The 72,089-nt window shown below is 46.2% G+C and overlaps 1 protein-coding gene and 1 non-coding gene across 2 annotated transcripts; one reads left to right on the top strand and one right to left on the bottom strand.

Annotated features, from left to right (window-relative positions):
• The first annotated feature begins 18,924 nt into the window (after positions 1-18,924).
• Trnas-gga (transfer RNA serine (anticodon GGA)) lies at positions 18,925-18,999 on the top strand. The gene has a single exon. It is a non-coding gene; the product is annotated as a tRNA-Ser (tRNA).
• A 4,923-nt stretch (positions 19,000-23,922) lies between these two features.
• On the bottom strand, positions 23,923-65,506 carry LOC125941382 (uncharacterized). The gene is made up of 3 exons (XM_049658509.1): positions 65,385-65,506; positions 63,106-63,215; positions 23,923-24,274 (listed from the first exon to the last, which is right to left on the bottom strand). The coding sequence occupies exons 1-3, from the start codon at positions 65,484-65,486 to the stop codon at positions 24,052-24,054; spliced, it is 435 nt and encodes a 144-aa protein (XP_049514466.1). The 5' UTR covers positions 65,487-65,506; the 3' UTR covers positions 23,923-24,051.
• Positions 65,507-72,089: the final 6,583 nt, after the last annotated feature.

Raw genomic sequence — 72,089 nt, 5'->3', positions numbered from 1 at the left:
CGGCTGTGTGAGTGCGAGGGCCACGGCCGCTTCTTCGGCAACTGCGGGGTCTGTTGTCTTCAGGGACGCGCTGACGATCAGCCTGTCTTTTGACGTAACCACCACCGCTGCTCGGTCACTGTGTTTTCGGAGCGAGGCGTCCGCGTAGAGGACCCTGGGGTTCTCTTCCAGCTTCCGGGCCATGGCTTTAGCCCGCGCGGTACGCCTCTCGTCGTCCTTGCCTGGCGTCATGTTCCGAGGAAGAGGTTTGGTGTGAATTGTCGTCTTCCAGTCTTCCGGAGGGGCCGCCTTGAGGGGTACTGGCTCGATCTGCCATCCTCTCTTGCGTAGGACGGCTCGTCCGTGTTCCGTGTGACTGAGCTGGATTCTCTGATTAGAGAGTTGGGCTTCGATGAGCTCCTCCACCGTGTTGTGGGCGCCCATATCTAGCAGTCTTTGCGTGGACGAGTATATGGGCATGCCCAGTGCTTGCTTCGTTGCCTTACGAAGCATCGTGTTTAGAGTGTCCCTATTCGCCTTCGTCAGCTGGAGATACGGGGCGGAGTAGGTAACCCGCGACACGACGAACGCGCTTACCAAGCGCATGGCATCGTCCTCTTTAAGGCCTCGGTTTCTGTTAGACACCCTCCGAAGCATACTAAGTACTTGTTCGGTTGCAGTTTTGATCTTAGTGACGGTGGCGTGTGCTTTCCCGCCGCTTTGAAGCAATAGGCCGAGAATCCTAATCTGCTGTGTTGGCTTGATGGCCGTTCCGTCGATGGTGATGATCACGTTCGGCGGCAGCTCCTTCTTTGGTTTTCCCGGTTGGATCATGAGCAGCTCCGATTTCTGGGGAGCGCAGCTCAGTCCGCACGACTTGGCGTATTCGTGCACGGTTGTTGCCGCCCGCTGCAAGGCTTCCTCCATCCAGGCATCGGACCCGGCTCGGGCCTTCCATACCGTAATGTCGTCGGCGTAGAACGCGTGGTCCACGCCTTCGATTTGCTTGAGTAGATCGGGCAGGGGCAGGCGGGCCAGGTTGAAGAGCAGGGGCGACAAGACCGATCCCTGAGGGGTGCCCCTATCGCCGAGCTCGACAGGGTCCGACTTCTCCTCATCTATCCTGATGGTAGCCGTTCGGTTTGACAAAAAATCTTTTATGTAGCCGAATGTCTTTTGGCCACACCTGGTCTTGTTCAGATTTTGCAACACGCTCGCGTGGGACACGTTGTCAAACGCTCCCTTCAGATCGAGGGCAAGTATCCCGCGCGGCGCCTGCCTCGTTGCCTGCTTGACGACCAGTTCGTGGAGTTGGATCATCACGTCTTGGGTGCTGAGATGTTGCCTGAAGCCGTACATCGTCTCCGGCATCGGATCCGTTTCTTCGAGGTGCTTCTGCAGCCGGCGAAGGACCATGCGCTCCATCACCTTCCCCACGCAGGACGTGAGGGAGATTGGCCGCATGTTGTCTATCGTGAGGGCCTTGCCGGTCTTTGGAATGAAGCGGACCTCTGCGTCCTTCCATTCCTTCGGCAACCGCGAGTTCTCCCAGGCTTCGTTGATGTGCTCTAGGAGGCCGCGGGCCGCTGCACCGCTCATGTTACCGAGTAGTTTGTAAGTTATGGCGTCCCTGCCGGGTGCACTTCTCTTGTTACTTTCGTCTATCGCTGTCCACAGTTCCATCATGGTAAACGGCCGGTCCAGCTCTTCGTTGTCGGGTCCTAAAGGAGGTCAGTGGGAATGCAGCGCGGGAGGGAGGGGTTGTGGCTTCTGCTTTGCGAACAACTTGTACTTTGCGCGGCTTCGGGTGGTCGCGCGCACCGTATCTTGAAAGCGATCTGCAACACGGCTCCTACCTTTGTATGCGCTATGCTTTCGCCGCTTAGTTTCCGCTGGAGCGATAGACCGCATGAACATGCGCTCGCTGGTGTTGGCGCGCTTGCTCACGCCAGCGTTTTGACAGCGGTTGTGTGCGGTCACACAAACAACGCGCAGAACTGATGTCGACGGCGGCGGCGTTTTGCCCAGATTCGCACCGAAAGCGCGCGGCGTTGGTGAAGTGTTTATGAATAACTTGCCAACCTTTGCCGTACACCCTATGGTGGTGTACCGTAGCGGCCATAAGGCCATGGTCTCTTTGGTTACTAAATAAATTAAAACCACCGGATCATATATATTTCTCATTCTTCAATATTTCAAATAACGAATTACACCATCACATCCTAATAATCATAATTGGAAATACATAATTCCCACCGTAGTACAGCTTCGCTGGTCTTCCACCTCCACCCCAGTGGACGGGCTGGCTGTTTTTTTTTTTTGAACTAAGTCGTGCAATCTATACAGAGTACCGTCTAGGTGAGTTCTCTTTTCAATGCCTACCAACAAATGCAAATATCTTACGCATGCTACGTGGCTATGAAATTATACTTACGAAATCGAAAACATCCCATGGCTCTTCGGCCACATAATGGGCTTCGAATACTCGTCCATATTCAGTCTTCAGAATAATTAGGTTTGCCTCGGCTATAGTAGTTATTGGTGCAGCAAGGAGACCGTCATCATCGAAGTATATCTGCATAGAAATGTAAGCTTTTTTTAGAGGTTAACAAATAACGCATCACGACAGTACACATGGAATTAAAATTTTCACCATATTGCTGCAGTGACATATCACGTGTCACCAGTCCAACATGAAAAATGTAGTTCCTCACACGTTGACGGTACGCCACCACAAAAGCTCAGTGGCACAGAAGTTCAGTGCAATACATTTTCTATTAGATGCTTCACCCGTTTTCAGCTAATGAGCCATCTCTTGAATGAAAATGAATAATTTGGGAGCAACGAAAATAAATAACGAAAGCTCCAATTAATTAGACGTAAACGCACGTAGAGTAAACCTAATGGAGTACGTTTCTAAAATAATTGGTAATAATTGCCATTTAAAGGAAAAACTAATTTCTACCGATTGTCGTAGTGGCAGTTTGACTAAGGTCTTCATTTTTTATGACAAAGATGTCCAAATAGCTGTAAATTTTATGACGGATTCGCTCATTTTGCTCGAGCGACGCTGTATTCTGTGGCGTTGCCATAATTTCCCTGTCAAAGTGGCTGCGTTCTTTCTCGCGAGCTTCTCGATTAGCTTCCGCTCCGTCTAGCACAGTGGCACCACAATTTATCGCCAATAACTAGATAGTTGTAGTTCGGCCGTAAAATTTTCAGTGTGTGCGATTGTCGGGTTGCCATGGGCGGCAGCAGGGCAGCTGGTAGAGACACCTTGTGGCGTTTTGTACAACTGCCGCGTTTCTGTTTTTTTTTTTTTATGCCGTGTCAGTGGTGCCGTCGAAACAATATCACAAAATCAGTGCACTTTAACGTCTGTGTCATTACCGAGACTTTAGGTTACTGCAATATACGTTTTGCGTGCTCTCTTGTTAGACTTTGCGTCGGCATCTGTCGCTGTCAGCGTTGATGCTGACCAACACTATTAACGCTAAGAGCGTTGATCCGTTGATGCAAGGATGTCCTGTCCCTATTGTTGTTCACGCATTATGTTTAGGGCATTTAGAGACAACAGGTAAGCAGTGAATTATGGTTTGATTTATCATACATGCGTAATGAACAAATAGTGTATTGTTATTACTATTATTTGATTTGAAAACATATAAATTTGACAGGAAAGGGTAAACGAGGAGCAGGCTGCAATAGAAGATCACCGGACTGATGTATGCAGCCTACATAGTGCCACTAGCGGACAATTCAAGAGATTTACAGACACTTGCGATTATGTCTGGCAACGAAGAAACAAATCTAGGCCTTAAGTTTAGCAATGAGAAATAAGGAATTATCATCTTTAATGAATAGCCAAATTGCGTGGTATCGATTCAGCAGCAAGTCATTCCATTAGTGAAGCAATATAAGTACCTCGGCGTATACATAATTGAAGCACCCACCAAGATAGTCGGAAAATCAAGGGGAAGCAAAATTCAGCGATAATTAAACACAGAGCACTTTTCGCCAAAATAAGTATGACGTGTGCGTGAAATCTGCAACGGAGCAATGGTGCCAGCTCTAACGCTCACAAAGGCCATTTTGTGCACGAAAGCGGATATCTTGTCGGGGCTGGAAGTTAACCCAAGATTGGTAGCCTAGTTGGTTTTGGGAGCCCAAGGCAAACCACAAATGAGGCAGTGAAGGGTGGTGACAAAGTTAGTTTGGCGTGTAATGAATCTTAGAGGGACAAGTCTGTGACGTTTTTGTGGCCCCGCAACAACATATACCTTCTTTCGGTACTCACGCCTGTCGAAAACGCGATGGGCGATTGCCAAGAGTGATAACATGCGAGTGTGCTGCTGGCGCCGGCAGAACGCGCGAAAGATAACGCCGAGGAACATATCAGAAACTTGTAATTCGAAAATTCCGTCTTCTAAAGGACCGAGAACAAACAGGCTTTGCACCCACGCATTTGTCTTGAGTGCGAGTAGAAGGCCTTCTGCGAACGTCTAGCATGGTCCGGCTTGGAGCCTCTGTTGCGCCCGTCTGTGCATGTAGCGTACCGTCGCGTCGCCCGAGGCCATGTTTAGGAAACGGGAAGTCGCCCGCGTATTTGTGCTGCTAAAGTGCAGGAAATAATGCTCGGAAATGGGGGAATGCTTGGAAATCAGATGTTTTCATATTTTATGGTATTGTTTGGGATGAGTCGTATTTTCTACGCCATGTATGTAAAAGCGAATTGCTTTTGTTTGTAATGCGGCCCATTCACCGCTTTCGCACGTTTCGCCTCTACACGCAGTATTCCTATATCTAAATACCAAATGACACATGCTTGTAACATGCCGTTTCATGCTTGCAAATGTAACATACTTGTAATTTACTTTTTTTTTCAGCTGATGCCGTCCGGTAGAGCTTCATACGGGAACTACTGCTTACCCCAGCCTGGGGTGACAACGTTGGATGAACGCACAAAAAAGCACGGAGCTTTTATATAGAGCACAATAAATATTTCCTCGTTTTACAAGGAGTCTTGGGTCTACTTTGTGAAATTGCACGTGGCATAGATTCGATGAGACTTGAGAAGTCCGTTCGCAATCATTTTTACGAAATAATAAACCGATGCCGCGCGAAGACCGTGCGCGATCGGGCAAAAAAAAAAAAAAGAAAAGAACGCAGATGGTGTGCTAGGTAGCATTCAAAATGCGCGCGCCCAAAACCGAAAACGGAAGTGATTGATGCTGACCGCTTGGCGCACTGCCGTCAATTCGGCCGCTGAGCTCTATGGGAGTGTCCGCTCTTGTTGAATTCCTTTCTCTATGCCTACAGTCTGTCTTCCCTTTCTGCCACTAGATAGTTGTGGCTTGCCTGCTGATGCACCAGCGCTGTCCCCAAGCATCTACGGTGACTGTTTACTTGGTCGACCAATACTTGACAAGCCCCGCGTCCTGAGGTGATCAGCGGTGGATATTGACACGTGTATGCTTCTCCGGTGGCCGCTTTTCAACGGCTAAGAAATGTTAAACTTTATCTCTCGGCGCAGGACGCGCCTGCTTGTATCGGAGGTTTCTCGAATGTTAGCGATGGTTCCAACCATTGCCTGTTGTCACCGAAGCTTGTGTAACCAGACTTGTGTACAGAACCTTGTGTAAGTCACGCGGGCACCAGCAATTATGCTGGAACCTTTGACGAGGCATGTTTGACGAAGCCGGCGCGCTGGACCCGCGAATCAGATTTCGACGATTGCCCCTATCGTTGTGTTTCAAGGGTCAGTTGCTTTTGGGGATGCAGGTCCCCCCAAATAAAACTTCGCTTCGTGATTCACATTTTCGCTATACTGTGTCCTTCACCGTAACTACAACGTGACATTATAAAAGGCTCCCAGCTGCAATGTAAGTTCAGTGGGCGAGGTGTCGGCTGCAGCGGCAGGATGCTCCCGCATTGCTTTATTGTGCAGGTATGTTACTTAGACAACGTCTATTGTACCCTTTCAGATAACCATTACTTGCTGCAGTTTACGTAGCCACATATCAGTGTGTCAGTATATGTGCCTATTTATTTTTAGCTCGTGTACTGCATGAGATGTTTGTGCTTGAGCGGAAATGTTGAGCTAAACCCTGACCCCAGGGAACGCAAGGGTAGCTTAGTTGGAAATACTTGGTCTGGCTTAGGAATTCCCAAGAAGCTATCGGTTGATGATGCAGGCGGTCGGGATATTGACTTGACATCCTCTGATGGCTAACTTTCAGTTACTACCATGTTTCCCAAACAGCTCGATCGTCAAAATAAGATAACCCAAGATACTGCCTAACTTTGGTCATCTGCCTATTGTTGGATATGGACCCGCTTTATGGCATCACTCAAGTTCCCCGACCACCGCATTCTAATTATGGTGTGCCGGGGCGCGTCTACCACGTTACCGTACCCGTCAAAAAGGTTGGCGACCCCCACCTCATGCGCCGCACGTCGAGCTATTGTCTCCCCCCCTGCTTCACTCTTCCCGAAAGTGCAACGGGAGGCTGTCATGGTTCCAGATAACGGACCTTGGTCCCGAGCAAAGCTGTTTTGCAGCTCTGGAAGGTCGCTCGAGAACAACCCGTCCCCTCCAGCTGAGCGCTTCCAGACGAGGAGACAACTCCGGAGGCAAGTCAACCATCGGGCAATGGAGCCCTTGGAGCGTTCCCATTGGCCGAATCTGACAGCTCTTGCACGGGCCCCTACCATTGGAGGAAAATGACGACACCTGAGCTGGCTCGACGAGTGGCTGAAAATGACGTGACCCCGAGAGACCGAAGGGGTTAAAAAGCGATAGACAGAGTAAGGAGACGTTCTTCTTGTCACGGGCCGCAGCGTCCGATTTACTGCCGGCCATCGATGACTTTATGACTCTTCATTACTTTGTGCTATTACTGTGAATAATTTAAATAAACCTTCAGTTCTCAAAATCCTCCTCAACGTCGGCCAACCCCCGCACTCAACGGCAAGATCTAATACCGTTCGCGATTTAAAGCAGTCGAGTCACGTATTTTTGCTCTTGGGTCATCTCGTACTACGTGTAGTGTATCAAAAGAAACGCTTGATGAATTACTTAGCACAATTAGTGACGATGTCAGTTAGAAAACAGACTGGCGCCGTAATAATTTATTCTACATGAAATTACCGAGTTTTTAAATCATGATAATGGGACTTTGGCTGACATATTTTCACAATTTTTCACGGATCTACTCCACTTAACTGTCCCCAAATCGAAAGATGTCTCAGAATTGGTAGATGTCATAAAGGCAGTACGCGCTCCATTATTTTCAAGCTTCTGGATTTCCGCAAAAAAGGTCCAATTCTTAAAAGCGCATTTTAGCTCAAGGATGTTGATCTATGCCTTTTTGGGGAGTTTTCAAACAACCCCCGATTTGTCAGAAGAAAGTTATGGATGCAACTAGAGTTTTCCTTATCATCGGCTCCTCTGTGCGCATGATATATGACTACTTGCTCATCGAGAATGTGCGCTACAGCTGGAACGCTCATAGTCTCAAAACCTGAAGTCTCATAATCGCGAAACCGGGATGTCTCTTTCATGTGCTCCTTGTAACCCTCGATGACGTTCCCGTTACCTCCCTGACAACGTCCGTATTTTAAATAATAATGCCAGAAGATTAGTCACCACATTTCCTAACTTCTTGACATTAACTTTGTCTTACTTTCTCCACATCATTGTGGTCACGGAAACATCGTTTCAGGATGATACTTGGAATGCTGAAGTATCGCCTTCCAGGTATCATTGTTATAAGAACCAATAGAACACAAGGTTTACGTACGCGCCGGTGTTTTGTATTTACACCCTGAGTTCAAATTCTCTATACTAAATGCCTCATCTAAAACAGAGTAGTTCTTGTGTAACATATTTTTTTTTTGAGTGGATGAATTTTGTTGGTGTACTTTACCGCCCACCTAGCTTGTCTCGAGGCCCTTTAGTCTCCTCAGATGCGTTCAACCGAAAGTTGGGCCGCATATCCCCAATCTTATGTATGAGTGGATTTAACGCTCCCGATATACACTGGCCGTCTTTATCATTGGTTGATCCCGATTCACAATTCTACAAAGAAACACTCAGCTCTTGATTGGCTTCCAGTTTAAAGCAAATCTTTATGTCACCAGAGGTGCGGCGATGTTAGATCAGATCTTTTTCAGTCCTCTGGTTTGCCATTACGGTTACAAATGTACTGTTGTTTCTCCGTCTGCTTAGGAGAGCCAGGGCACCGTATCTGATTGCGACCACTGTGAGGAAAAATCTACGTGCTTCAGGAGATATGCTCGTCTGCGCCTGCTTATTCAAAGTCGTAGCGTCTGAGGAACTTGGTGGTTACAATAGCCTGTCTCTCAATGGGAACTTGAAATAGGCCTCTTAGAGCAACTAATATCCTTTGAACATCAGTTTATGTAGGTGATGGGCTGGCTTGATAGGTAGGTTCTGTTTCTTTGATATTTGGCGAAAGCCGACACTTGTCCACAGTCGGGACGACGTTCTTGCGTAACCTGAGTAAGCTTGCATGCTTTACCTTCGACGTGCTCGTAGCATTTCTCATCAAATCAACGTCGGACGAGTAAGCACGTGTTGCCTTTCGCAGCAAGCACTTTTTGCGAAAAACAAACAACATGCCGCAAATAAAACAAACGCGTTCCTCATCCAAACGGTCGCAGGCCGTTTTTCTCTAATTAGGCATTCAAAGAATTCAGTAAGTGGTCGCAGTTGAGGCGCGCCGCGTTGCTCCTTTCTAATTCTAGCTGTATCTACGGCTCTTCAAAGCCCTAATTCCAGATACTTTGCCACATGAAGCTCGACTGATGACCGACAGAGGCACTTGCAACTTCCCCGTCTTTGCTAAGGCGGTAGAATGCTCAACGCCTAAAGCCTGGCGCTCCAGCTCCGCTAATCACCGAGCTTGCTATTAAGGAGTGGCCGTACAAATAATTACACCTCAACTTTGTTAACGTTTCATACTTTTACGAGATATTTGAACTAACGCAGACGAGCGACACGGTCCAGGAACAGAAAGGCAACCCGCTTTATTGCCAAGAGCGACTTGTTCTTATACAAAGAATGCTATGACGTCACAGGGCCGTGTGCAATCTTTAATCGCATGATATCACGAGACGTCACACCAAAGCTTGCGCTACGACAATATTCCTTATCTGCAGTCGAAAAATTTTCATCGGTGAGAGACTGATTCAACTTCTATTGGTGCCAGCAATCACGAGGCCGGACGCAGCTTCCTTCCGACCAGCAGACGGCCGAGATCCCCTGGGTCTCAGCGGCTGCCTCGGCTAGCTGGACGGCCCAGACTTGGTCTTGCCGGTCTGAGCTGAGCAGCAGGGTCTCCCGCTGCTGCCGGTTTTGAATTTTGTGGCCCTACAAAGGAGCCACCTTCGAGCATGCACATAGAATATGTCGCAGATCCGCCCTACCTTTACATAATTTGCACTGATCACTGTATTGCCCTGGATAGAATTTTCTGCAGGCCACCGGGTTAGGATACATGTTTGTTTGCAGGAGGCGCCAGGCCACCGCCTGTTTCCTGGTTAGCGCGGGATGAGCTGGTGGGCACCGGGCCCTTCCCAGCCGATAGGAATCGGTTATTTCTTTGTAGCCGACCATGCGGTCTCCTCTCGTTCCCGGCTGGACCGGCTCACTTGCTCGGCGAGTAAGTCCTCGTTGCCGGGGAGAGGGGAGTGCGCGGGTGCCCAAATAATTTGGATTGTCCTGCGATGACGGTCGCTGTTATTGTTTATCGGTGAGAGATAGACGTTAGCTGGCGTAGGCAATTAACTTCGCATAGGTTAATTATTTTGCATATCTTGGCAAGAATAGGAAACCGATAACTATATCGCTAGGATTTGTACGAAGGACTGCTGGGGCGTCCGGGTCGATGCGTGCAGGAGCTGTGAGCGTTTGCAGGTTTTGTCATCTCTCACTGAATGCCATTTCATCCACTTCAACTTACACAAAGGGATACGTTTTCGTATGATTCAATTCGACGGCGAGATAATAATTGCCACCCCGGAAGCAATATACAGCCAATAATGCGCGCACCTGGTCAGAAATCATCGCACTGTCGTCTTATTAGGGGGTGTGGATGAGGCCAGACGCCTTCGCTTATGATGACTTGGTCTAGAAAGCTGAGTTACTAAGTACCCAAATTACATTTATTTCCAGTTCTAACGCGTGGCTAGGCGAGGTTATGCTTCAAAATGGAACAGTAGATGGCTTTAGATATTTCTCTAATGCAGCACCACACGCTGTCGCATCGTCCAGGTACAGCAAGTTGATTTTCCATATCAGGGCCGGTATTTTGTAGCGATGCCTTTCTGATGCTAATGCCTTTTCGTGCTTGGTCGGTGGTCAGAGCGACGGTCCGCTCACGTTATCAACGGGATCAGCCGGCCGTGAGAGGTGGATGATAAGACTACTATAGAATAAAGCATAACGCATCGCTACAAAATACCGACCCAGAACTATCAGGTCTACCGTGTCAATGCCAAGTGGTAAGGTGGCAGGCGTGGCAAACAAACAGAATGGGGACACCTTGTATTTCTAAAGACAAGTGGTAGTAACAAAATCGGTCTTCTCACTCCCTCTCTCATCGACTTTTCAAAATATCCTCTGCTTATGTCCAGTGATGAGAAATAACGTGTGGAGCGCATTATGTCAAGTAACATGTCGCTGTGTCACAGCGGATGTCTTTTTTTTTTTGGTCGCAGGACTCCCTATTCTTAGCTAAAGACACGAGTGATGCGGAAGGATTCTTGAAATAACGTACTGTCACTTTAAAACATATTTTTTCACCTTATTTATGCTTGTTGGTTCGGAGCCCCCCGACAGTCTTCCGTCAAATAAATGTCAAGCTATCTTCTGTGGTGCTTGGCCAGTGGCGTTTCATTACCCCTAGATGTACGCTCGAAGCGGTATTTAATCTGGAGGATCAGACCCTTGATCCACAACGCATCATAAACGTATCTATACGATCCACGCGGAGGTCAAAGTATGGACGATGCACGATTCAGGCAATGGCCCACAACATCATCTCGGCCTGCAACTTATCAGTAACAATAAAGGCCTCATCTAGACTTGATGGCACGAAACATGCGACGAACAACATTGGCCCTTTAGGGCAACCAAAGACCGTGAAAGTCGGGTTACAAGCAGGCATACGCGCCGACTACGGAGGGGGGCTCCGGGGCTCGAGCCCCCTCCGGAATTTTTCCGGGGGGGGGGGGGGGGCTGAGCCCCCCCTCCACCCCTAAAATGTGATTACCGGAGTTCTGTTATACACACAGTTTGAGGATTCTCTTGCGTTGCCTCCACATTCTCACCTTTGTTGCTGCTAAAAGCGTACGGCACTATTGTTCGCGCGGACGTGCATGGCTTTTAATTTATACTTTCGCTTTATTTCGGCAAATCCTGACAATAGGAGGACAAGCGCATTAGAAGCACCAGCGGCGGCTACCTCATCCGTTTTAATTTCCGCCGAGAACACCACGCACGGACACAATATGTTTCAATATATACAAAGGGCAAAGTTCATTCTATTTTTTAAACAGAAGGAGGTAGTCAACTAAATGGACAGCCTATACCTAGAGAATGAATATGTTGATGTATGTTCACCTCACTTCATATTACTTTGCGTGATTTTTGACCCTGAAAAAAAAAAGAAGACGTGCAGACTTCAGCGACCCCTTCGGCAGAGTCTTCTATCAACGGCATGCGAAAAGCACGTGAGTTATATTTGCCTCAATATTGATTCTCTTTCCAGTAGGCAATCCTAACGACTGGCGACAAAATAAAATAAAAAAACTCTTCTAATCATTTACGATATTTACGCATTAGGGACGGAAACATCGCCTATTGCATGCAGAGGCCATAATTACGGGGTGTTTCAGCAAACACTTTCAAAAAAGTTTTAAAGGTTGCCTGTGGCAGATAGCACAATTCTAGTTCATGAGCTGGGCTATTTATTTATTTATTTATTTATCACAGTACCCACAGCGCCATTTCTGGCATTACAGTGGGGGGGGGGTTGAAGAAGGAAATGTGCACAAAGTACTACCGCGCTCAGGCGGCGAAAAAAATAATAACATTGAGATAGAAAAAACACAAAATTAATAAACTTAAAAATTTCAGAGCAAGGAATAAAATGAGTCATTTGATGTTATTGTACACCTCGAGGTGGACATTACTTGCACAAAAAATTCAAATGCATAATGTACTAATTAAAAATTCACCAATTAGGTTTTTAACTTATTAACTTATGGCCCTTGTTGCAATTTACAAGTTCTCGCCGTGGAATTCGCAAGGCAGATGCACTAGGAAATAATTCTCAGGATGGCATCACTTTCGAGATATTAATTCCCGAACATTGCGAAGAAACGCATTGGCGTTCCAGGTACTTTTGCGCTTACCCTCCGTGGTTGTTTAGTGGCTATGGTGTTGGACTGCTAAGCATGAGGTCGCGCGATCAAATCATGGGCACGGCGGCTGCATTTCGATGGGGACGAAATGCTAGAACACCCGTATACTTAGATTTACGTGCACGTTAAAGAACCGCAGGTGGTCTAAATTATTCCAGAGTCCTCCACAACGGCGTGCCTCATAATCAGATCGTGGTTTTGGCACGTAAAATCCCATAATTTGTTCTTTTCATACTTTTGTGCTTTGATGAATGAAAAGACGTTTTGTTGAGAAAATGACTGACACGCCAACGTATTTCTCCGCAAAGTTAGAGAATTAATATCCTGACAATGGTGTCAGCCTGAGATTTAGTTGTGGATCCGCACTCCACGGCTAGAATTTGTAAATTGCAACTTGGGCCATAAGGTAATTAGCTAAAAACTTAATTGGTTAGTTTTGTTAATTAGTCGATTATGCATTTCAATTTTTTCTGTAAGTAATGCCCGCCTCTTCGAGTAGACGAGCTCATGAACTAGAATTGTACTACCTGCCACAGGCCACCTTTAAAAATTTTGGAAACTGTTCGCTGAAACACCTTGTATATAGAATTCACTCAGTAATCGAAATTATTCCAAGCCGAATTCACTCAAAATCAGAATAAATAGAAGTCTAGAAGTCATGCGCAGCAGCGCTTATACTCGGACTCGAAGTACTAAAAAATAAAAAAAGAGTGCAGTTTGGCCGGGAAGGCGAAGCAGTAGTAGTGATAGCGAAGTAGAAGACAATTACACGAAGGAAGATTCTTACCGTGTAAACCCGTGTACTGATCGCACCCGTGTAAGGGCCGCACCCATACTTTGACAGCCAATATTAAAAAAAGAGGCGTCCAACCGAGAAGCAATCGCGTTCTGTGCGCTGATTCTGATCGGGCTCAACAGCGAATTGTCGCGCGCAGCATGCTTTCGCGCGTCGCTAATGGATGTCGAGAGGTGGTGATCGCGGAGGTTTTCATACTCGTAGTTGGAAAAATGAGGTCAAATGGCCCGGTCCCATGAAAGGCTCGTCAAAATCGCGACAGAAAAGTGTGGCCCTTACACGAGTTTATACGTTAGTTATAGTGGCCATATAAATCGTAGTAAACGTTCACCTAAAATTAAAATAGTAATCATAGTGGACATAGTAAGCACGGACCATGTAAACCTGTAAATACCACACTGGATGAACTCGAGCACTCGCTTTCACAACGCAAGCATTGTGAAGAACGCCGGCAGCGGAGGCGAACGGTTAGTACAGCCGCGCGATTCACCGCAACTCTGAAAATTATATTCATCATCAGTATCTGCCTATTTTTATGTCCACTACTGACGGCCTCTGTGAGTGATCTGCGATGACCTCTGTCTCTAAACTCTGCAACACCATGGGCGCAGAAAGACAGCCCGGCAAGGAAGACAGTGCGCATGAAGTTAGCAGCAATCCCTGGTCGCCCTTTATCATTGCACCCACCAATGTTTACCAACAATTAGATACGGCACACGGGTCCCATAAGCGTCAGCCGCGCACAGTCATTCACAGTTACGGCAGGGCTAGAGGAGAAGACGCGTTCTCTCCATCCAATTCGCGTTTCATTACGTGACCTGCAACTAACCCGAATAGTGAGCGAGTGGGAAATAATGCTCATCAAGCCGCCATCTTCTTCGGCTCACTGTTACGTGCTTTTTCCCGCACCCACAGGGTATGGGTCGCTCTTGTATATGGTTTTTGGATGTAATGCGGAACATCACGGCGACGACAACCTGAAGTGTCGATATAATTGCTTTCGCCATCAAGCTAGCAATAGACAATTGTTAGCAGAGGTTATATGTATATATATATATATATATGTGTGTGTGTGTGTGGGGGGGGGTAGGTTTCGGAAAGTTTGTCGGGCCCCAGTCTCCCCCGGAAAAACTAAAACTGTCCGCCTATGCTAGCAGGTGAATTTGAAAAGGTCTAATTATTTCATCTTTCATGACGGTAACCTAGGCGCTAATCGACCTAGTCTGGGCAGCGACTCTACTGATGACGCCACGCACGACTGAATAAGTTTTACCAGTAGTACATTTTTAGTTTAAATCAAGCCCTCCTTGCTGAACTCATTTTTTGCTCGGGATGTCAGGGATAATTACACTTAGACGCAATGTACCTGGCCACTAAACTGCACACAAAGTGAAGACGCCGCATGCCCAATTGCCGGGATTGGGACAGTTCATTCCATCTCATGAGCAAGCTGATCTCGTGTATAACCTTTTTTTTTATTGTTTTGTAATTACATGGCAACGTAAAATTAATTGCAATGGTCTTGTCAGCTGGTAAGGCTGAGCGTTCATGTAAGCTATGAATGAGTATGTTAAATTAGATCCTTGAGTTTTATATGCCAAAACCACGATTTTATATTGAGGCACGCCGTCGTGAGGAACTCCGTATTAATTTAAATGGCCGTGTACCCTGCACCATATGCACCGTACACTGGCGTATTGTTTCATTTCACCTCAATCGAAATGCGCCGCCCCGGCCGGGATCCCATCGCGCGTCCTCGGGCCTTAGTAGGGTAACACGCCTTGGCCACTACGCCACCACAGTGGGTGAATAAATATGATCTGTTGGAGGGCCTTAGTTCCCTGCTATTCCAGGTAAAAGGGCATACCCCGTAATTAAAATAAACGATTCTTTTAAAATAAAACGTCAACAGTGGGGCAGCGAGGAATGCCGCCGTAGCCAATGCTTCAATGAAGGGAATTCACCTGGACGTCAACAACTTCTTTTTTGGCAGCGTTCGTGTATTTAGCTTTGAAATTGAATCAATGAAAATGAAATGTTATTGTTCAGGAAAGGCCGCAATATACTCTACACAGATATAAAAAAAAGGCAAACGAGGAAGGAAGGCAGGAAGAATAGACGGAAAGACGGTTAGAAGACCAGCTGGCTACCCTGTGCTGGATAAAGGCATCAAGGCGAATAAAAGATTATGGAACAGAGAAGTAAAAAAAAAACTGTAAAGAACAAAAAAAGTAGAATACGGCATTGCTTAAAGTCTGTCTCTGATACCAGTTCTCCGCAAGAAGCGCAACAACGCTTTCGCAGCCTTCTGTGCTGAGGCAACACCACCTAGATAGCACAGCGCCTGCGCACTCCGATCATGACGTCATGATACCTGGCCCGACTGCCATAGAATCTAATGCGGATGCTCTCGCGTAAGCAACAGTGATTTTGACGTCACCGCTTTCGTCACGCCAGCCTTGACAATGGAAATTTCGGACCAGGTAGCATTGCGTCGTAGATCGGAGTGCGTATGCCTGTGGTATCTAGGTGGTGTTGGCTGAGGACGGTCTCCGCCAGTGTCCCAGGACCCTTTCCTCTGAGAAAGGGCGTTTATAAATTCTAACACTCTTGAAACTTCTTTCCTGCGCGCACTGAAGAGGGGACACTGACAAAGAAGGTGGGCGATTGTTTCCTCGCAGCTATAGTTGTTGCATGTAGGGCTGTTGGCCATTCCCATTCGAAACGACTAGGCATTTGTGAAGGCGACGCCAAGCCACAAGCGGCACAGAAGCGCCTCCTCAGCTCTAGATATTCCTGACGGAAGACGGAGCTCTAGATTCTGATCCAAGTTGTGGAGACGAACGTTGGTAAATTCCGTCTAGTTCCACTGTGGAAGTGTTAGTTCAAACGAAGAGTATTATATGCAGAAGTTCTTACCAAGGACCGAAAACGCTCCTCTTATGTGGTCAACTGTTACAGAAAGCCGTAATCCAGAATGCCTAATCCGAAAAGCGATTGTTTTAAAGAGAAGTTATCGGATGAGCGGGTCGCAAATGTGCATATTTCACATTTCTTGGATGTAGGTGCTACTTTAAATGATACGCTTGGGCCGCCTTGCGAACAATACACCACACTAAGATGCCCAAATTCATTATTTTTTTCGCCCACTAGCGGGTGTGGGATTACAGATGTGATACGTCACTCAAAGACTGTTGTTCCCCAGCTGCTGACCACGTCAGAATGAAACAAAGCGCTAATGCTGTAACCCATGTAGTAAATAAACCGTTGGTATGCATCCGTAACGTGATTCTAAACAGTGGCGTAATCACAGAAAAAATTAAACGTGCTCGCGTAGCAGTACTACATAATGTAGGCTAGGTAAATGATGTTGACAATTTTCGAATAACTTATGCTCTTTCAATATTTTCAATGGCAGTAGAGCCAATCATAAAACAGAGACTAAATATCTCCTTAACAGCTAAATAAGTGCGATAATAAATGAACTATTTAGTTTTATTACAAATAAATTGTCAGAGATTTACCTCCTTCGCATAAAAGTTCAAAGTATTTCAAACATAGAAAAGAAAATGAACATACTGGGCACACTTTTAGACTTCAAGATGGCTTTTCAGTGTGTGCACCATTATGTGCTTTTTTGTTCATTAGCATTTTTTATCATCCGTGGTATCCCGTGGGCACTCGCAAAAGTTATCTAATTGGTAGAATGCAGCTCAGATAATTAGGTTGGAATAAGAAAGGGGTATCCGAGGGCACCCCCTTATTCTAGGACTTGCAGTATTTCTTTTTTATATAATGATATCGTAAATGTTCCCGGAAGCGGAAGCTTTCTGCTATATGCCGACATTACTAATGCCTTTTTTTGTGAAACCTTTTTTGCACAATTTTCCCAGCGGCAAAGAATTGGCTCGAGCACTTAAGATTATGATTCATTTAAGGGCTTACAGTTTAACACAAATAAAAGAAAGTATTTATTGGTTAGCACTAGAAGGTGCCCATTGGCTGTGCAATACAACCTAGAACTATGAGGTTGCTGCAAACAACAAACACAGACTGCTAAATTTCTCGGTATTGTGTTCCATAAAAATGTTTCATGGGTACCACACAAAGATTAAGGATTATCCCACGCCGTACCACCTTGATAAAATTTATCCAGAAAGGGAGATCAAGAAAGATTGTCATGCGTGCAGTGGCATCATTGGGATAAGACACCGGCTCGCGGGATGCCCTGCGACTCTCACTAACCCTGAAGAAGAATGGCTACATTGGGAAAAATGATACAGAGTTCATCTTATCAAGATGAGCTACGGGCAATCCAGAGGGCCCACGATGTCACTGAATGGCTGGGCCTAACGGTGCCATCGTGGGTGCAGCCCGTCTCGGCTTGAAAGAGTTGAGCCTCAGGACTTTTGTAAATAAAAACGTTTCGCACACACACACACCACACAAAGATAAATTATGAGGCGATCTTTCTCGTGGTAAAGGAATACTAAATCATTTAAGATATCTACCAAGCCATGGTAAGCGAGAAATATATTTCGCGCTGATAGATAGTAGGGAAGGAGAGGGGCCCGTTAGTTACTGTGTCCTAGTCTTTGAAAGGACTTGATTCGAATCATGTCCTTTCAATCAAAAACGAAGAATTAGGCAAGAGCTAATTCACATTACTTACAGAGCACCTCACAATGTTATTACGCTTGTGATAATTAATAGTTAAACATTGAATAAATGTACCTTAGGTTTGGGAATGCTCTGTCAGTACAAGTCAGAAAAGGTTTGATGTTATAGTTCAGCGGAAATCCGCTAGGTGGAGATAAGTAATTAAAGGGAAACTGAGACATCCACCCAAATGTAGCAATTTACTACAATGGAAACCCATTCGGGTTCCTCGAAAGAAAGCCTAGCAGTTGAAGAAAAATTCGTCCAGGTCCGGGACTCGAACCCGGGACCACCGCCTTTCCGGGGCAGCCGCTCCACCATCTGAGCTATCCAGGCGGCTAGCAGATCGCAGGGCGAAGTCGAATTTGTCGACAACTCGAAGCAAAGGCAAGTGTTTGATGTTATAGTTCAGCGGAAATCCGCTAGGTGGAGATAAGTAATTAAAGGGAAACTGAGACATCCACCCAAATGTAGCAATTTGCTACAATGGAAACCCAACCGGGTTCCTCGAAAGAAAGCCTCGCAGTTGAAGAAAAATTTGTCCTGGTCCGGGACTCGAACCCGGGACCACCGCCTTTGCGGGGCAGCCGCTCTACCATCTGAGCTACCCATTGTAGCAAATTGCTGCATTTGGGTGGATGTCTCAGTTTCCCTTTAATTACTTATCTCCAACTAGCGGATTTCCGCTGAACTATAACATCAAACACTTGCCTTTGCTTCGAGTTGTCGACAAATTCGACTTCGCCCTGCCATCTGCTAGCCGCCTGGATAGCTCAGATGGTAGAGCGGCTGCCCCGGAAAGGCGGTGGTCCCGGGTTCGAGTCCCGGACCAGGACGAATTTTTCTTCAACTGCGAGGCTTTCTTTCGAGGAACCCGGTTGGGTTTCCATTGTAGCAAATTGCTACATTTGGGTCGATGTCTCAGTTTCCCTTTAATTACTTATCTCCACCTAGCGGATTTCCGCTGAACTATAACATCAAACACTTGCCTTTGCTTCGAGTTGTCGACAAATTCGACTTCGCCCTGCCATCTGCTAGCCGCCTGGATAGCTCAGATGGTAGAGCGGCTGCCCCGGAAAGGCGGTGGTCCCGGGTTCGAGTCCCGGTCCAGGACGAATTTTTCTTCAACTGTGAGGCTTTCTTTCGAGGAACCCGGTTGGGTTTCCATTGTAGCAAATTGCTACATTTGGGTGGATGTCTCAGTTTCCCTTTAAGTCAGATAAAGGGAAATTCACAGTGAACTTTATAATAAAGACGCACCATATATATTGAGAGGTACCCTAATTTGCACACCGCGATCACGCACAAATTATGGCAACTATCGCATTAGTTCACGTGCATAAAGTTAATAAATAAATATCCCACAATATTACTGAAGTTTAAGAAAGGAATTACAATGTACGAATGTAAGAACTGTATGAAAGAATGTTTTCTTGCCGGAGCGCAATGCAAGTAAATTGTGACCTATATAAAGGTTTAGTCAGCTGTCTTTCGGTTTAATCATATGAGTTGAAGTTTCTCTTCATGTTTTGTATTTTATGCCATGTGGAAGTTACTTCCTTGCTGTCGGTAATTCACAGGTTGCTTGCGTGCAGTAAATAAAACCATGCTTTTGCCTTGTTTGTGTTTACACATTAGAATTATTAATACTTTTTTTCTCTTTAAACACCTTTTCTTGAAGTGTTTTGCAGATGTATGCTTCACTGCACGCTACTGTAAGGGTGGCATTGCCTCGTGAGGCATTGCACTACTTTTGCAATGTCACCTCAGACGATTTCCAATGTAAATTGTCTTGAATAAAAACAGAAGAAAATATCTTCTTCACCACCAATCAGGGAAATATATATACAGGGTGTTTCATTTCAGCTGCACCAAATTTTAAAAACTCCGCCAGGCAGATAGCACATTTATAATGCATGATCTAAACTACTCTATCAGGTGGCCATTACTTCCACGAGAAATCAAAATGCCTAATTGAATAATTAACATAATTATGCTACTTACATTTTCAATTAATTACATTACAACACATATTTCAATCTACGAATTATAGCCGTTGAGTTCGCAAGCCGTACCCACTTGGAACAAATTATCAGGACTGAATCGATTTCGAGATAATAACTTTCAAAGTGTACGAAGAAATGCATTGGCGTTCCAGTTAAATTTCTGAAGAAAACGCTGTTTCGTGCAGTGAAGCACAAAAGTAACTGGAAAACCAATGCATTTTGTCGGACATTTTGAAAATTAGTATATCAAAACTAGCGCAGCCCAGAAAATTCGTTCGAAGTGAATACGCCTTCGAAACTCACTAACAACAGTTTGTAGATTAAGATATATGCCGTAAAATAATAAATAAAATTTTAATTTGCGTAATTATGTTAAGTATTCAATTAGGCATGTGGATTTCTCATGGAAGTAATAATAATAATAATCAAAATAATAATAATAATAATAATAATAATAATAATAATAATAATAATAATAATAATAATAATAATCATGTTTATTTTTCATCATCACACTGATGAAGGAAGCTGTAGGTAAAAGCTACTCTTCATAGAGGCAGCTTGACAAAGGCCCACAGCTACCTTTGTACAGAACAGTCAGCAGCGGCAATTACAATAAAATGCAGCATACAGCAATTTCAATTTAATGCAACACACAGCAAATCTGCTTGAAAAAAATACAGAGAAATATCTTAGTCTCATAATCACACACAGCACAAGAACAAGATAAACGTGAACAAAGGGCCAATGTAATTTAAGATCTAGTATATGCAGCTTGCGTAATTCAGTAGGAGTACATTGAAGAAAATCTATACCAGCTTTCACATATTTATTTAGTAATGTAGGTATTATGTAGGATAGCTTATCTTCAGAATAATTTGTCGTCGGGGTTGTCACTTTCCACGGTTCTTTATTTCGTGTATGAAACGCTGTAATGTTTTGCTGTAGATGACAAAGGTCGTATAGCAAATGCCGATTTTCTTTCACTTCGCGCCTGATCGCTACATATAATTTAAAAGTGTAGAGGTTTTGGACGGGTAAAATTCCTGCCTGCTGAAACAATTCACATGTGTGGGCATCATACGGTAAGTTAAAATAGCATTCTGATATATTTCTTTTCCATCAGGTGTAATTTCTGCAAGTTCGTAGAAGTTGTGGAGCCCCATACCAGAAATTAATAGGCGAGGATTGAATAAAAAAATTACTCTATCTCCCGCTAAAGGGAACCATGTGTGGATGCGAAGCAGCGGGGAGATGGTTAGCTTGAGCGGAAGATGGTTTCGCGGCAGCGGCCCGAGCGCTCATCGCGGCGCTGCACAGGAGAGAGAATGAGGCGCGCGCGCTCCGTCATTTTCATACCGCGGAACTACCGTGGCGCCCCCAGCGGAGTATGCAGCTGTCGCACCACCTGTCGAGCGCGCCGCTCCGGTTTCCTAGAGTGGAGAAAGGGGGGAGCGTAGGAGAGGAGAGAGAGGGGGAGGGGACGCACATGCGCTGGGGGGGTGTGGGACGCGGGACAACCGACAGAGCCACCGGCAAGAAATGCTTCGAATTTAAAAGTGATTTATAGAGTAAAAGCTTTACTTTAAAGATCAACACTGATATATCCTACCAACAACGCGCCATAACTGCTTCAGCACATTGTCGATATGTTCGTTCCATAGCGTTGAATTTTAAAATGGTTTACCAGCTCAATTTCCGTATCACCATACGTAACACGCAAATGATTGTTTATTGGCTTATTTCTCGGTCTAAATCATCCCGCCTTTGTTTTACTTGTGTTTATGCTTAAATTATAAAAAGATTAGCAGTTTTTAGTTTCTCGTTCAAGAATCTCGTTCATTTTTTCCTGGAGTGTTATACTGTCTTCAGCCGAAACAAATATGCTGACATCATCGGCATATAGAACGTATTTGGCGCCGGGATAAATGCGAGTTAGGTCATTTATGTAGGCTCTAAAAAGAAGAGGCCCAAGGATGCTTCCCTGCGGTACGCCCTCAGAAATAGACTTGAGCTCCCAGCAGTTTCTGTTAATCTCGACTATCTGTTTGCAATGTATTAGATAAGATTTCATTAAGTCTAGTGGATGACCACGAATACCATAGCAGTGTAATTTTTGAAACAACGTAGAATGCTGAATATTATCAAAGCTTTGCTAAAATCCACATACATACCTATCACGACGTTTGTTTTCAAATTGGGATAGACTGAACTCTTTTTGCTCCAGTAGTGCCATTTCTGTAGATCGGTGTTTTCTGAATCCAAACAGCTAGCGAAATCCCATTATGTTTTTCAAAGAATTGGTACAGTTGACGGTGCATAATTTTTTCCGAACCCTTTCGAAAACACTGACAGTATGGAAATGGGCCTATAGTTTCTAACATCATTTTTATCACCCTTTTTGAACAGAACGCTGACTTTTGCTACCTGCATTCATTCAGGAAAAACTGCACTCGACAAACAAAGGTTAAAAATATGAGGGATATAAGGGACAAGAATATCCAGCACATATTTGATGGGTCTATTCTGCATGCCATCAACATCACGAGACGAACTATTTCTAAGTTGCGAGAAAACGGAATAGACATGTTGTTCCACAACAGGCTCAAAAAACCTGGAAGATGAATTTGGATCAGGAAGAAGTTGAATAAACTCATTAGACATCACGTCATCTGTAACATTCACCAAATAGTCATTAAATATATTTGCAAGTTCGACCCCTGATATTTTGTTTCCATTGATTGTAAGGATTTCCAGACTTTGCCGTGATGTTGTTCGGTTTAGAAATAAATTCAGTTTTTTCCACAGGACGTCAGTCTTATCTGCGGTTTCTTATTTCCTTATTTAATCGATTTCTGTACGTCGTGTATTCTTTAAGAATGGTAGAATTTCTACTTACCACGAACTTGTGAAAGAGTTCACTCTTATGTGTAATTTTACTGAGCAGATCAGGAGTCACCCATGGCTTACGGGTTTTTTTATCGCATAGAATTGTTTTTCTGGGAAGTGGCGTCTATAAGTGTGTGAGATTATGTGTAAAGATTTATTGTAGGCTTGTTCAGCGTTTTTTATCAAAATTATCTGATTCAGGTTACTATCAAGTAATTCATTTCTAAACGCCTCTAGACAAGATCCAGAAATATGTTGAATGCAAACCATCTGTTTTTACGTTGCCGTGAACACTGAACTTTTTTTAACAGAAAAATAGGAAGGTTATCGCTGATATTCTGTGAGAAAGCTCCACCAAAAATGCTATTAATGTTGTTATTTGTAATGAACAAGTCCCGCAACGTTGCACGTTTTTCTGTAATTCTGGTTGGCGAAGCAATAGCAGCAGAAAAACCATTCGATACAATCAGCGTAACCATAGTTTGCTGTGACACAGAGTCATCTAACAAATCTATGTTAATGTCGCCTGCAGATACCAAAAGATACAGGTTCTCAGACGAAAAACGTAAGATTTTTTCATAGAAGCAAAAAAAAAAAGCTGTCAGGGTTTCCGTCTGGTGGCCTATAACACGCTGAAAACAGATATTTTCCGGCGCGAGCAGTAAGTATTTCAAAATCATCACATGTGACGCAAAATTCAGGAAATAGTTCGCATTCCATGCCTTCCACAATGGCCGCCTCATCGAGTAGTTTAGATTAAGGATTAGAATTGTGTTATCTTCCACTGGCAATTTTTAAAAATTTGGTGCAGCTAAATTGAAACACCTTGTATATAAAAGGGTGGCGTTCTCGCAAATGCTTTTCTGAGAAAATGGATCCCACCGGATTCAAAACGCGAGTAAACACTTCAGGTTCCTTCGTGTCATCCGCACTTCCTAGAAGAAGTGGCAGCACACCCCTCCCCGCCATTTTCCTGATATCCCAACGAACGGCTGTCCTTGCTTGAACCTTTCTATGTTTGGCATTTTACTATGCGTGACCACTCATTTTCCTCTCCCATTCAGGGTGAGTGAGTGAGAGATATATGAACGCTGCCAAGGAGAGAAGTTGACAAATAGATCTCCCTTTTGTCTATACGTTGGCTAGAGTGACAATTCTTGTTCGACCATTCTTCATAACATTCAGCTTCAATCTTTCACGGACCCTCCGAATTTTACTCAAACTGCACTAGTCCTACACACGGCTGTTAATACTATTTTTTTTAATGTAAGCTCATTTCGCTTCGTATACCTGTACGGTTTGAGTGTCGTCGTCTATCTTAAGGCGCAGTATGTGCACACCCGGAACAAGTTTGGTGTCCGAGAGTGGACAGTCGAGCTCGTGGTCCTGGTCATTGTACTGTCTCTTCACTTCAGCTTCCGTGCTACCCGGAGACTTCGGGTACTTGTATAATAGGTGGTGATGTAGTTTGTCGTGCTTATAGTTAAACTCGAACCTGCACAGTAGAAACAAAATAAAATACGCTGTTTAGAATTCTGAATGCAATAAAAGTCTTGCAAGACCTCGTTAGCTAGGCCAAAAACCGTTCGCACACTAGCAGCTTATACAGGCTTATACAGGCTTTGATCAATCCTAGATAAGTATGCTGCGTAGCGAGCCCCTCCTGATGGATGCGATGAAATGAAATGACATGCACAATAAGCATCACAGCCGCAAACGTGCACCCGTGTATGTACAAATAAAAATAACCGCCCAAGCACTCCGTACAGATGGTTATCCAGCGAAGCTGAAATGTGCGACCCCAGTGTTTACGACTGGATTAATCCCGACGGCTCAGTAAAGTATCTCTTAATTATTGGTTACGTATTTGTGTTTCTTAATGAGGTTACACGTTCGGCTGCGACGGAGAGTACGACGTCACTGACGGTATGCCGCAGTCCGCCATTGTCGTTTGCGTTCGATGTCTCGAGTTTGCTGGGCCGCGTGGTTAGCACCATTAGCCCGCCATCGCCGCTTCTGATTCTTCGAAATTAAATCACTTCAAAATTAAGTGTGTCCGTTACGCAAGACAATGAAAGGCTCATAACTTCTGAAGTAATGGCTCGTACCCCTTACAAAAATTTTCATTGAGAAGGCATTGAAATGCCATAGCTCAATATTGTCACGTGCCTTGTGAGAGAACAGGCGACGTGACGTTTATTGAGGGTAGCGGTTCCTGAAAAGCACGGTGCTGGCAGCTGGCTATCTAGCGGGCGGAGAAGCACGCGCACTTCTTTCTTGTTGTCCGTGGCTGCCTCTTAGCACTGTACTACGGAGTAAGATAGAAGATGATCGCCGGCACCGCTCGTCTGGAAGGGACACATTCTGAAACGCCGGTTCCTGCTTCACAGCGTGTTCGCCACATGGTGCTACGAATGATGAAGAAAAACTCTGCAGTGCAGAGGCGGGCCCAACAACCCGAAGGAGCAAAGGCGCGGGGACTCTCTCGCGGCGCCTGCTTGCCTATCCGTTTTGTCGCCTGCTCCGCGCACGCCCTGACGCCTGTAGCGCACATAGCTCTTGCGGTTCACGGAGTGACGTTAGCAGGAGAGATAAGTCATGTATCATTTTATTCAATTTATTTTATACAGGCCAAATGCAGGGCATTTGTCAGGTGGCCTATGTGGAACTTTACAAGGCACATGAACAGAAAATAAACAAATTACGGAAACTAAGACAGAAAGAAAAGCTATAGGAAATGGTAAGGCGATATAACGGCAGTTCGGGTGGTCTCAAGCAATGACAGACGACAGCGAAAAGAAGTTTTTATGCAAAAGCTGACGTTGATCACGCTTTTTTTTTTATCTGAGCACGCATCAATTGCTAAGATGCTTCGCTTGCTTCCTTGTTTCTCGCGGTGCTTTTCGTGTCGCCCGGTTCTCTTGCGTGCAGAATCGCCACATTCTCATTAAACCTAATAATTGGGAATTCCTGCCAGTGTTTCCTGCTCATTATTTCACAAGAGAAGCTCTGATTATGTGTCTGTATAACTGAGGGAATCATCTCGAAGGCGAGGCTGAGAATTTACAGAGTAGCCAGCCGGTATTTACACTGGCTAAACTCCTTGTCTTTCTTTCCCTTTCTTTCTCTCTCTCAACATTAAGGCATGTATCTGGACAAGGAAAGGAACCTGCACTCTGTGTAGTTGTAGACAAATTTAAATTGAGCTCCTCTCGTCCTTCCGCATTGCCGTCTTCTGGTTCCTCCTGGCATTCGGCATCATTGAGCTACGCCAGGCTTCCCCAAGTAAATTGAAGGAACGGCTCCGCTTGGAAGTCGAGGGACTTTCTTTACATCTAGTAGGACATCGTCTTTGTCTTTGCTGAAGTAACTATCAAAAATAAGGTGCTTCTCGAAGAGTTCGCGCACATATTTTGTCCATTGCTTTAAGCGCCCGCTTATTTCAGGAATTTTTTGACGCCACTGGTGCAGTAGTTGAAGATCAGATGGCGAAGCGAAGAGCGAAAACGTCTCGCGTCCTTTGCCACAACCAGATTTACAGCCCGGAACAAAACACTGTCCTGTTGCTCAGTCCCTTCATGCACAAGTATCAAGATACCTTGTTCCGTCCGGCATGAATAAACATACTGCAGACATGGTAAACAAAGCGAGGAAGACGAAAATTTCGCACCTTCGCTTCCGCGCAGACGTAGAAAAGTGAAAAAGAATCACTTCTGTTGTGTGCTTTTGTACAGCATCATTTATCGTCTGTTTCCTCTACAGACATCTAAAAATGTTTCGTATGCGTGCATAAAAGCGCTACTGCGTGTTTATTTGCGCTTTTATTATTTGTGCGCATATATGTTTTTGTGTTTGATTGCTGTCAAATTGAGACGGCCGAGGGTCCACGTTTGTAACAGACGACACGCTCTACAGTTGCCGCGCTGCCGGTTCTGCGCCGCCGTCGCCGCCGTCGCTGCCGGTCTCCGCCACTCAGCGCATTGCCGCATGGAAGCAAGCTGTTGAGTGTTTTCCACTGCGCCTCGACAGATGGCGCTACGCGATGTATAATTTACGTTACACGGTTTGTCCCGAGCGAATGCGTTGCGCGGCGGCGGAGTCGGCGGGCCTGTTTATCTTACTCCGTGCACTGTATCCACTACTGCTAGTAGAATTTCCCCCCTTCCTCGGAAAGAGCATAGGCTCGATGCTCAAGAAGCGGTGTAAGAAAAGGAGGGGCGAAAAGCATGGTCAAGGCAGGTGCTCGTGCAAAGGGCACAATGACAGCTACAGGAAAAACAAAAGCACAGCACAGCGCGACGGGCACAGTCTCAAGAAACATCAAGAAACCGCCATTGTCGTTTGCGTTCGATGTCTCGAGTTGTTGAGTTGATGTCTCTAACCGGCAGGCCCGTTTTACGCACGCCGCTATGTACAGAACGAAGAAAAAGGGCGCAGTGGCAGTGATCTGCGACCGCCGAGGCCACGTCACCTCCAGTGCATCGACCCGCCCCTGCACGATCACGGAAGCGGAAGAGCTGGCCATCGCGTTAGCCTTCCGCGAAGGCCAACACGCAAGCAAATCACTGACGATCCTCACGGACTCCCAGCAGGCCTGCCGCAACTTCCTACAGGGAAGAATCGCAAGACCTGCGGCACAAGTTCTAGCCCAAATACCCAAGTAGGACACTGGCGACAACACCATCATAACCAGCATTTGGATACCGGCTCACGCTGCCATCACGGGTAACCTGTATGCCGACAAAGCAGCTCGAGAATTTGCACATAACCGAGCACTCATCACGCCGACTGCAGATGACCCTGACCCAGTTGACCCCGAGTATTCAGCAATCCTGAACTACCACAGAGGGAGTCGCTTGCGATATCCCCCACCCCATCGAATACTAAAGACGAAGGATGCCGCTCCCTGGCGTAGGCTCCAGACAGGCACTTACACGAACGTACACATATTACAACGCATGCACCCCACAGCCTACAGGGACGAATGCCCGTGGTGTGGGGCCACACCAACCCTATACCACCTTACGTGGGAGTGCACGCTACACAACATAGAACACCATGACACGAACACGACGAGGGAGCAATGGGAGGCGCTGCTGTCCAGCTCGGCCCTCGACGACCAGGTAAAGCTGATCCAGAGAGCAGAGAAGATGGCAAGAGCCAGCGGAGCCCTGGACTAGGGGGCCCCGACCATTAGCGATGCCCCATTGGGGCAAGACAAAACTATCTTTGGATTAAAGTTTATCTATCTATCGATCTATCTCAAGAAACAGAGAGGTTGCAAACAGTAGCGTAAGTAGAAAGATGAATAAAAAAATAATCACCACGAACGCACAACATATGGTTTCATGTGCACAACGTGAGCTATGTCAGGGCGAGGTTGTTGTCTACGCCCTGTTTGCGCCGCACTGTCTGCAACGACTTCGTAGTTCACGTCACTAATGCGGCGCAGCACTTTGTATGGGCCAAAATACCGGCTAATCAGCTTTTCAGGAAGGCCACGGCGGCAAACAGTGGTCCACACCCACACTTGGTCTCCGGGACTGTAGCGCACTTGCCGGTGAAAGATGTTATAGCGCCGTGCATCTGCGTGTTGCTGCTCACCGATGTGCAGCCGCGCGAGCTGGCGGGTTTCCTCAGCGCGCTCAGCAAATTCTTCGGCGTCAGTCGTTAGGTCCTCGGTGTCGTGACACGGAAGCATAGCGCCCAGCATCGTCTGTACTTCGCGGCCGTAAACGATGTGAAATCGTGTGAACCGCGTCGTCTCTTATACGGCGGTATTATACGCGAAGGTCACGTAAGGCATGGAGGAAGGAAAAAAAACTAGGAGGGAGCGTCACGTGACAATCTTGAAGCCTAGTCATAAAAAATTTAGAGGAATGGGATGATGGGAAATAGGCCCTCACGTTATAGGCAATCGGTAGATTTTACTCGGCTCGCTTCGGTGGCTTCGGTTTCGTCTGCTGCGGGGGTTTCGGAATATGCGCACATACTCGGCGTGGCAAACGCGCGCCGAGGTTAGTGAAGGAAATCGAGTGTGTGAAGCAGTCGAGTCTCGCCGCCTAATTAGCAGACAGACGCCAAGGCTGTTGCGAACGAAGGCGTCGGTTAACCGGCATTGCGCCCAACAACCCGGGAGGACCACCTCAAGGACGACTGGTTGCATTTCGGTGTGGTTTCAGGGAAACGAGGGAACCTTTCGCCCTGCAAACGTGTGAAGGCAACCAAGCCGCCCTTCCGACGACGATTCGTTGCGTTTGACGACGCCTTCTGGGAAACAATGATGCCTTTCGCCCCCGCAAAATGTACACGCGATTAAGCGAGCGTACAAGGTCCGAAGCGACTGTCCCTACGGGAAAAAAAAATGCGTCCCGTCTTGTGCCCAAGGATGGACTGGCGAACCGGAGACTCCGAACATATTTAGGGCCGTGCCGGCCCGTAGCGCAGTCGACACTGTTGCTCGAGATCTGCTCAAAGTCTTCGGCCTCTTAGCAGACCGGCGGGAACTCCCGTTAGCAATAAGCGCACCTGCGTGATGAAGTGTTTTGTGCCAGCATGCCCTAATCGAACAGAAAATCTGCGCGATGGCCTGTCCTTCCATAGGTAAGCACAATGAACGTTTCTTTTATTTATGAAAATGGAACTCCAATATTCGCGATCGTTAGTGACTACGTGCTCGTGTGAGTTATAACTGACGAACTAGTGGTGCAATACTATTCAAGCCATTTTTTTTTTCAACTTTGTCATAATTCCCACTAAGTGTTAAACATTTATTTCTCTTTAAAGTACTTTTATCAGCTAGCGTACACTCCTAAAAAGGTACGATGTGAAACTATTTATTGTCGAAGAATTACATTTCCTGCTATAAAAATTATTGACTGAATTTTGTATGTATTTCTTGTGGCTGAAAACAATCAAAATTGCAATAAAACTAATTAATTGAAGAAACCATGAACGATTAGTCTTCACATAACATACCAAGTTTTGCAATAGTTGCCAAGAACAATAATTTTGTAGAGAATATTCTGTGCGTAGTAACTCGGCTTGTACGTGAGTGCAAAGTTCAAACATCATATATGTTGCAAAGTTCAATCATTCCCCATGTTGATGCTGAATATCATTTTCTTTTTTTTTCAGAAGATATGATGTTGGTTGACATATTTTAAACAACAGGTAAATAACAGTTGAGATGAAATAACACAGTTTTACTTTAAATTACAGGAGTGAACATCATTTTCATTCATTTATTAGTAGTAGTACCCTGAAGGCCTGGAGGCATTACAGAGGGGGCATTACATTACATTATGTATGTGTTACAGCTATATCTTTGATATTTTTGTGTGAAACATGCACTGCAAAGTTACTACAGCTCCATTTCCGCCGAGATTCAATTAGCTGTATGTGTATTTTAGAAGCACACTTAGATCAAAGATAGTTTTCTACACAAGGGGATGCGGTGTGTAGGGAAAGCATGCACAGATCATGCGAGGTCTTTTGCATGACTCTGCAAAGGTTGTGTAAATGCATTCCACAGCAAATGTTATTGTTGGACCTTAAAAATATCCGGTGGGTTATTCTTTAACTGCAGACGCTTGGAAAGGAGGATGCCACAGCAATGAGTCAACCTTAAAGTGAAGCAGCTACATCCACGGGAACATAACAGCATCAAGTTGAGCCAGTAAGTTGGTGCACAGCTGTATGCAGCCATAATGCATGTTTCCAGTTTGATCATACTTTTTTCATGACTGTGGTAGATGTCCCCCACCATTCCTGAAGCGAAATATGCTTTTCTTATATTCAGGCAGGTGTCTCTCAAGCCACAATGGATATGGCCATCTCTGAGGGCTTGTCTGATTGATGTGCTAGCAGAGGGTACTGCTACATCTGCTAGCGCGTCCTTGACTGATTCAGACATCGCTGATGAGCCTTCCGAAATCCAACATGTCCTGGCATGTTTGATTGTCGTAATGATCACAGAGCTTGCTTAAGACATTTTCTCACATGTGTGCCTTGGTTGATTCATGTTCTGATCTGCTTTGCAAAAATCTGGTGTTTCCCTGTAATATATATTTTGGATTTCACCTTTAAAGTAATTATTTAAGTTTCAAAAATGCATATGAGACTGTCATACAGCTTTTTGTAAGATGTTTTCGACAGATTTAAAAGATCTATTAGTAATGCTCAGAATGAAGAGAAAGATAGAACTGTTCAACCTATCATTGGCTACATTACAGCCCTTTTTTGACACAGGTGACAAGCATACTGCGTTCAAATTTCATTGTTAAAACTGGCAAAAGCAAGTGCTAATGAATGAAAGCCATATATGCTACATCATAATCGCATTTTAGTCAATCTAGGATAAGTACAAGATAAGGAAAATAAAACAAACTGCAGCAAAGCAGTGTTATGTAAGATGAAAAACCACTTTTTTTTCAGTAAAGTTGGAATAAGGAAAACACACTCCTTCTCTGAATTATACTTCAGCCATGTCCTCTCATTAAACACATAATTAACACCCTTGCTAGGCTCCAACATTTACAACAGTAATAAAATTTATAACATGCCAACTGTGCTGGTAAGCTTTATCAACATTTTTGGGGACAGTAGATGAAAAATACAGTATATAGCCACAGCCACTGATCTCCCTAACAATGTCCTGCTTGCTGGTCATTATTGTGCTTAAATTTTAAATGAAGACAATGATGTCGCTATTAGTCCCCAGGTTTTAGCTTCAACTGTGCATCTGGTGTTTCGTTTGCACGGTCAGCAATTTCAAGCTATGTTTCAGTAAGCAGTCCCTCCTCATTGCACTTGGTGTATTTTCTCCAGTCACCCAGTCCAAGGCCCTCCAGGACGCTCAAGGGTGAAGCTTCTGCAGCACTGCCTACACACAACCCAGCGACACCTCGAACAGCAAGGCATACTATGGTGAGGATAATACTCGACCACTACAATTTTTACATACTTGTTTCCTTAGGTAGCTACAAGTGAAGTGATATATATTTTCGTGGCAACTGTTTAATAGCTCAAGCATAATAAATGTCACTTACTGAACTGCACTTGGACACTTACATTTATGATCATGGCAACCATCTAATTAAATACTGAAACATTCATATTTGTTCGCAGCGGTATGAGTTTCCTCAGGGTTTGCATTAAACACCAATTATCGGCCAATAATCCTTTTTCAATTTTTCTTTTCCATTCAAATGACACAATAACTAGAAGACCAACAGGTTTTTCACAATTTTTTATGCTTTTTATATGTTCGATCGGTCACAATCAGCCGTGATATATGAGCTCAGTATATTTTGCCCACTCAAACTAAAACGCTTCTTTAAAACATCTCTCATTGAACTATGCTACATTGGCCTCTTCTGTGTTAGTTGTTTTGTACTTCCACCTTTCCTACCTGGGCCCAGATGGGCCTGCAGTATTTAGCAAATAAATAAACAAACAAAAATAAATGGCACTAGCAAGCTCGTGTGGATGGCAGTTTTATGCCCCCACAGTTTTTAAGTTCACAAAAGTGTAAACGGAAACCATCGTGAGCAATGTAATGACCTAAAATTAAGCATTATATTCTTCATAGCTTGCACAAGAGTGTATGCCACAACAATTAATTTGTTCTGCGTACGTGCTTTGTGTCATGTTGGTCGCTCATGCACCTGTTACAGCGCGTGATATTTTGCAGCCACAGCCAGCAGAAGACGCACCTGAAAAGGCATTCTGAGGCATGAAGTATGGCGTTACACAATTACAAACTGCGACCAAGAAGAAGATGAAGACTCTACGGCAATCCCATCAACAGCTTTTTCAAAAGGTTGCTCATCTCGAAAATGTCATAGAAGATTTATCTGACAATCGCATTCTAGGAAATGAGGATGTCGCCATATTGCAGAGTCTTGGTGGGGCACAAAAAGACTTGCTCATGCGTCAACTGCCACATAAGTCTGGTGCCAGCAATGTCACCCGCTTACTCGCCAGAGCTCAGGCCATTTGCACTGACTTTGCATTTTTATTCCCCTAGAGCATATAGATATGTACGAGCTGTTTTCAACACATGCCTCCCGCATCCAAAGACACTGTGTAAATGATATCAATCCATTGATAGGGCTGCTGACTTTTCAAAAGAGGCAATGACTGCATTGGCTATCAAGGTAAAGCACGGCTCTCCACATTATGCAATCTGGTTGTGGATGAGATGACCATTCAAAGAAGTAGTGTGGGATGGGAAAAGCTTCCATGGATATGTTGACATGGGCATTGATGTCAATGATGACAGCTTTCCAGTTGCCTAAGATGCATTTGTTTTAATGCTTGTTGCAATCAATGGCAGATTGAAGCTGCCGATTGGCTACTTTCTAGTGCATGGCCTTGGTGGTGAGCAGAGGCGCAATTTGGTGCTGCAAGCTGCTAGCTTCACTCACGAAAAAGGTGCACACATTGTGAGTTTGACCTGCGATGGCGCTGCAGCGAATTTGTCATTGCTGCACAGCCTTGGCTGCAAGATGGACCTGACTGAGCTGGATGCTTCTTTTCCACATCCAGTGACAAAAAAAGCTTTTCTTTGCCATGTTGTATCCCTGTCACATGTTGAAGCTACTGCGGCACACCCTGTTTGATAAAAAGGCTATTGTGATACGAACAAACAGTTCATATTGTTGAAACACATTGACGAGCTGCATTAAATCCAGTACACAAAGGGCCTACATTTGGCAAACAAACTTAGACAAGCACATATTACCTGGAAAAGCCAGCCCATGAAAGTCTCATTGTTGGCTCAAATGTTTAGTCAATCGGTAGCAGATGCTCTTGGTGACTGCAGAGCTCAAAAAATTTCAAAATTTTCAAACTCCTTCCCAACAGAAGAGTTTATCAGACATATCAACAATGCACTTGACATTTTAAATTCAAGACATCCAAGGCAAGAAGAATAGAAAGGACCACTGTGTCCTGAAAATGTGGCTCCTGTCACTGCGTATGTCAAAGAACTTATGGCCTACTTTTGCTCGGTTAGGGAGTCTGCAGCTGGTAAACTAATGACAGGGACCAACCAAAAGACAGACTTCATTTGCTTTGTCGTGTGCTTAGACAACCGTCCATACAACCACTTGGTTACAAAAAATGGCCTATTGGCATATCTTCCGACTTCCAAGCTCAGTCAGGACCACCTTGAGTTACTTTTTTGCTGCAATAAAATCATTTGGGGGCTGCAATGACAACCCAACAGCAATGCAGTTTGCAGCAGCATTGAAGCGTCTGATAGGTCGTAATGAGGTCAAGGACATTGATGGCGGAAATTGCTTTCTATTCGAACACATCGAAATTCTCTTTGTACGCTCCTCTGAAAAAACCATACTCCATCGATGTAATTAACCTCACTGCCCCTCAGAGAAGCCCTACAGCCAGTGAACCACTCACAGAAGCAATTTTACAGGATCATGGTTACTCTGCTGACCCAGGCAATGTGTCTAAGCTTGGGTGCCTGCGGCTCGCAGTACTTAAGAATTGCTACACAAGTTTTCTCGTCGGTGAATTATGTTCATGATGACCCACACAATTAATTCCTTTATCCATCAACTTCAGCTGTCCCACCAGGTTTTATGTTAAGGCATTTGTTTTTTGTGTGACTTTGTAAAGTGCATATATTGTTCAAGAGCGTTGTATGCAGATGTCAAACTTTTATAGAGGGAAAATGTGATACCTTATTGTAAATTCTGCAAGTACATGTTTGTTGTCTTGCTGAATGCTGTAGCTTGAATCGCCTGCATGCAAATTATACTTAAACAATTGTTCTGTTAAGCCCAAGCTAAACAGTGTGGACAATGACGGTAGGTTAGCTGGCCTACCTTTCACTAGAGCAAACTGTGTAATGACATGGACATGCTGTGAATGCTCTCAATGGATTATGTGTGAGCTAGGTATACGCTTGAGGATGACAATGTTTTTTTAATGTTTATCCTGTATATCTTTTACCTGACTTTTGTTGAAATTTGACACTGCCACCTGGAATACCGTTGGTGTTACTATTTAAAAAATTTAATGTGCTCACTCTGTTCACTTGCTTTACAATAGCCTTTTATGATGCCAGATTCACTGTAACCACAAACATTTGGTGTATACCACTCAATGAGTGTTTTAAATACTGTGAAATATTCATTCATTTGAGGTTCACAACGTAATAGAGCCATCGCGTCCTAATTGCGGTGTATTGGCTCAGCTTCGACGGTGCTAACTTTTTGTAGGTATGTGATACAACATAAGCTTTGTTGTACATTTTACTTGCAGCAAAATGCATTGTATTTTATAATAATGTTGACTTAATTACTTTGTGGGTCTGACCTCACATCAATTGTTTCAACTGACTTTGTGAACTACCACTATTTTTTTAATTTCTGCATATGTATTGCTTACTTTTCTGACAAGCACAATCACCGAAGCCTTTCGATATTTGTGAGGACAGCGCAGATATAAATATTATACAATTATAGCCCTGTATTGCATACAAGGCATTGTATACTTACAATGCCTTGTTTTGCTTACAATTCCTTGTATATAGGCGTTGCATACAAGGCATTGTAAGCAAAACTGCAGCTACATTCATGGACAGCTGATCCCATTGACCAGTTTTATTAAAGGTATCAATACTACGTGTGATATAGTTTACTTTGTATAACATTATTATACAAATGCCCTGTGGCATACAAGTATGCTAATACTGATACCGAAGAGCAGTGGCACAATAAGTTTTCCTACTTGCTGTTTATAACTTTCTTTTGTGTATTATCTTTGGAATGTACTTCATTTAAATTATAAATGTGGCTTCCTTCTGTATTTGTGCGAAATCTTCTGGCTTCTATAAGTGCAATAAACACTGAATAAAGAATGAAACAATTACTGTTGTCATAAAAATGTGCCTTCCATAGTACAAGTACACCAGCAACACAATGAATCCACAAGTGCAAATGAATGCTGCCATTTTTTCCTTGCCGCTATGTATTCAGTTTTCATGCCGTTTCACACTAGCAAATGAAGAAGGGTCCCCCTGGCAGTGTTTGATTCTAGGACATAACTATGCTGAGGGCCTATACTCGCATTCGGAAACAGCTGAATAAACTCTAGATAATGCACAAATTCCGCCCATTCGCTTTATTATATAACGAAAATGGATCCCCGAGGCGCGTCTCAACAGTGTCGTCGCACCACGCAATCTTGCAAAATAGTACACGTAAATCTGAATAAACGGCGATCACTTCGGCGTTTAGAATGCAGGCTAATGCTATTTATTTCTCTCAAAATGAAACACGCCCACCGGAGCCTTTCATTAAGCGAAAATGAGGCAAAAAAGTGTCTTTCAAAACATCTCGTTTCTTTCTAGGTGCAAGACAGCGTGACAAAAATTATTTCTCTCAAAATAAAACACGCACACCAGCCTTTTATTTGGCGAAAATGCGACAAAAAAAAGTGTCCCTCAAAACATCTCGTTTCTTTCTAGGTGCAAAACAGCGGGTCGAAAAATTAGCAAGATAATACACACCACAGCTTAAGGTGCACAACGGCTGATTTGACGAAACTTGAGTACGTAGGAAAAATAGACCACACTCGGGCGTCTGGACGGGTTTCGAGCCGCGAGCGCTGGCAACTCCACTAACCGCGGTTGTAAGCGCAAGTGACGCCTTGAAAATTTTCTGTCTTCATGAGTCAGACGCCCCAGTCTTGCTCCACGTTTCAAGGCATCGCATTTGAAGCGAAGAACGACGCGCGCAGTAGCAGAAAACCACCACACGCATACGGGCCTCCAAGCCAGTGACGGCAGGCGCCACTAAAAGTTACCACGTACCAAACAATCACGAATGTTCCGGCAACCTTGTGGGCCTTTTCCGCCCCATAAGGCACCGCGCACGGGGCCCCTGAGAGAGGGAGGGGTGGCTTCAGAGGAGGTTGGCTTGCCGATGCTAGCGGCATCATGTGACCCTCCCTCCCAGTATTTTTTACCTCCATGACGTAAGGCAAGATGGGATCCCATGTTTTGGGCTGGACGTCGATGTACATAGAGATTATGTCTGTGATGGCCTTGTTTAATCGCTCCGTAAGTCCATTGGACTGCGGATGGTAAGCAGTCGTCTTTCGATGCCTGGTGTTGCTCAAATGAAAAATTTCGTCCATGAGTTGTCCCGTAAATGCCGTTCCTCTGTCTGTGATAACAGTGGATGGGGCACCGTGACGCAATACAATGTGACACATGTGACACAAGCTACGTCAGAAGCCGTGGCTTGTGGGAGCGCCTCCGTCTCGGCATAGCGGGCTAAATAGTCAGTGGCGACGATCACCTACTTGTTGCCGTCGGTTGACAGAGGAAAATGCCCCAGGATGTCCAAGCCGACTTGGTCGAATGGCTTATGAGGTGGTTCGATGGGTTGCAATAACCCGGCGGGCTTCAGGGGTGGTGACTTTTGTCGCTGACATTCACGGCAGCCTTTAACATACTGTTTGACGCTTGTCGCAAGCCCGGGCCAGTATTACATCTCGCGCAATCTAGCAAGCGTTCGTGAGGAGCCGAGGTGGCCAGACGTAGGCTCCTCGTGGCAAGCGTAAAGAATATCGTCCCGCAAGTCTTTGGGAACTACTAAAAGGTAGGCCCGGTCATTCGGGCGGGCGTTCTTCTTGTAGAGCACATTGTCTCGTAGACAGAAGGACGTCAAGACGTGACGTAGATGGCGTGGTATGGATGTTTGACGGCCCTGGAAGTGGTCGATGAGAGGTCGAATTTCAGCGTCGTCACGCTGCCATTTGACCAAGACCGACGTAGTAAGGGCGCCCAGGAAGCCGTCGTCGTCCTCTGACTGTCGACTGACAGATTCGGTGGGAGCACGCGACAACGTGTCGGCGTCTTTGTGCTTGTGGCCAGATTTATAAACTATCATCATCATCATCATCATCATCAGCCTATATTTATGTCCACTGCAGGACGAAGGACTCTCCCTGCGATCTCCAATTACCCCTGTCTTGCGCTAGCGTATTCCAACTTGCGCCTGCGAATTTCCTAACCTCATCATCCCACCTGACTTTCTGCCGTCCTCGACTGCGCTTCCCTTCTCTTGGTATCCATTCTGTAACCCTAATGGTCCACCGGTTATCCATCCTACGCATTACATGGCCTGCCCAGCTCCATTTCTTCCGCTTAATGTCAACTAGAATATCGTCTACCCCCGTTTGTTCTCTGATCCACACCGCTCTCTTCCTGTCTCTTAACGTTACTCCTAAGATTTTTCGTTCCATTGCTCTTTGTGCTGTCCTTAACTTGTTCTCAAGCTTCTTTGTTAACCTCCAAGTTTCTTCCCCGTATGTTAGCACCGGTAGAATGCAATGATTGTACACTTTTCTTTTCAACGACAGTGGTAAGCTCCCAGTCAGGATTTGGCAATGCCTGCCGTATGCACTCCAACCTAATTTTATTCTTCTGTAAATTTCTTTCTCATGATCAGGGTCCCCTGTGAGTAATTGACCTAGATAAACATATTCCTTTACAGATTCTAGAGGCGGACTGGCGATCCTGAATTCTTGTTCCCTTGCCAGGCTATTGAACATTATCTTTGTCTTCTGCATATTCATCTTCAACCCAATTCTTGCACTTTCTCGATGAAGGTCCTCAATCATTTGTTGTAATTCCTCTCCCTTGTTGCTCAATAGTGACTATAGTGATAACTATAGTAACTATAGAATAAACTATAGTGAGTTCAAATTCCTGTAGCCGCAAGCTCCACCGTGCCAGTCGGCCTGAAGGATCGCGTATGTTTGCCAACCAACATAGAGCATGGTGGTCTGTCACCACTTTGAAGGAACGGCCGTAGAGATAAGGGCGAAACTTCGTGATCGCCCAGACGACCGCGAGGCACTTTTTCTGTAGTAGAGTAGTTCGCCTCAGCACGGGACAGCGAGCGGCTAGCATAAGCTATTACTTTTTCAAGGCCGTTTGACGTTGGACGAGTACTGCGCCAAGGCCGATGGTACTTGCGTCAGTATGCACCTCGGTTTCAGCCTCTTCGTCAAAATGAGCCAGGATGGGTGCTGACTGCATGCGTTGTCGTAGTTCAGCGAAGGCCGCCTGTTGCTCATGCGTCCAGGCAAATGGCGTGTCATCCCTGGTAAGGCGAGTCAAGGGTTCCGCAATCTTAGAGAAGTTGTCGATGAAGCGGCGATAATACGCACACATGCCCAGGAAGCGTCGGGCGGCCTTCTTGTCGGCAGGAGGAGGAAAAGCTGTTACAGAGGCAAGTTTCTCGGGATCGGCTCGAACTCCTTTGGCGCTGACGACGTGTCCGAGAAACTTGGGCTCTTCATAACCGAAGTGACACTTTTCTGGTTTAAGCGTGAGATCAGCAGATCGGAGTGCCTCTAGCACATGCCGCAGGCGATGAAGATGTTGCTCCAATGTTTCAGAAAAGACAACTACGTCGTCAAGATACACAAGGCAAGTCTGCCACTTCAATCCAACGAAGACAGTATCCATCCGCTGGAAAGTGGCTGGGGCTGAACACAAACCGAAAGGGAGCACTCGAAATTCGTAAAGGCCGTCGGGAGTCACAAAGGCAGTTTTCTCGTGGTCTCGTTCGTCGACCTCGATCTGCCAGTATCCACTTTTCAAATCGAGTGACGAAAAGTACTGGGCACGCCGCAGCCTATCTAACGAATCGCCGATACGTGGCAGTGGGTACACGTCCTTTTCAGTTACGTTGTTGAGCTTCCGGTAGTCGACGCAAAAGCGTAGCGTTCCGTCTTTTTGTCAAGAACCACCGGGTGCGACCATGAGCTGTTGGGAGGTTCGATCACGCCGTCTTCAAGCATCTCTCGTACTTGCGTACGAATCGCTTCGCGTTCCTTTGCCGACACGCGGTAGGGCTGCTGGCGTATCGGGCGTGCGTCGTCGCATGTGATGATCCTGTGCCTTTTAACGGAAGTTTGGCGTACCTTAAACGCGCTTGCGAAGCATGCACTGAATTCAAGCAAGAGCTCGTGCAGTGCTGCCTGTTTGTCTTTAGGTAACTCTGAATTAATGTCGACGTTCCACAGTGACTTGTCAGCTATCCTCACTGGTTCAGGGGTGAAACATTGAGCAATTCTGCAAAATATATGCACAGCGAGTTTCACTTCGCCTGCTTAGCTTGTCCACTTGACTAAGGAATTTCGTCCTTCATTCTGCGTACATGAAAGAGCTAGTATTGGCGAGCAGCCCAGAGTTGCCAGCATGGTGTTTTCTATACTGCTAACCTTGGGCGATGTTGCGGTCAAAGAGTGCGGTAACATTCATAAATCGCTGTAGCGCTTTTGTGTCCTTTTTTTTTGTAGCAGCGGTATGCGCGGCCATAGTCCCAAGATCTCGTTCAAGGTGTGTGGTTTTCTGTACAACTGATTTAGAGCCGTGCAGAGATCACGTCTTTCATTTTCAAAGGTTGGGCAAGTAGCCCAAGGAGTGTTCTATAGTATACAAGACTCCGCAGGCATTGCACTCGGCGCTGTCGGCCCTCCCAATAACGGAATTGATCCCGGTCCTGCGAAATTGGATGTTCGTCGAAGCTGTTGAAAACTACCACTACAGCTACTGAGGGGGGTATGTAATGCTTATTAAAGCATGTCTCACTCATTCGTCCGCCAGCGCAGAACACGCACTGTAGGAACGCCAACTTACACAATGGAACTATCGGCGCATCTGCTCACGCAATAGAACAACGGCGCACGACATAGGTATCGTAGAACACAACAGTTTCCAATCGCAGTTGGATCGATAAGTACAGTGATAACTGCAACGCCACGCCACCCAGACGAACTGTATATATCTGCATTGAATTACGTGGGTCACGCAATGCATTCCCGGCTGTCAACATGGGTAGGCCGTGGGTGCAGCGCACGGCAGAAGACGCTGCCGTGCGCGAACGTAAGCGCCAGCGCGATCGTGCCCGTAAGGCCGATCCCGTGTATCGGCAACGGCATAACCTCTGACCGTCTACCACATCGATCACAAGGCAATCAGTCAGTCAGTCAGAAGTGGTTTTATTTGGGCATTGAATGAATTACAAAGTTTGTGTATACAGAAGGAGGTCCCATAGTCGGAGACTGAATCGGGACCTCCTACAGTAGTTAATGTAACAAAATTAATTAAAGCAGCAAACAGCAGTATACTGTGCAACTGTAAAGTCGTCCTTGAAAGTGTGAGTGTAATGAATAGCTACATGATCGAATAGAAAGGCTATGCAACTTAACTAAACGTGTCTCCTTTCAACTTCAACGTTCAAAAAATACAATCCTAAGCAAGCAGTCAAATCACATATACATCGCATCGGGTCACTCAGCATTTCTTGGGTTCTTTGCGTGGTCGTTGGCTTTGGATTTTGATTCACTTTTCATAGGAGAAACCTTCGCGTTCAACCATCTTTCTTTAAGAAAGGGACTTGGATTTTCGTTTAGTGTAATGGTAGTAAAAGGAACTTATAGCAATGGTATTGTAGCCCGGGAGAACTCGGGAACCCGGGAGAATGCTTATTTCACCGAGCGACACGCTGCCATGGCTACCTGGTCGGAGCCACAGTTCGACCCACCACTGCCACCGTTCTCGTCCCGCTGCGTCGGCGTATGGTTCGCCCAATTCGAAGCTGCCCTGGAGCTGTATACCATCTGGCTCCAGGAGGTTCAAGTACCAGGTGCTACTTCACGTCCGGGACACCAATGTAGGAGGACGTAACGGCGGCTGACGAGCCGTGCCGTCGTCCCTACTCAGACGGACGAAGGCGGCGAGCCGAGCGGTGGCTGCGACGACCACCGTGGCTAGCTTTCAGAACGGCACTGCGCGTGCCAAGCTTGCGCTTCGAGCACGCGCTGCGCTTCTTTATTTTAGGGGCGAAGCTCCTTATAGCGGCACCCATTCGTCCCCGTCGTCGTCGTCGTAGTAGTAGTGTGTAACGAGTCTGAGAAAAATGAGAAAAAAAAATTGCCGCGTATCTGCGTGCTTCGCTGCAAATGTCGTCGAAAGACGATAGTCTTCTGCCGGCCGTACTACATGAGTGCTGGTCTGATCCGCGGCCACCCGTGATGCTGTTCTCATACCATTTCCATCCTGGTATGATAAATGCAATGGAGGTTTGTTTGAACAGATTTCATTTTACCGCATTATTTCATCAAGCAGCCATTTATATTTTGCCCTGCCTCAGACAGCGCTTCCTTTATGTTGAATCGGCCGCATCTGGCTGGCATTGATAAAATTGAGGAGGCGCGCATAGCATGGCATTTTCAGCGCAGCTTAAGAAACTAGGGTCTTTAGAGTTACGTATCTATGTATTTTCTATTAAAGGAACACACCTCCTAATACTTACCTAGTGATGTTGCGCCTCAGATATGCGTAATATTTACTTTGTGATCGATAACGTTCACAAGTATGAACAGCCGTACCAGTTTAAGTAGTGTGGGCGGTAAGCAAGTGGTCCAACTTTGGCTGGGTGGCTGAATCGGCTGACAGACAGACAGACAGACAGACAGACAGACAGACAGACCAAATTTTCAGCGTTTAAGTTCCCCAAGAAAGACTATCGTCTTTAAAAATTCCGAAGTTGTGTCCGTAGCGCGGAATCGAACCAGGGACCCCTTGCTTCCGAGCGCGCGGCGTTAGCCCACTACGCCACGAAGCGGACATGGACACACGCACCACGATGGCAATAAATACCCAACATTAACGAAAGGCAGCGTTTCTAGCGCGTTTCTAACGCGTTTGTGCTAGCGCGTTACGGCCCGTGTAAGAAGCTGGTGTAAGACGCTGTGGCCTCTCCGCCTTACCTTTAACGCGTTTCGAACGCGCTGCCCAAAGCGGTGGCAAGTCAAGTTCAAATCGAGGAGCGTTTATGAATACGGGGGGTATACTCTCTCGGCAGTCATGTGATGGCGTCGGCTAACGCGGTGCACGTTCCGGCATGTGTAAATGGCTGCGTAAGACGCTGTGGCCGCTCCCCCTTACTAGAGAGTACTGCACGTTTCTAACGCGTTTGTGCTAGCGTCCCCTTAAGCGGGAGATCCGATGATTCCCTCCGGAGCTTCGCCCACTCATCATCATTCACCCCGTGGATATGCAGTGAATTTTTTTCTCTTTCTTTACAGCCGGCACCAAGGCGCCGGCTGAGAGAGCCTACGGAGCCTACATGCAAGCGCTATTTTATGTAGGCTCCCTAAGAGAGCCGACCAAAGCGCCCCGCGTTGTGGCGTCGGCAGGCGCTACAGTTTTAAAAGGAGTATTTATAATTTTGGCAGCGTGCCGCCGCTGGTGGTACTGCCGTTCCTTTTCCCTTTGCCATTTCTCGCAGTCGCGCTGCCCCTCGGGAATACCAAATATGCGTTGCCTACGTATACATATTGACGTGGAGTAAGCTGCACACTACAAGCACCGATCGTCAGACGTCAGCTGCCCACTACAGGCCCAAGATCGCCAGAGAGAAGACGACGAAGGGCGCAGGTGTTCGCGCGTTCTCTTGAGTGTCGGCCATCATTAAAGAAGGCTGTTCTCTTTCGGCTAGCCCCGATTAATTATCTTCCTGACAATTTACTGGTGGAGGTGCTGGGTATATATGTTAGCTTTGCCGGAGACGCAGCGTACCCCTGACTCATCCCCAGTGAGTAGCCCGGGAGAGATTACTCTTGTGCACGCACGCACCAGCCGCCGTCTACAAGGGCTCCAACCTGAGCCCGGTCTTTTGCCCGATCGTATCCGGACGATGAACCTGAGCCCACAGTCTCCTGCTGCGGCTGTTCCGCCGGCGCAGTTCATCTTCAACCAGCCACAGACGCGGATTGCATTCCACGGAGATGCTACTGAAGACGTGGAAGATTGGCTAGACCATTTCGAGCGGGTCGCCGAATGCAACGGATGGAACGAAGAGCGCAAGTTGCGCAACCTGTAATTCGCCCTCCAAGACTCCGCGAGGACGTGGTTCCATAACCATGAAGCTACATTGACTTCGTGGCTTGAATTTCGACAATAGCTGATCGCCACACATTCCAACATGGTCAGGAAGGAGCGAGCGGAGCTGGCCATACAGGCAAGATTCCAAGCCCCGAACGAGGGCGTTACCACGTATACTGAAGACATGGCTCGGCTCCTCAGACGTGCGGATGCCTCAATGGCCGAAGACAAGAAGGTCCGACATTTGATGCGCGGTGTGAAGCAAGAAATCTTCGCTGGACTTATTCGGAAACCGCCCACAACACTTACGGACTTCCTTGCTGAAGCGACAGCAATGGAAAGCGCCCTTCGACTGCGTGCCACACAATACAACCGTAACGTGATGGAACTTTCGCACAGCCCCTCCTGCATGACTTCGGCATACCACCTCGACGACCTACGCGAATTGATAAGGGCTGTGGTAAGAGAAGAGCTCCACAAAATGCAGGTAGCCGACGCGCCGACAGCCCGAATTACTGTGGCGGAGATAGCGCGCGACGAGATTAGGCAAGCCGTCCAAGCTCCTGAACGCTACGAGATACCACGACAACGGGAGCCAGTTGCAATGACTTATGCGGACGCCGTACGACGACCGTCGCTGTACTGCCCCTCAAACATCATGCGCCCCTCTGAACAAACAGAAGTAGTGTTCAGGCGTCGCAGTCCACCGTCCATCGAGGAGTCGAGGCCCAGGAAAAGCGACGTCTGGCGGGCTCCTGACCTCAGGCCCCTATGTTTTCATTGCGGAGAGGCTGGCCACGTCTACAGGATGTGCCCCTATCGACGCGTCGGCCTCCGCGGTTCCCTCCAGGTGCACCTCGCCCACGACCTGGTCAGCGCCCGATGGAGATAGAGAACTTCATCGCCAGTCGTGACAGTTCATTCGAGCAGCGAAGGCACGAGCCCCGTTCTGCATCGCCTGGTCGATACCAATCCCCAAGTCCCTCATTTCATCCAGACGATCGTAGACGTCGTTCACCCAGCCCTGCAAACCCGGAAAACTGAGTACAGTGACTCTGGAGGTGACGCCGCTGACGCCGAGCGCATCGAATATCCTCCATCACGACGACAACGACGACAACGCACCGACGTTCAGTCCCACTCAGGTGCCCAAAGGCAAGTGGTCACTTCGGACATAATGGTTAACATAGAAGACGAAGAAGTCACGGCAATAATTGACACTGGTGGGGGCAGCTCGATTATGAGCAGTAAGCTTGCGTCAAAGCTAAAGAAAGTTTTTACACAGTGGACTGGGTCGCAGGTCCGTGCTGCTGGAGGGGATCTACTATTTCCCGTGGGCAGATGCACCGCTTGGGTAAATATTCGTGGATTTACGTACGTCGGGGACTTCATTATTCTGCCCAGCTGCTCGAGGGACCTGATACTCGGCATGGACTTTCTACAGGCGAATGGAGCCATAATTAACCTGGAAAAACCACGCGTGGCGTTCTCTACAGCAAAAGCCATAGCAAGTGACGCTGGCGACGAGAATCACACCGAAAACGCCTTGCGCATCGTCGAAGACAGCATAACGGTACCGCCAAGAAGCAGCCTGCTGACCCTGGTAACGTGCGACGCATTCGACGGCTCTGAGGGCATCGCCGAGGCAAACATTCCGTTAATCCTAGAGCGGAACATCTGCATTGCACGGGGCCTCGTTAAGCTTCAGCACAGACGCTCATTAGTCCTGCTGACAAACTTCAGCAACGAATATCAGCACTTACCGCAAAGCACAGCTGTCGCCTTCCTCCATGAAATTGCTGCCTTCACTGATGTCGCCTCGCTAGAAACGGCTTCCCCTAATTTATCGAAAGAGGTCTACCTGAGCAATCGCATTTAGATTAACTCCGGCTTATCGGAACGAAAGGAACAGCAGCTACTGGACCTTGTCAATGACTTCTCTGGATGCTTCTCGACCGAGTCTAAAGTACGGCGCACCTCCGTTACGAAGCATCGCATTCCTACGGATGAGTCAGCACGCCCCGTTCGTCAGCATCCTTACCGCGTTGCTCCTACGGGAAGCGAGGTGATAAGGCGCCAGGTTCAACACATGTTGAATGATGACGTGATTCAGCCATCCATAAGTTTTTGGGCGTCACCCGTCGTTTTACTTAAAAAGAAGTACAATACACTACGCTTCTGCGTAGACTACAGACGGCTGAAAAGTGTCACCAAACGCGACGTTTATCCCCTGCCACGGATGGATGACGCTCTGGATCGTCTACGCCACGCCCAGTTTTCTCCTCGTTGGATCTTAAGTCTGGGTACTGGCAGATCGAAGTAGATGAGCGTGACCGCGAAAAAACGGCATTTGTGCCTCCTGATGGATTATATGAATGCAAAGTCCTCCCATTCGGCCTGTGTTCCGCACCTGCCACATTTGAGCGGATGATGGACACTGTTCTCTCTGGACTGAAATGGCAGACGTGCTTAGTCTACTTAGACGACATTGTGGTGTTTTCAAGAACGATTGATGAGCAACTAGAACGACTTAGGAATGTACTCCTCGCAATCAGCAAAGCAAATCTGACTATCAAGCCTGAGAAATGTCATTTTGCCTTTCAGGAGCTGAAGTTTCTCGGACACGTAGTCAGCCCCCGCGGTGCTCGGCCAGACCCCGAGAAACTAGCTGCCGTCGCTGAATTCTCGCTGAAATTCACAAACAAGAAGGCAGTTCAGCGATTACTAGGTCTCTGCACTTACTACCGTCGTTTTGTCGAAGGATTTTCAAGGATCGCCGAACCATTAACGAGGTTAACACGCGAGAATGTACCCTTCACGTGGACGGAAGAACAACAGGAAGTCTTTACAGAATTGCGGAAGCGACTGCAAACAGCCCCCGTATTCGCGCATTTCGACGACAAGGCTGACACAGAAATCCACACAGACGCCAGCAACGTGGGACTCGGTGCTATACTCGTTCAGTGGCAAGACGGCGCCGAACGAGTACTGGCCTACGCGAGCCGCAGTCTCACAAAGGCGGAGGTCATCTATTCCACGACTAAAAAGGAGTGTCTAGCTGCTGTTTCGGCCATCGGCAAGTTCCGACCCTACCTTTACGGCCGCCTTTTTCGCGTAGTAAGTGACCACCACTCACTGTGTTGGCTTGCGAGTCTTAGGGACCCTTCAGGCCGCCTCGCTCGTTGGAGCCGCCGCCTTCAGGAGTACGACGTCACAGTGGTATATCGATCCGGACAGAAGCACGGCGATGCTGACTGCCTCTCACGTGCACCGATACCTTGCAAGCCCAGTGACTTAGAACAAGATTTCCCGTTTCTTGGTGTAGTAGAGACTGTCGAGATGGCTGACCTCCAACGTGCAGACAGTACATTGCTTCCCCTCATCAGATAACTTCAGGTAGCGGACGTTGTTGTTCTACGACCGATGTCACGAGGTCTGACTTCTTACTGCCTTCAGAATGACGTGCTCTACAAAAGAACTTCGAAAACAGCCAATAAACGTTCCTTCTTGTCGTCCCAGTTTCACTGAGCGAAGAAGTACTGCAGGCGTGTCATGACGACCAGTGTGCCGGACACTTAGGCTTCGCCAGGACGTTAGCGCGCATACGCCAGAAGTATTACTGGCCACAACTGTTCTCGTCCGTTCAGCGTTACGTGAGAAGCTGCCGTGATTTCCAACGGCGCAAGGTTCCACCTTTGAAACCTGCTGGTCTTCTGCAACCCCTAGACCCTCCTCCAGCACCGTTTCAACAGGTGGGCATGGATGTCCTCGGTCCGTTCCCTACGTCATCCGCAGGAAACAAATGGATAGCCATCGCAACGGAATACCTAACGCGGTACGCAGAAACCAAAGCTGTGCCCCGCGGAACCGCTACAGAAGTCGCGATGTTTTTGTCCATGAAATCGTGCTACGTCACCGGGCCCCTTCCGTCTTAATAACCGATCGAGGAACTGCGTTTACTGCTGACTTAATGGAGGAGATTGTCACGCTGACCCACACCAATCATCGAAAAACCACGGCCTATCACCCACAAACTAATGGACTAACTGAGCGCCTCAACAGAAATATGGCCGATATGATCTCGATGTACGTTGACGTAGAGCACAAGTCCTGGGACCAAATTCTACCATACGTTAAATTCGCATACAATACCGCTGCGCAGGAAACCACCCGATTCACACCATTTCAACTGGTTTATTGGCGCTGCGTAACAACACCTTTAGACGCCATGCTCCCGGTAGACAACGGAACAACAAGAAGTGACAATGCTGACGAAATCGTCCAGAAAGCCGAAGAAGCTCGACAGCTTGCTCGCAACCGCATCCGCAAACAGCAGAGTGTCGATGCCCGCCGTTACAACAGTGGCCGAAGGAACATTCAGCACGAACCCGGCGACTACGTTTGGGTGTGGACACCCGTCCGTCACCAGGGGCTGTCGGAAAAATTACTGCGCAGATACTTTGGCCCGCACAAGATCGTCAGGCGGCTTAGCGACGTGAACTACGAGGTCGTCTCTCAGAGTACTAATATGAGCTCTAGCCGACGGCAGGCACGAGCCGAGATTGTCCACGTAGTACGGATGAAGCCGTACTATACGCCCTCGAAGAAGTGCCCCTCTGATCCGCTCTCTCCCACGCCCTCTGACGCCCTTTACCCTGTCCGACCGGTGACCGGGACAGTCGCTTTTCACGTGGGGAGTAATGACGCGAAGTAAGCTGCCCACTACAGGCACCGATCGTCAGAAGTCAGCTGCCCACTACAGGCACAAGATCGCCCGAGAGAAGACGAAGGGCGCAGGTGTGCGCGCGTTCTCTTGAGTGCCAGCCATCATTAAAGAAGGCTGTTCTCTTTCGGCGAGCCCCGATTAATTATCTTCGTGACAATGTATATAGCGGCGCTGCAACTACAATGAAATCAGTCGTTAGGCTGTTTCTCGTATATATGAAAGGCTAACGACGTCACTCCCGACGTCGCAACAGTAACCTTTACCGGGAAACGCATGCAGGCAGCACGGCGTGCGTGCTCTGCATTGTAATCAGGAGCGTCTTATCATCAATTATGTGGTTTGGATGCTTGTTTTGGGCTTGTTATTTATGCACTTTTCGCTTCAATCGCCGCAGACTCGCTTGTAAATAATAAAGGTTTCTCAAAAATTTACCCCTGCACCACCCGCGTCGGCCACGTCTACGTTCAGACCGCCCTCTCTTTGTCGTCATTCCGAGCTCGCGCATGCGTAGTTTTCTTCCGCTCTCCCGTGACGGCGGCACCGTCGTTCGCTGTCGGCAAGAGAAGCTGCATTTTGATTTGAACTCCTCTCGTCGTAATGGGGAGGCCGCATATAGTGCGCACTCCCGAGAAGCAGCGCACCTATGATAAGCGACGGCGAGAACAGATACGAGAACGCCATCAGCGGCAGTGGGCGGCAGTCACCGATGAAGATCGTTCCCGAGAGGCCAGACGCAAGCGGCTGGTCACGCAAGATGATGCTAAACAGCTTCACTGGTCATCCACCTTCCCATAGTGGAATGGCTCATTATTTTTTTAAATCGCTGAAGTTATTTTTCCGGAGGACGCGCTGCGAAAAAAACTCAAGGCGCCTTTATTAAAGGAAGATGGTTGAACGCGAAGCTTTCTCCCATGCAAACTGAATCAAAGTCAAAGTCCAAAGCCAACGACCACGCAACGAACCCAAGAAATCCTGAGCGACCCGATGCGATGCGTATGGGATTTGATTCCTTCTTTAGGGTTGTATTTCTTGAACGTTTAAGTTGAATGAAGACACATTTCGTTAAGTTGTATATCCTGTATTTTACATCACGTAGCCGTTCATTACACGCACACACTAACACTTTTACGTACGGCTCTACACTTGCACAGTTTTGCCTTGTGGTCACTTGGTAAATGACCAAATGCCTTAGATCACTGTGATCACTGTGGCAAAAGACCACTCTGAAAATACGTGTATTTTCAGCGGGGGCTATGCTTAAATCCATAGGGCCACTGCATGTCCCTGTGTCCACGGAGAGCCAGACCTTGTCGCCTGCCAAAAAGAAAGTTCCTCAATGATAGGCCATTTACTTTCTTCTGTTTTCTCCTATTTTACTTTGCCTGCCCTGGTCCAGCTGATGAGTCACATTGGGAACGCTTCCTGAAAATGTTTGGAGAAAATTATCAGCATGCTAGCTGACAGTCACGGTGATATGCAGTATTTTCGTGTGTGTAGAAGATTGCGAGCGCGTGCTTCCATTTCTGGAACGGCTTGGACACGAGGGCTCCAGTGCACGCATGTTCGGCCAAGTTTATAAGAACATTAACCCCATGAAGTTCCCGAATTGAAAAACTTTCAAAGCACGCCTTTGGAAATGTCAGTGCACCTTTCGCGTCAAAAGTTTATGAGAATTTTATACCCATAAAGTTTCGTAATTGAAATCCATGCGCTCCGTAGATTCCGCGGCCACTGCGAGATACTGCAACGCGCCCGCTCACTATCGAAATGCCCTTAAATGTTTGCGCTTGGATGGGGCTCCTTGCCTTACGTGACTTCAGGGCAAGGGCGTTGCCACAAAATTGAGTCCGAGCTCGCAATGTTCGTGCCGAAATGTCTTTTCGGGCGTGAAACAGACATTGTAGACAAAATCCAGAATGATTCCCGGCGTAGGTGGTAGTTTTGGTCGACGGTGCATGCCGGCACGGATAAATTTCGGGAAGGGGCGAGAGCCCCATCAGCCCCCCCCCCCCCCCCCCCCCCCTGGCGACGCCCCTGCACACTGGCTGTTTCCGGTAGGGATTCGGTCTGCCCAAGAAGCACGAGGTTGAACAGACAGAATAGCGCTTAGAACCCGACCATGTAGACGCCACCGCACAAGTAGTGGTTGGTAGACGGACCATTTGCAGTACGTACAAAGGAACATCGTAGTGTCAAGAAGCCTCGAATCCATCAAAATACTCGCTTTCCTTGTTCAGTTGTCAAACGAGCGTCTAGGATGGCTTGATGGTAAACGTTCTCGTAAGCAGCAATAACGTCAAGAAAGAGTGTCACTGATAATCGCTTCCTAGATTTTTGCTGCTCTACAGATGACACTATATCGATGATATTGTCAGTCGGTGAACGGCCACGTCATAACCCCGCCATGGAGTCAGAGAAAATTTTGTATTGTTCAAGACACCATTCGAGACGAATGAGGATAATACCATCCATGAGCTTCCTGATGCAGCAGGCGAGTGCTATAGGCGGATGTAATGCCAGTTCCAGCGCTGACATTCCTGCTTGTCGCAGCCGTAGCAGACATCTGAGTTTCTACTCCGGGGGAAGGACGTCATCTAGCCATTAAAATATTAATATGGTTGAGCAGTTATCGTCGCTCTTCTTGACCTAGGCGGTGCAAAGCAGAGTATGTTATTCCGTTGGGCTCTTGTGAAGACGAACGCCTATAGAGCGTCATAGCAGCTTCTAGCTCTTCCATTCTTCCATACTTGTTTCTCGTCAACAGGGAATGCCACATAAAACCATGTCAGTGATTAAAATATGTCCCGACGACGATTTTCGCAAAAAAAAAAATCTTTGCAATGTCCATCTCACGGTGGCTATGGCAGAGAGCAAGAGCTTTAAGGTAGGTCACCACCTTCGAGAATAAATTTTCCGTTTGTAGTCCAAAAGTTACAATTATATTTTTTGCTTGTAAAGCTTAGGTAAATTGAAACTTTAAAATGATGAAATTGCTGAAAATGTAAAGAAAAAAATTACATAAATGAAAATTGCCGAAGTGTCCATGTTGCGCCAACAGTCATAACTACAAAATGGTAGGTGCGATTCAAACGCGAATTGGCAGGCACATAATGAGGAGAACAACCTCTGCATCTAACCACCACAATTACCACATCTCTAAACTAAGGTGTGTTGTTATAAACAGACTGGTAATGTTGATATCCGGCAGGTTTGTTTTTCACACATTTGGCCATAGTAAAAAAAAAAAAAAAACGTTACTGCTCGTTTTCAGCCATGCTGCTTGAATGCGCAGCTCGAATTAAAGAAATTGCACACAAAATTTTATGGGAAATATTTATTACAAATAAAGTTATCCCTTATCGCGTAACTGTAGGATGCAAAAAATCACGTTTTGAGAGGGATGGCGTTAAAGGTTTGAACTGAATGTCAATGTAATAAAAAAACATTCAATATGTCTAAAATCCAGCAGGCTCATAGCTTGGGCTCTCCTTGGAAGCGGCAGTATCTCCTTTTGAGCAAGCTGAAGCGCTAAGTTTTTTTTTCTGGTCCGTTTTGTGTCTCCAGCTGCCTCACGTGCGGCCTTCCTCACATGGCGACAGTCACTGTGTTGATGCTTCCTTTTTGTCCTATACTTTGTCATATTTCATGGAGTACTATATATTTCGCCTTGAAGGGCTAGGACTAAATCCGCGAGCTCGAAATGGGGCACGAAAAAGCACAGATGACACTGATAACGCAGACGCAAACGCAAACCAAGGCAAGAGCGCGCAATGTAAACAGAGTGCCGTAGCACCCCGCAGCCCTCTAGTGGAAATTTTTAGATAAATCGAAAACATTGCCACAAAATGCTTCCAAAAGCTTTAGACCGTACTTAAGTAAATTATCATTACGTAATATGTGCACGAACATACATTTATGACAAGACGGCAGATGCTCCGGATTCAGAAACCTTCTGTTTCGGTTTCGGGTGCGTCTAGGAGGGGTTGGAAAAATGGTCATAACTTTTAAACGGCTTAAGATAACAACATATTTCTTTTTGTTAAATACTCTTGAATAGACAGGGAGCTCGAACATGCTAAATCCAAGAAAATCAGCCTTTTTTTAAAATGCCTTTTTGAAGGTTCTGACCTACCATAAAACGGTGTGGTTGCTAGGGGCGTGAGCGAAGACACAGTAGGTTTCGCGTCACACGGGACAGTGGCTTGCGGGGGTCCGGTGACTCGTACAAGCATTTCCATCTTTGGACCTCTAGCTAATTCATTCTGCGCTGTACTTTCTTTTGCATGCGCCTAGCTACTACGAGGTCGAGAATTGACTTCATGCACGTGTACCTCCTTTCAGCTCAACCTAGTAGCACACGAAACCTATCCAAACCAGTATCAGACCCTACGCTACGATGAATGTGTGAAGCAACGCGTACAACCTTCCATTGAGTCTTCAATTGTCTTACCTGCATGCGATATGTTGTTGTATGTGTCCTCTACAAGATCTTCAAAGAGAGACCAGTCAATTTGTCGAGAGACAACCTGCAATGAGGCTTCCATTCGATCGATTTTCACATAGGTCGCAATATCATCTCTTCCATGTGTTTCATTATGAGTGAACCGCTCCACGTCCGCAGTCCGGCAGCATGGCGCCGTTCTCAAATATCGGCAGCTGTACGGCGTTCCTCACCGAAATTTTGGGCTTCCATCATTTAAAAGTTGTCTAATGCAAATGAATGCTTCCCATATCCGGTGGTGAGTGTTGAAGTCACGTGTTATTATCCAAGGACCTGGGGACGGAGCCATACAATCTTTCACTATTTTGCAATAAGATTGACTTGTTCGGGAATGGTAGTGGCCAAAAAGTGTAAAATTTAGCCTCTCCTTTTCGCAGTAACACATGCGTATTGGTTATCGTCGTGTGCTGGTACAGGTTGGGTGAAATACGTAAGCTCCTTGCGAATGTAATCCAGAAGCTTACTACTCCGGACACACATGGTTGAAGCGAAAGGTTCATATTTTGATAGCTTTATGGCATTTGATGAGCTCGGTTCACAGATGACCAGTATAGGAAAGCGGTTTTCTAACCCGAACTGCCGGGAATCCAAAATACATGAGCTCTGGCTTGTCGCTTTCCATTGAATATATGGAGGCGCTCCTGGCACCGTCCCGGAACAATCGCTGTGCTGTCGACGAACCATGGTTCTGCTGTATAGCTTGTCAAGCATTGGACTTCTAAAGACTTGCGAGAACAGGATTTATGACACCCTACACTTGCAAAGCACTTCAAGCTGTTGGTGTCTGTGGCTTATCCTGAAGAACACCAATAGCAATCACCAAAAACATGATCATGATAACAATTTGTTATATCTTAATTAGTCAATTTCTCAGGAACAGACGAAGTGTGCGTTGCTGTCGAAGTCTGATGTAGCTCAGCTGGTGCATGTAGCGTCAGGAGTTTGGCTTGGGCGGCAGAAGCGATGGTGACGTTGGACGTGGCTCGCCTTGTACGGAGGCTGTGCAGGTCCTTGAATGGCGTCGGCGACGGAATCGTCGTCGCTTAATAGATACGGCTACTTCTCGGTGAGTTGAGTGGCCTATACTCAATTTCTTCAGTATTGTCATTTTAATTTGAATCAAAGGGCTGTCCTTAGAGGATGCATCGTGAAGCGCACTGTAATTTGTGGACTTCGGTACACTGGCCTTGCAGCTGTCAGGGGTGTAGGGCCTCGTGCTTCGAGAACACATAATACTGTTTTTGCACACACTACTAACATGACCTAACTTCCCGAATTTCCCGCACTGCAGCAGTTTCCTTTAAAACAGCGAACTGCGTATCGGAAGTGGCCCACCTTTGCATGTGATGGCAGGGATTCACCTTTAAATATAATCTTTACACACCCTAACGGGCCGAGACGAAACGCATTTGCGATGACGGTGTTTTCTACCGGCATAGGTTACTGGGTGAGCGCTCATACTCGTGATGCCGTCATGGTCGTTCCACCGTTGTACTCCAGCTATGCCATTTGGCTCTCGTCCCTCTGTAGTAGTCCCGCCTCCTACGCCAACCCGGTGGGCCAAGTTGTTTAATAGATTTCGAAGATCGCCGACTGTTTTCGCCGCTATCGTTGTGCTTCGAGTGCAACCTGCTTTTGTGGGCACAGGACCACTAGGAATGTGGTCGTCGTCGCGTGATACCGTCATGGTCGTTCCATCGTTGTCATTTGAGCTTTGTCACCTGTCACCCGCTTCGTCATCAGGTTGTCGTCATACCATCGTCGTTGTCCAATTGTCCTCATATCGGCATCGTCAAGATGTCGTCGTATACGAAATTATCAATAAGAAATTGTCCTCTCAGTGCCATCACGTACTTGTCGCCATACCGCCTTTTCCGTTCCAATGACATCATTCATTACTTGTCATTACATATTCAGTAGTGCATTGGCGTCATACAGTCCTCGTCATGTCGCCATGGTCAAGCGTTACTAAGGCAAGCGAGTATCAATGCAGCAATGGAGGATACCGGATGATGCCACATATAAAGAAAGCAACGGACGTCTCAGAATGACAACTACAGATGTTAACTAAAGACTTCAGAAATGCGCTGTGTCACTACATTGCTCGAGTGCTAATTGCATTACAGGCAACAGACGACAGATGAGGTCTGCTGTAATATTCCTTTCTGGTCCGGTCAAGCGGGCCACATAATTCGCACTGTATCCAGTGTTTGTGGTTTGTTTTGTACCGCGCGCTGCCCTAACTAGCTTTATATCAGGAGTTTCTGTGTGCTATGTTCAGTAATCGGGGCACTATAAGTCACACTGTAACCAGTGTGCACTATACCCGATACCGGCCAATCATGTAAGACTAGCCAGCAACCATCAGGGATTACAACGGTACGACGATGAGAACGTGAGGACGACATTACTTTCAATGTTGTCACGTAGCAGCGACGGTGAAAAACACAGTTGCAAAACTGTGAATGACGAAACGGACTTTTTATTGGGCCAACCTGTGCCCACAAAAGCAGGTTGCACTCGAAGCACAACGATAGCGGCGAACACAGTCGGCGATCTTTGAAATCTGATCAGCGGCGAAACGCGTCGGCTTTTTCTACATGAGTCGTCGAAGGTTCTAGAGTAATCCCTGGTGCTCGCGTGTCTTCCAGAAAGCACTAGACAATTCGCGTCGCTCGTACCATCAGATTACATGAGCGTCGGTGACAACCGATAACGGATACAAGCATACATAACGTTCGAGAACCTTCTGATACATGCAGGCGCGTCCTGCGCCGAGCAATAACGTTTAGCATTTCTTAGCCGGTGAAAAGCAGTCGCCGGTGAAAGATAAAGTACACGTGTTAATATGACCCACGTTCTCGGCAAGGAAGCAACCAGCAGCAGCAGCTGCGGATAATTCTAAGGACGAGACAAAGAATGCTTTGTTTTCAAATTGCACCGCATGACTGTATTCTTACAAAGGACTTCCAGCACAGGAGCCCGATGCACTAACCACTAGGCGACGGATGACTATTTAGCACAGCAGGAGGAGCAAGAAATTCCTGAGGCGTTTTGTAGCTGCTGGAACACTTCTTTTAGAGCGCAGCTATAGGCGCCCGTTCCTGCGGCGACCATCGGCATCGGCGGCGCAACCGAGCGAATGAGCGCAGCGAAAGATGAACGCGAACGCGGAGCGCAGCGTGGGGATGAAAGACTAGAGGATGAAAAAAAAAAAAAAAACACCGCATATCCATGAAGTGAATGATGATCAGTGGGCGAAGCACCGGCCGGGGGATCATTCGGGCAAAACGCTGGAAGCGTTCTCCGGAAGCTGGCTTCTGGCTTCCGGAAGACGGAGCGTGGCGCACATATATTTACACATACACACTCACACACACACACACACACATATATATATATATATATATATATATATAATGTACTTGTGTACAGTATGTACAGGGCTTATATAGCCCTTGTGCACCGCAGCGCCCCTAGCTACAGACGAGAGAGAGGGCGCGGGTTAGGAACGAGAGCGAAAGAGAAAGAGAGCACAGCTGCGCCTCTAGCGGGAGCGGCGAGTACTAGCGTGGCTACGACGGCGCGATGAGGGACAAGGCTCGACCCTAAGGAGCTTCGCCCCTAAAAACGGGGGAGGGTATGGCGAAAGCGTGAGAAGAAAAGTGTGTGATGACGATGGCTACGAGGTGGCACCAGAGTAGCGTGCGCCGTCTGGTATGTCTGTCGGCGGCGGTTGCTGTGAATCGCGCCCACGCGTCACCTTACGCGCTGGCTCTCGCGCTCTCCCGATTAGCGAGGCAGTCGCCCCACACTTCGCTCAATTTGCAACGTGCCGCACGAGACAGATTGTCCGCGCCAGCCACTATATAGCGACAATGAAAACGCGTGTAGAGCTGCGCTAATATTTCGCTTGAGCTGTAATCATCGGTGACTTTTTTTCTACCCGACAGGAATTGGCTTGCGCGTTTTGTCGCGCCAATATGTCACACCCGCGTATAACTTTAACACCGTTCGAAGAGCCGTTGTTCTTGTTGCCCATCCAACTAGTGGCTCGTACCCACTATGGGCGGTTGCCCGGCACCCCGCCTCGCTTGACCACAGCAAAGACTTTATTGAAGTTTGTCTCTATCTCTATCTCTTACGTTAGAATCAAAAACAACTTTCAGGACTGTTATAGAGTCAGCGCTATTAAAAGGTGAAAGCGCATGTCAGTATGATAGCAGTAATGGCAGAGAAAATAAATAGTCATTAGTTCAAATTTGAATACCACCCGAGGACTCGTTGTTGTAGTTGCTGCCCATAAAACTCGTGGCTCATACCCCATATGATGGACTGGTCAAGAAATAGGTGGATTATTTCAAGTCATAACCAAACATACGCTTTAGCACTGCTTTAGAGTGAGTGCTGCTTAAAGGTGAACGCACATGAAAACAATCACCAGCCCTTCCTCAGTCGAGAAAATGGGGGTAAGCGAAGCTTGTCGTCTATGTACCGGCCCTACTACTTTTCCTTCCCTTTCCTGCTACTTTTCCTTCCATTTCGTACTACTTGCCCTTCCCTTTCTTTCTCCTTTTCCTTCCCTTTCGTGCAATTTTTCCTTCCGTTCTATTGTACGACTCTCTGCTCGCCGCTGTTGTCGCTTGCGTTGGATGTCTCGAGTTTGCTCGGCGGCGTGGCTATCAGCATTCGCCCGCCATTGCCACTTGCAATTCTTCGAAAGTAAAGTGCTACAAAATGAAATCTGTCCATCACATAATACAATGGACGGTTCATACCCCCTTAAGCAATGGCTCATACCCCGGTAAACTTGGCCTCCCCATTACGACGACACAAGAGAAGTGAAATTATACGCTGGAATGATGAGCGATAATGCAGCCAGGTGTGAAAGAAGACGACGACGACGAACGCGGGAGCAATGGCACGAGCGCATGTCGAGTGGCGCCAACGAGCCAGTCCTGATGATGATACGGTGTACGCGTACACCGACCCCGACATAAGTAAGCCTCTAAAGCTTCGCTTAAAACTGAAAGCATAATAGCAAGGCTAATCATTAACTTAAACCCTCCACACAGCATAAAGGAAAAGACACAAATTTTGCAGCACACTCAGTTGGACTCCATACGAGATTTCTAGACTGAGGGGCAAATATCGAAGTGACTGAATCCAAGAGTAGAAAAGTAGAGGTGCCGCATCACTACACTGTGAAATAATTTGCAACCTTAAAATGAATAACGGTGTAAATCGGTCAATAAATCGCATCCTTGCACCCAAAAAGGTTATAAGCAGAGTGTACTAGTACACTCTAATGTTAGTGTGTGAGTTATTTATTTATTTTATTTATTTATTCAATACTGCAAACCTTGTACAGGTCCAAGCAGGGTGAGTAAAAAGGTAAACAAGGCAAATACAACAGAGTTAATAACGTTTCAAAAACATCAAATTGAGGCGAAAGGCAATAAAGAATCATTCCAATCAGTTACAGTGCGAGGAAGAAATGAAAACTTGAATAAATCTGTTCGTGCAAAATAGGTTTCAGCGAAGTAGGATGATGGTGGCGAGTATGCCTTGATGTAGAAGATGATAGTAGGGTGATGGATTGATTGCTAGTTGCCGATTCCACAGCAAGAAAAGAAATTGTAAACGTAACGCTTTCCTTCTTTGTTCGAGACATTGAATTCCATTAGCCTGCATTATTTCAGAGGGTAAGTCATACGGGGAAAATTTCGAGTAAATAAACCGTACAGCCTTCCTCTGTACCTTTTCGAGGCGGGAAATATTGTGTTTAGTAAACGGGTCCCAAACAATGCACGCATATTCAAGTTTATAAGTCTAATTATTGAATTGTACGCAAGTAATTTTACACTCGGGGGTGAGTTTTTAAGCTTATGTCTTAAAAAATATAATTTACGGAACGCAGAAGAGCAAACGTTATCTATATGTAAATTCCAAGTTAAAGTATTAGCAGGGTCCTTCAATACTTTTCTCCTGGTCATGAAACTCCCGCGTAACGCTATGGGAGAGCTTCATATAGCGCCCGCAGTTGCGGCGCCGCGGCGCTCGCGTCGCTAGAAGGGCGACGGGGAAGGCGGCCGCTGCCGCCGGAAAGCGGAGTGTCGGCGCGGCGTGCTGTTGTGCGTGGTTGTTTTTTGTTTCGTCTGAACGTGTCTCCCCATGTAGCGACATCGACACTTCGTAATTCACCATAGGAGTGAGAGTGATGCCTAACACTTGCTGTGCGCCAGGCCGCGCTCCGGATGCAAGGGGGTCGACGAAAAAGTCTCCTTATTCTGTTTGCCAGCGAACCAGGAACTACGCGACAGGTGGAAGCGAGTAATCCCGCGACAAGAAACTGCCTGGTTCTCGTTTGAATCGAAGTACTTTCGCTTGTGCGAAAAACATTTTGAAGCCGGAGATATTATTCGTGCGGACATGTGTACAGTGAATGGAAGTGTTGTGTCATTGCCACGCGATCGACCTAAACTGGTAGCAGACGCCATTCCGAGGATTTCCTAGGCGCACCTGTGTACTTGTCTAAGCCCAAGAAACGTTCGCATGCACCGACACGGCGCCCACCTGTAAAAAGGCGGCGAGCGGTATCTTCAAACTGCACTGAAGCCGAAGTTGCGGCCGGCTCAACTGCAGACGTCACCGATGCAGTCGAAGAAGAAATTCACGGTTAGTCTGGTACACACCTCTGGAGTATGCTACTTGCTGACTACGCAGGCAAGCTGGCGTCACTCTCATTACGAAATTTGTTCTTGGTCACTATTTATAGATGAAGTACGAACTGTGAATCGCCTTGGCGGTGCTGATGCAGAGTGCCTAACACAGCACACCGTTTGCTTTGCCTCAGGTCTGCAAAGGGTGAAGGTCCAACTTCGCAGGGTGAGGCAACAACTTCATTCGTGTCATCGGAAGCTCGCAAAAGCGGAGGCGCAGGCAAATGAAAAACGGGGCATGCAGGAAGCTATTGAGAAGCTATCGGGCGGCGAGAAGCTCATTATAGATCACTGCATCATGAAGGCAGACATGAAGTCAACGAATTCAGTGCGGTAAGCCTCCATTCCTCATGATTTTTTTTTGTACAAACCGCGACAGTGTCTGTGTTTTAGAGGTTTACTTGAAGCGCGGCATTTGTAATGAACGTGCTTACTTTTTGCTTAATGATCCAAACGAAAAAGTGATAGCGCTGACTAAAATGACGATGGGCCACGCCTACTCTTATAAATGCAAGATCTCTTTCAGGATAAAGAACCTACTGCTAACCAGGTAAACTTTTTAATAACACACACCAAAACAACTTGCAGAGTAGCTGTGCACTGTATGGAAATGTGATGGTTGTCTAGCCATTTGATGCTAATAGCATACACGTCTCGTTTTAAATGCAGTGAATATCTATTATCCTTTCTAGTGTATGAAATTTCTCACTCATGTCATTCACTGAGTGATAGAGCAAGATATTTATGTTTCAGATTGATACCCTGGTAGTTCTTTTGGACGATATACTACTGGAGCCGGCTGAGTGCCTGCAAGATATCAATCGTCCGGAGTCAACGAATGACTGCATTTTGGACTACCTTGGTGGCTAGGTTGCAAGAATGTTTGCTAAAATAAGCTGCAAGGACTGCCTCCAAACACTGAGGAGCACCTCCCGAGAGCCAAGTGCACTCACCGAAATAAAGACTATGAGATTTTTTTCAAGTGCCATCAGACCAGCTGCTTTGCCATCTGCAAATTGTGGACGAGCACCTAGAAGTGTGCACCGTGCCAATGTCTACATGAACATTGTGAAGACATCCTGCTGGACGACCGTACTTCGTCGGCCAGTGTTGGCTGCGCAACAGATTTTGTACGCACTACGGCTGAGCATTTTTTTTAATTAAGTGCCGTTTGCATGTTCTTACACGCGAAATTAAGGAACAGACTATTTCGTTCATCCTGTCTAGCCACAGGAGAGAGGAAAGCAGTGACAAATTATTTTTTCCTGGTGTTTTGTCTCATTCCCTCTGTCCACCAACTTTTCTGCCAGTCTATCAAACGCAATCTTAATTGCAACCATATGTGTAGTAGTGCTTGCGGCACTTTTGATTCCTTTACGCTTGCTAGTAATTACTCCCTAATAATTGTATACCATGCCCTCCATTCCGCCCTTTTACTAAGTAGACACTGTCCTGCATGGGGTAGCGTGGTTAGCACAAATCAAAATGCTATCCAGAAAGACCTGCGCAAGCTTGTTTTCTGTTAGGCAGAAAAAAATAATACATAAAGTTAGGCTCTAGTTGGATTAAGAAAACTGATTATAAAGACAAACAAGAGAACCATGCAAGAAATAACATAGTTATTCAGTTTGATCGGTAAATGTAGTCTTGAATGACCTATAGTGACGATGGAAGCTCCGAGCTGGTTTCAATCTGCGCTCGTATTTTTATAAAAAGACTCGGGTGGTGTTTTCGGGTGATTATAAGTGAAACGCCAACCTTGAACTGATGGTCACTGCGACATTAAATTTGAATGGATGAAAAAAGAATACACTCGCGCAGGTTTGAACCATGGTTAAATTTGTATGCGTAAATGCAAGAACTTTCGCTTAGAAACCGCACATATTGCCTATATCTAGCATGCGCAGTTCACAGCTGCTGCTGCAAATAGTACCAAGATGACTTTATTCAGACGTGCCTGTTCTGCGCGCGAAATTCCCATTAGCAGCTTCGCGATGCCCCAGAATAAACAGGCAATTAACAGTAGAATAAGCGCTGCGGATCGCCAGCGCGCGGTAGGGTGCACCACAACTTCTTGCGCAAGCAACGTTAATCTGTGGGTCAGCTCAGCTTAGTCATGGCGCACAGTATAATTTAAGCAAGATTTTAATCCCCTACACAGGAATCAAGAAACGTAGGTATAGGTACGAGCACAAGCGAAATTGCAACACTTGACGGGCAGCCTTGGGTGAACCATTTCTAACAATCAATGACTTGAAGTAATAAACAACTCGCATGCTAGCTTATTTGGTCAAGAGTAAGCACTGCTATGTTCAGTTAGCAGACACAGTGAAATAAAAATGCGGGCGAGGTGTTTTTTGGGGGAAACATCCACGCGAACGCGCGACTGCCCTTCCAAGCACGGCAGATCGGTGCCCTTCTACTGACGGCGGCGCCTCTGGTGGCAGCTTTTGTCCCTATATGAAACTTCGGCGGGAGTTTCATGACCAGAAGAAAGTATTGAAGGACCCTGGTATTAGTAAGTGTAACGCCTAAGTACTTATATTTAGTCTCTTCCCGCAACGGTGCCGTGCCTAGCGTGTACGCAAAAGAGAGCGGAGATTTTTGCCGAGAGAAGCGAAGAAAGACGGTTTTATCAGTATTAAGTTTCATATCCCATGTTTCACACCATTCAAAAATGTTAGTAAGAGCGCTATTAAGATGGTTCTGATCGGTAGATGAGGTTATTTCTTGAAAAAGCCCACAATCATCCGCAAACAATCTGATTTGCACGTTAGAACGATTTACACACTCATTCACTTGTAACGGCGTAAATTATTTAACAGCGCGCGTACCTCGCATTACGATCGAAATAGTTTTCTGCCTCTTCGCTGTAATATACGGTCACTGATTAACAACTTTACTGCCATAATGCATAAATACTGAAGACAGTTAACAAAACGAAATTCAATTCTGGGTTTTCACATGCCAGAACCATTATGAGGCATGCCATAATGGGGGACTTCGGATTAATATTGAACAGCTGTGTTCCCTTAGCGTGACGCGATGGAAGCTACACGGACATATTTTTTGCGTTTTGTTCCCATCTAAGTGGAGCCGCCGCGGCCGGGATTTGATCCCACGACCTCGTAGTTAGCAGAGGAACTCTATATCTGCTAAGCTACCACGGCGGGTAATAATTACAGATAATAAAAAAAAAACAGAGCGAGTCTACAATCGTCAGCAAGTGTAGGCAGCAAGGCTTGTTTCCTTCGGAGCAAGGATGCTCCTAAAAGCTTTATAATCAACATATATGTTGTTATTCCATGGTTTTCTTCCTGTCAAGATTGTGAAATAATATACTTCTAAACGACAAAGTTTCTTGACAGGAAGTTGCAGAAAGACGTCTTGGTTTGACATTTTAAATATCACATAAATGAAAGAAGTATTTACGTACGTTTTCCACTGTGGGGAAATTTCCACAACCAGTGCAATTTCCGGTTGGCCTGTAAGGGGATGGCTTACCAAGCAAAACAGAAAGCCGTTGGTCGTTGGCGCACCGTCTCCCTGAAACGCAGTAAAACCAAGTCACCACAAACTACTTAGTTTGCTAACGGCTAAGGATGGTTGCAGTGTTTAAATCAGGGGCCAGATTGGATGCTAGTAATTACAGACCCATTTCCTTGCTAAGCACGCGTGCTGTAAACTTGTTGAACATGTCATAGCCCACCACATAACCTGTCACCTGGAATAAATGAACTCCTTTGTTAATTACCAGCATGGTTTTCGCAAAAATGTCTTGACAATCACGCAACTGCCTCTTGTATTCACGACTTCGTTACCACCATAGATAAACGTGAACAAATTGATGCCGTTTTTTTTTATTTATCGAAAGCTTTCGACCGTGTACCGCACATACAACTAAATAGTCTACGAGAAGCGGGAATTCCTGAAAATTTGGTTCTGTCTATCTAGCAAACCGCACCCAGTATAGTCAGTGCGTATATGTCGATTCTGAGGAGCTGCACGTATTATCTGGTGTTCCGCAGGGGTCTGTGCTCGGACCCTTGTCTTTTTTTATGTATGTGAATGACATTGCTAAAATTATGGATGACTGTGTTGTCGATGAACTATTTGCAGACGATTGTCTAAGCTACAGTAATAAAGATACCAAATGCCAGAACCTGCTCAATGAGAACCTATGTAAACTTGTGGACTGGTGCGAGCGGCACGGGATGGAAATCAATTTTGTGAAAACATTTCTATGTCGACCACAAGAAAAAAAATCCTTTGTCCTACTCCTATCACATTGTTCATCAGCATATTCATTCTATCTCATCTGTGAAGTACTTAGCTTTAACAATTAGAAATAACCTTAGTTTGGACGACCACATTAATAAATACCGATCTCTTGTTCGCCCAGTTCAAGAGTACAGATCCTTCGTGTGGGACCCTTCTTTTGCAAAAGACATTGCCAAGTTGGAGCGCGTTCAGCGCCTCGCTGCCTAATTTTATCCGATTATTGCATAACCTCTTCCGTAACCAACATGTTAAACAAGCTTAAACAAGAACCCTTGCATGGGCGGCGACAGATCGCCACACAAAAGTTTATTTATTTATTGGACCATAACAACATAGGCTTATCACGCGATAAATATATCACGTGATCCCGACCAAGTGCCCGTCTGTGTATAGAGCACAAAGCATTCACTACGTCGGCGGTATACACAGCGCACTTTGTCTTCTACACTCAATCTTTTCCTCCAATTTACCCTTCCCCCACGGCAGGGTAACCAACCGGGATCAGTCCTGGTTCACCTTACTGCCTTTCATTTGTACATTTATCCCTCTTTCTATCTCTTGATCATTTTCTAGCTTGTGTAACTCATTCAAGTGTCACATTGTTTGCGCTTACCAATTTAATTAAGTAGTATCCAATATTTGCAACTAATTCCCTGCTAACACTGTAGAATTTGTTGTTGTATTTTTTTTACATGCTACGACATTTACTGGAATGTCCATTTTTTAGCTCATCTTAAACCCTGCCTTCTTTTCTAAAGCTCATGGCCATGTTTGAAGAATAAATGTGTGAATAAATAAAGAACTGGTCTACACAGCTAATTAACATGTTGCAGTGGTATCTTCTTGTTTATCTTACTAAGCGCTCGGTACCCACGTTGGGATAGATTGTGTCATTTATTTCGCAATTCATTCATTTCATGATTCATTACATGACGAGTCTACTGTAATGAAAGCTGAATAAGCACCTTGACGGGCCCATCGACACCTACCAGTTAGGCAAAAATCAGTAGCATATCCAACTAACAAAACAAAGATAGCAAAAAATTCTCTTCACGACATCCTTCATCAAAAACACAGAAAGCAACCTGCATCGATCGCCGCACTAAGTTTTCTAAGCAATATTCCTACCATGTGCGAAAGTAAGTGTATGTTTTCATTAAAAAAAGAAACATGGGAAGAAATAAATTTTTTATAAATAACGCAGTTGTGCAAAGTACAAAAAACGTTTATTTAGCGGACAAAGTAGATAAAAAAATCTGAATACATGGGCAAGTTATGAACTTTGGACAATTGATAAAATTTATCCGGATTTATTCTAGCTTCATCGGAACAATTCGCAAAGATAATAGTGCTATGTGCCTGTTAGAAAAAAAAAAGTGCAATGGTGCTGGAGTGTGGGGCTTTGCGCCTGCTTCTGCCCTGCACTTCTCTCACCTGATAGTAATGGTGGTCGCCGAGTCTTGCCCTAATCGTCATCATTTCAAGAGTCTGGATTAGGCCAAGTTTCATCTTCGGATTCCACACGGCCAGGGCCATGTTAGGGACAATACTGCGGTGTGCACGCAAATAGTGAGCCTACAGGTAAATCGGTGATTTAGTTTCATATACTACAGCCCTTAATATGACTACGGTAGGGTTATACAAGTTAATGCTAAGAACACACGCAAAAACCCAATAAGTACAACTTGTAAACAAGCAAGCAAACAAACAAAGAGAATAAAGAAGAATATGTAAACATTCAACCAGCTTAGAGGTAATATTCCATAGCGTTCCAAATTTCTTCACTCGAATGCATTGGCTACAACATGTGGCATTGTTCCAGTATTTATCAGTTCTGAGAGAGATAGAAATAATTTTATTTTGCCCAAAATGTGGTTAGATGAGGGGGTAATGACTAGAAATTAAGCCTCCCCTGTCCCCCCTTTAGACGGCAGCCGGCAGCTCCTGAGCCGCGGCGGCGTCTTCATCCATTTGGACTACTCTTGCTTGAACATCCAGGTCCAAGCTGAGCAGCACGGTCTCCCATTGCTCCTCATTTCTTACTATTAAACTTGGTTGTTGTGTTTTTTGACAGTTATTGTTATTATATTGTTTCTTTGAGCATGCCCAGATTATGTGTTGAAGATCTGCTTGGTTGTTACAATGCTTACATATGTCTGTGTATACGTCTGGGTGATAGTGACTGAAGGCAATGGGGTTGGGGAATGTATTGGTTTGTATTAGCCGCCACTGATGCCACCACTTATATTATATTATGATAGAGATAGTATAGATATTAGCCACCACTTGTTGAACGAGCAATGTGCTGCCGTGTATCTAGCCCTGGCTAGTCTGTACTTATCTATGATTTCCCTAAAATAAACTAGCCTATCTCTTCCCGACCGGCAGGTTGCGAATGCGTCCATGTCGGCGTTGGTGACGTCGTCTCGGTCTGCGAAACCTCGAGGCGCGTCATGCGCATTCACGTTGCCTGGCAGGCCAGAGTGGGCTGGTCCCCAGATGATTTGTATTCCCCTAACTTGGTCTCCGTGGAATCCTGCCTGGAGGATTTTTGCGCCTTTGGTGAGATGCGTCCTTTAGCGTAATTTAATATGGCGGTCTTGGAATCATTCATTATAATTTAGTTTTGGGAGAAGATGTCATTGCAAGTACAATGGCGACCTCTTCTCCTACCTCTGGCGTTGTGGTTAGGACTGTACCTGAGGCAATTTCATATCCGTGATTATTGACTACTGCCACTGCTATGTCTTCTTGATGTTCGTAGTCTGCTGCGTCTACATAGAGTCCATCTTTAGAATTTTCAAACCTTCTTCCTAATGCTTTGGCTCTTTCTTTTCTTCGTTGTGCGAAGGATGCATGTGTTTGGGTAACGGAGGGCTATATAGGTGTCTCCTAATGTCCGCTGGTATATCTCTTTTGATGTTAGTTCTGGGTTCATAGTTGATGCACAGTGATTCCAGAAGATGTCTTCCGGTTTGATTTTTGGAGAGCCTCTCCATCTGGGCAGTTCTGTGAGCTTCTATCAATTCTTATATGGTGTTATGTATTCCCAGTGCCTCGGAACGTTCATTCCAACTGGAAACCTGGATCCCCCGAGCTTGCTTGCAGGTTTACCTGATCATGACGTTGATTATTTCCTTTTCTACCCGCCGGGGTGGCTCGTCAGCTAAGGCGGCTGCGCTGCTGAGCAACGCCTTAGCTTCGCGCAATCGAATCCCGGCCCCGGCGGCCGGCATTTCGATGGAGGCGAAATGCAAAAATGCCCGTGTGCTTGCGTTGCAGTGCACGCTAAAGTACACCAGGTGGTCAAAATTATTCCGGAGCCTCATAATCAGAACTGGTTTTCGCTCGTAAAACTCCAGAAAGAAGAACATTCTTTTCTTTCCTTAAGTTTCAGGGTCTAAGAATGGCGCTACGTAGACGATCCGGCTGAAAGCAAAGGTTTGAATTAGCCTGATCAAGCTATTTTCTTTCATACCGTGGTGTTTATTTGCTATGCGCGAACTAAGACGCGTTGTCTGATATGTAGTACTTTCTAAATGTCTTATGGTTTCAATGTTGTAGCCGATGTTCTGAATCGCATACCAAGGATCTTTATTCTTGTAACCAGCGGTATGGGTTGTCCTTGGTTTGCGAAGAACTGTTTATTGGGGACTTCAGTTTTCGTTTTCCTTTGTGACGTTGGCTGGTATAGCAGGAGCTCGGATTTCTGCAGGGAGCATCCCAGACCTGTCAGCCCAACGTATGTTTCTACCGCATCAATTGCCTTTTGCAGTGTGTCCTGAATATGACCATCACTGCCTTCCGCTATCCATAGCGTAATATCATCGGCGTATAGGCTATGATTTAGATCTTCAAGGTTATTAAGTATTTCTGGGAGGCCTATCATGGTGACATTGAAGAGGAAAGGCGGGAGGACAGAGCCTTGCGGCGTACCTCTGCTTCCCATCTCTAGTTCGTCCGACGCCACTCATCCTATTGTTAAGATTGCTCTTCTGTCAGATAGAAAGTCTTTGATATATTCGTACGTCTTACGCCCAACTCCTAATTTTTCCAGGTTTTCCAATATTGCTTCATCTTTCACATTGTCGAAGGCCTTGGTTAGGTCTAGTCCCAGTATGGCCCTGGTATCCATCCGGGGGCTGCCATTTCCGTCTCTTATTTGATGCTTAATTCTCAGCATTATGTCTTGCATCAATAACTTCGGACGGAAGCCCACCATTGTGTGTGGAAAGGCTTGTCTGTTCTCCATGTATCTATTTAATCTGTCGAGGACCACGTGTTCCATCAATTTCCCAATGCACGAGGTCAGCGAGATTGGTCTGAGCTTTTCAAGCTGTAGTTGTTTGCCTGGTCGGGATCATTACGATTTTTGCTGTTTCCCAATGTTTTGGGATTTTGCCTGTTTCCCAGCAGATGTTCGTGTATTTTGTGAGAGCTTCAATAGACTGATCATCCAGGTTACGAAGCATCTTGTTGGTAACTCCGTCTGGGCCATGGAGCCGATTTTGAATAGCCCCTCCTAGAGCACTGCACGGGCTCGGGCTTACTAGAAAGCCTAGGCCCGGCCCGGCCCGTGGGCCCGGTAGGGCAGCTATTTCACGAGCTCGGGTCGGGCTCGGGCACGGCACGTGCTTTTTAACCCGGGCCCGGGCCGGGCTCGGGTATTTAGACGCGGGCTCGGGCTCGGACTTTATGGTGGTGTGCATGTAACGTGCAGCGAGTTATCCTCGCGCTTCTCAACTCTGAAAAAGCTGTTGCCCCGGCGCAGCTGGAAGATGGCAGTGCTACTCCTGTGTACTTCTCTTTTCTTCTTCCGTCGTATTTGGGCTGTTCGAACAGAATTTAAATGTTCAGAAAGATCGAAGCCACCTCAACCCAAAGGATGCCATTGTATTCCTTACCTAAATCAATGTAGTTAATGCTTTCAGCGCGTTGTAAGCGCGTTCGCGACTTACTGATTATTCAAAAGCGAATTGGTAAAACGATGACTAGTTAGATAAGATAATTCGTCATGCGGATGAAGTATGGCACTGCGTCCATCCATGATTGCACGCATGTTCTCAGCCGGTCGCCTAGCAGCAGCGCATTACGCTGCACCATGGAGGAACGAGAAGCTTTCTATCTCCATTGAGTCCATCCATGCGCTGCGCTCACGAACGGTCGTGGCTGCGCTTTGGCTCGAGTGCACTAGGAATACGGTTGAGTGGGACGAGCGGCTGGGGCGGCGCATGCTTTGCAGTGAGGCGCCCGACGTGGGAAATACTGTGGGGGCGCTGCGATAGAAGGGGAATGGGCCGCATCATGGTCGTGCCGTTAGAAACTGCAGGCGATACTGCTCGGCAGGTTCATTCGTACTACTTTGCGCGCTGGTATTTACGTTCAGACCGCTCAAATGGTGTTCATAATTGCATATATGACATGTATTTATGCGTTAAGAAGAAATTGCTTTCATTCTCTTCTTCATTTTTTTTAATGCCGCGTGGTCGTCTTTTTCGGTCTCGGGCCGGGTTCGGGCCGGTTTCGAGCCGGGCCGGGCCGGGCGGTTAACATAGATTATTTCCGGGCCCGGGCCGGGCCCGGGTCGCGCCATAAAACTTTTGGTCGGGCTCGGGGGGGGGGGGGGGGCAGCCCAACGTAAAAACAGGCCCGGGCCGGGCCCGGGCTGAAAAAATCGGCCCGTGCAGTGCTCTAGCCCCTCGCACCTCTGCCACGGTAAAAGGACGATCTAGAGCTTCGTTGTATGCCCCTGCGTACGCCTTGAGATTTTCTTTGGGATTGGATCCTATGTATGTGTCTTGGATTTCTTTAAATCCAATGTATATCTATCCTGGTGAACATGTGTGAATGGAACAGAGTGTTTGGCTTTTAAATTGTTAGCTTCATACTGAGTTTAAGAATTGTAAGAGTGCAAGGTTGAAGGTGTGGGAGCCTTCTGTCACCAGAATAACGCCTTTGCATGTCGTATAATTCTATGGGGACGAATTCCGGCAAAACCCACCTCAGGATGCCTGTTGATGGTAGTGCGATTAGCTTTCAAACACAGTAGTGACACACTGATGGAATGATGATAATGAAATGACAGCTTACTACTGTGTAGTCATCATCGTACCTTGCTGAGACGAAGACATCGTCCACCGACATTACATAACCCACATGGAAGAAAGAATTAGATCACAATAACTTCGAAATGTGGGAGATGCTGCGATGAGATTTGAGTGTTCAATCAAGCTTGGGACGATCTAAGGCCTCAATGGAAAGGAGTGAGTTGCTGTTCTGTTCATCCTCAACCCAGAGTTATCGAACGTATCGAGAACGAAGAAAAATTTCATTACCCAACTATTTTCACCATCAACGGTTAATATTATTTTTCAACTTCCTTGATAGGTGTCCGCGTAATACGCAGGTTGGGTCATCGCTAGCATGCCGCAATGTTTTTTTGTCTTATAAGTGATCTATGGAATACGAGAAGTACCAGAAGTAGCTTTGTGCCCACTACAAGTTTGCCCTACTCCTTTCAGTCACGGTGTCTCCATATAGAGATGCTACTTTCTTTGTGCCTTTTTCACCGAAAAGCGAAGGAGTCACGCTGCACACTGGTGCGATAAATATTCGAGACACAGATGAACATAATCAACACCATCTAATGTGAAGTGGCGAAACACTACTGCCGAAAACGATGTTTAAAAATAGCCGCCTCCACATTTCACGGGAGCTATGGTGATTCGCTGTTCAAAGTTCTCTTTTACCGCAACGTCTACCATTCAGAACAGTTAAAAACACGTTTTATGTAAAGAAAGAGCTACGTTTTCTGAAAAAAAAAACAGTAACTCACTCAGGGTTCAGTAATCAGTAGTTTTTACCCCTGTTTTTATCCGCGTATCCATACGGAGACACCGTGAATTACTCACTCTTTCTTTACTATGCCGGCGACGCATACGCACTGCGCGAAAATTTAAGACTACCGACTTTTTTTATGGCCTTGTTGCGCCATCTAGTTCACCGTAAACGAATTAAATTTTTGTTTTTGAGTATTCTTTTTATTTCTGAGTGGCGGCAAACCTTAAATGTGGAACAAAGCTCGCCGTACGCATTGGTTGAGCGTGAAGATGGTAGGCGCTCTTGTTGCTGGGCCATCAAGCGAATGACGTCGCTCTGACATTTATGTCATGTCGTCGAGGTCTGGATATCCTGAACTCTTAGTTTGATGGCAGATCAATACAATTTCCTTCGGTTGAAGCAGACCCGTGGAACCAGCCCGGGCTATTGTTCTTGTACTCTATGTCTTTTTTTGTCTGCGCTGCAATTTAGAGTGGTTTCATTTATTATCCTTCCTGAGAAGCTCATTTTAGGTCACTGTACTTGCTCTAAATGTGTCGCGATCATTTTTGTTGGAGGTTTGATGCGATGGACCAGGGGCCGTTTCTGCAGCGGTGCAAGTACGAGAAAAATGGGGCGAAAACCAGGGTCCGCTGCCGCAAATGCGATGTTTCCCTGTGCTTCGCAGCTGAGAAGGACTGTTTTTTCGTATAATTACAACCTGTGAACCCGTTGATGCCACGAGTGGCACAACTTTGAATAAATAATTCTCCCTCATTTCTATAAACTTCCAAAGCGTACTTGCGTAGTATTGAGTCACGATGTCTCCATATAAAGAGGCGACCTAATATGAATAATAATTGTCCTAGAGAGGTGAATTTTTTTTCTTCGCGCTGTATACACCAGTAAGTCAATACCTGCAAGTCTTAAATCTTTCCCTGCAGAATATCATAATTCGCGACTGAAAGGGGTAGCTCTTCATAAGGTAGCCGGCCACCCGATCATGGTACCATTGAGACTAGAGTAGGATTGCAAAGGGTCACTACGTAGTAAAGGAGAGATACTTGCAAGGATCGCGATACCGGCCCAAGCGCACTTGCTTTAGATACATTTTACGACGACGTCTGCCATATTGTGTAGGTGAAACTAGATATGTGAACAAGCACACTTGCACGGTCACGCATATCCGCTGTTGTATAACGAGCATCACAGGCCGCGCTTATGATTACGTATGTAAGGCAGATTTAAATAATATTTGTAAATTTTTGTGTCCATCTTCATGCTTTTGCATCGTGTACATGAGCCGCGTAAACCCCCTCA

This window comes from Dermacentor silvarum, chromosome 11 (assembly GCF_013339745.2).
Source record: "Dermacentor silvarum isolate Dsil-2018 chromosome 11, BIME_Dsil_1.4, whole genome shotgun sequence".
Lineage (NCBI taxonomy): Eukaryota > Metazoa > Arthropoda > Arachnida > Ixodida > Ixodidae > Dermacentor > Dermacentor silvarum.
The sequence above is the reverse complement of the archived record's forward strand: the minus strand, read 5'-3'. Positions and strand labels throughout refer to the sequence as shown.

Coding starts and splice junctions, on each gene's coding strand:
- LOC125941382 (XM_049658509.1), bottom strand. CDS start 65,486: ATGGCCCTGGCCGTGTGGAATCCGAAGATGAAACTTGGCCTAATCCAG. Junction 63,216..65,384: donor GCGACCACCATTACTATCAG/GTGAGAGAAGTG, acceptor ACTGCGTTTCAG/GGAGACGGTGCGCCAACGAC. Junction 24,275..63,105: donor ATTTCCCCACAGTGGAAAAC/GTACGTAAATAC, acceptor TCTACTGTGCAG/GTTCGAGTTTAACTATAAGC.